At 49.9% G+C, this 72,089-nt stretch overlaps 1 protein-coding gene across 1 annotated transcript; it reads left to right on the top strand.

Moving 5' to 3' along the window:
• Positions 1-34,718: 34,718 nt before the first annotated feature.
• Positions 34,719-47,757, top strand: LOC124693545 (E3 ubiquitin-protein ligase WAV3-like). The gene is made up of 2 exons (XM_047227022.1): positions 34,719-35,283; positions 45,288-47,757. Exons 1-2 carry the CDS (start codon positions 34,996-34,998, stop codon positions 47,250-47,252), a joined length of 2,253 nt encoding a protein of 750 aa, XP_047082978.1. The 5' UTR covers positions 34,719-34,995; the 3' UTR covers positions 47,253-47,757.
• The last annotated feature ends 24,332 nt before the right edge of the window (positions 47,758-72,089 follow it).

The following is a 72,089-nucleotide window of genomic DNA, read 5'->3' as shown; positions in this document are numbered from 1 at the left end:
GGGGCACCACCTTGGTCGGTGATACCTATCTTCTTCTCCATCGACTCCTCAAAGTCTTCTTCTTGAGATGACTCGGCTTGTTTATTATGAGGTGGGAGAGGCCCTAGACGCTCGAACACCTGAAACTTCATTTGCCCTCCTCCTTTGATGTTTGCAATACGGGCGGTTCTCGATTGTTGGCAATCGGCTCATTCCGAGTCCCGGCAATGTTTGAAGAAAGGACAGTTCCAGTGCTTATCCATGTTGTCTTGCTCCCTTGACCTCCCTCTAGCGTGATGCTCGTACCCGTCGTTGTTTGTACGTCGTGCGACGATACCTCTGTCCGTCGCATCGACCAGACGATATCTTTCATCGTCTTCGTCGTGGTGCCGACGTCGGTCGTGCTTGCTGCTCATATTTGTTGAGGAGATGCACGGAGAGTGGGCGTTGATACCGTATGCTTCTCACCTCCTCCTCGGTTAGGTATCGTCTATCGTCATCCTGGGGCCGGTCGCGTGGAACGGCCTCCTCTTTATCTTTGCCACGAGAGTGGCTGCTCTCTGATTTATCTTTGCCACGGGAGTGGTTGCTCTCTGCTTTATCTTTGCCATGGCGGGCCACAAGCCCTGCCACATTGACATCAAAAGAGAACCCTGGCTCCCTTATGGAGTGGCTTAGGTCCACCATGTTGACGTCCGGAAACGGACGCATGTCTACCTTCATGGCAAACTGTCCGAAAGTTAATCGGCCTGATTCTATCGCCATCCGAATTTGTGCGCGCAATACTTTGCGGTCGTTGGTGGCGTGCGTGAACGTATGATGCCATTTGCGGTATGGCCTTTTGTTCATCTCTTGTGCCGTAGGGATCTTGTGGCCTTCAGGTAGCTTCAACTGTTTCTCTTTCAGTAGCAGATCGAAGATCTGTTCAGCTTTGCTCACATCAAAGTCAAACCCTCTTGGAGGCCCTGGTGGGTTCACCCATTTGCAGGACACAGGTACTGCCGTCCGAGTCCATTCAGCTACTGCGACTTCCTGATCTTCCGCAGAATCTTCATCCTCATCAGCATTGACCGGGCTTATCGCGCGCTTGAACTTGTCTTGGTACGGTTCCGGATGGCGCTGTTCATATAAGGTCGGTCTCACGGACCATGTGCGCCGGCGAATTGTACTCCACTTGGAACGTCGGATCCTTGAACGACGGCTGCGAGGCACTGCCACGGCCAGCTCGGCTGCTTCTTTCTCGAGATAAATGAACCGAATAACATCGGTTCTTGACGGTTCCGAAACGCCGAATGTATTCGGACACTCGTCTCTCCTCGCCTTTGTCGAACTTGTGCTAGTTCGGCAATGCCGGCTCGATAGCTTCTGAATGATATTGTGTGTGAAACTGTTCCTCTAGCTGCTTCCATGATCGCACTGAATTTGGCTGCAACGAGGTGTACCATCCAAAAGCTGGACCGGTGAGGGATTGCGAAAAGAACCTCACCCATAGCTGATCCGATGCTGAAACCATGCCCAACTGGGCCAAGTATCGGCTCACGTGCTCGATTGAGCTAGATCCTTCTGACCCACTGAATTTGGTGACGTCCGGGAGCCGGTACTTAGGTGGTAGTGGGATCAGGTCAAACTCATTGGGGTACTGCTTGGAATAGCCGATTATCTTCTTCTTCGGCAGGATGCCGAACTGATCTCTCAGGACTGCACTGATCTGATCCGCGGTGGAGGAAGTAGCAGGCGAGCTTTCATGAATTGGTGCGGTGGCATACTTGGCTAGCCACGCTGTTTCTCGGCGTCCGCCCCCAAACTCCCCGTTCTTTGCAGCCGTTCCTCCTGCCGGAACAATTGCTCCTGCTCCGGCAATCCCTCCTGTCGGAGCTCGGATCGCTGCGTCCAGTTGTTGCAGTCCGGCACAAACATGCACACGTATCCGTGCGGGATCTCCTTGGGCGGCTCATATAAGAACTAATAGTCGCCCGGATCACCTCCAACCTTGTAGACAACGTATGCCGGTGAACCTTGTTGCTGTGGAGCTGCCATCGCGTACGGCAATGGTGGCCTGGTGTGGATTTGCACCTCTCCCTGGTGAGTCCCTAGAGCAGGTCCTGAAGGGGAGTACGATGCTTCATGATCTCTTGCACCACACGGAGCGCAACGCGCTCCAAAGTATTTACCGAGGCTCTCGGAATGCCGATGCAGCGAATGAGCCACCACGTAGTTGATTTCTGTCGCAGGGCTCGGTACGTTCCTCCGAAGGGAGAGACAGATCCAACCCTTCGAGGACGCCTTGTGGCGTGAATCCTTTGTACCGATGCCGTGCGAACGGGTCTTCTCAAAGGAGCCGATGAGTTCGGCTTCAACGATGGCCTTCGGCTCATCGTACTTCTTCTTGTGTTCCGCGAGGAGATCCTCGTATGTGATCTCGTTCCTCTGCCATCTCGGATGTCGGTGTTGACGTGGATGTTGCGGAAGATCGTCCCACTGGGCGTGCCGAGAATGTGTTACCTGCCAAAACCCACCGGCGGGCAATGGTTAAGCAACACGAAGAGCCGGGGAGGCTCCCAAGGCCGCTTAGTGGACCACGGCACCTCGCGTCGTCCCGCAAGTCTTCCGGCCACGTCTGGCGGTTGCTAGGGCGTGCCACCCGACCTAGACCCGATCGGGAAGGTGTTAGATTGCTTCGATTGTTCCGCATGGTAGACACGTAAACATTAAATACGAGCCCTATCGGCTCTCGGGTTTCCACGTGGATCGGCTCAAAGAGCCGATCGCCTCATGGTTCACGTTGGATTTGCAATGACATGGGGATCCTGCTTGATCAAAACAAAGCTAAACCGATCTACGACAGGTTTAGGGTTTTCACCGCATAACCGGAACGTCCTACGCGTAGTCGGGCCTAGCGGATACGGAAGATGATGCAAACTACCCCTACAAGAGGCCTAAAAACCAACATAACGTTAATTCCCGGAACATCCCTTGTAGGAACGGTAAACAACACCTAACGCACTACCGGATCGTCCGACCCCGACATAAGGCCTAACTATGCAGATATTAAACTAATCTCTGCGGAGCAAGGAGCAACTATAACAGATCGGATCTACTAAGTAACGAACAAGCAAGATGCTGCCCTTACACCCAGATAAGTGTAAGGGCAGCTAGGTGTCGAGGGACGGCATTGCCACGCAGATATGCATGAGAAAGCATCAATGCAAGCCCCTAAACACCTAAAGATAAGTAGTGCTGCTCGCCATCAACAACGCTTCAGCACGAGCAGCACAAGGTAGACGAATAAACGTGTCTTGCCTAGATCGCGAGATGCGATCTAGGCGACATGATGCTTACCGGAAGAAACCCTCGAAGGAAGGGGTGGCGATGCGCCTGATTTGTGTTTGTTGTGAACGTGATTGTCCTCCTTTCTCGATAACCCTAGATACATATTTATAGTCCAAGGGACTTTCTAATTGAGGCGTGCACCTAACCGTGCACGGGCCAGACTCTATCTTTTAATCTAAACATGATGTGATCTACTATATTACAGATACATAGGCAGTTAAGCCCAAACTCTTCGCGTGAGGCCGCTCCAAAGATGCTCCATGTGTACTCTTCAAAGCCCATCTTTACTTTACGGCCCCACCTCTTGATTTGGCCAAAATCTGGTGAAACACCAAGTTCGTGTTTTTCTGTTTTTTGTTTTTATTTTTTGTTTAATTTTTGTTTTCTTTTTCTTTTTTCGTTCTTAAGATTTAATTTTTAAAATGTAAATATATTTTAATTCTACAATTTTCAATTTTTAAAATGTCATATCTCAAAAATTCAAAAAAAATTAAATTCGAAAATTGTTCAAGTATAAAAATTATTTAAATACAAAAATTGTTCAAGTACAAAAATTGTCCAAATTCGAAAATTGTTCAAGTATAAAAATTGTTCAAATACAAAAATTGTTTAAGTATAAAAATTGTTCAAATTCAAAATTTGTTCAAGTATAAAAATTGTTCTAATTCGAAAATTGTTCAAGTATAAAAATATTTCCAATACGAAAAAAATTAAATATGATATTTTTCAATTTCGAAATTGTTCAAATATAAATACGGTTCAAATTAGAAAATTGGTTAAATTTGAAAATTGTTCAAATTTTTAAAATGTTCAAATTTGGAAATTTTTTATATATAAAAATTAATAAATTTTGAAAATTAATAATTTTCAATTTTTTTAGAATATTTAAATATGTTCATATTAAAAAAATGTTCAAATTTTAAGTTTTTAAAAAACATAGAAAGAAAAGAAAAGAAACAACAGGAAAAACAAAAACGATAAAAGAAAAAAACGCATTTACCTGATGTTGGGCCGCGGCCCAGCTAGCAACCTGCATGCACGGGGGTGTGCGGCGTCCCGCTGCCGCCGACCTGATCGGTGGTGACTGGTGAGGAGCCCCTGGGAAATACTGGTGGCTTACAGAATTTAGTTCGGCCATGTGAAATTTTTGGAGCGAGTCTCTACTATTTTTACGTCCATAAGCTATTTTCTACCAGTGATCGAGCTGGCCGTAATCTTAGTCTCCCAAATCGCGCCGGATTGAGCGTTTAGGGGACGCGTTTTGTTCGTGTCGCGTTTGGGCGATATCGCTCCCCATCCGCGTCCCCCAAACGCCGTCCCAAACATTTTTTTAAAACTTTTTTAACACACAATTATTTATCAAATACAACATAGGAATCAATATGTTTGCTGAGATTGTTTTCAAATTAAAATACAACAAACAATAAAAGAACTAAACAAATCAAGGTGCCGTGGCATTTCCTTTGATCCTCCACAAATTCTCAATGAGATCAGCTTGCGTGATCATAAACATTGTTGTCACGGATCTTTGCGTACATGGCGAGGAAATCAGCAAAATCTGCAGGCAACTCATGATCAACCTCCGCAAGAGAGCCCTCACACTCATAGAGACCAACATGTCTCCTGGCATGATTCTTGCGGTCATCCTCGATGATCATGTTGTGCATGATCACACAAGCCGGCAGCACCTCCCACATTTGGTCGTGAGATCAGCTTAGAGTAGGGTACCGGACAATGGCAAATTGTGTTGAAGCACACCAAATGTCCGCTCTACATCCTTCCTGCAAGCCTCCTATCGTGTAGCAAAGTGGGAATTCTTCAGACCTGATGGATTCGAGATTGTTTTGACAAAAGTGGCCCATTTTGGATATATACCATCGGCTAGATAATAGACTTTGGTATATTGGTAGCCATTGACCTCATAGTTGCATGGTGGGGCATGCCCTTCCACTAGTCTGCTGAACACCAGAGACATCTGCAACACGTTGATGTCATTGTGTGATCCCGCCATGCCAAAGAAAGAATGCCAAATCCACAGGTCATAATCTGCCACAGCTTCAAGCACCACACTGCAATATCTTTGTATATACCTTGCCAAGCAAACAGACAGTTCTTCCATGACCAATGCATGCAATCGATGCTTCCAAGCATTTCAGGAAATCCTCTGGCACCAATTTGTGACATGATCCTTGCAGTCTCTTCCTCAGTTGGCCCTCTCAAGTAGTATTTGCCAAACTTTCCCACCACAGCTCGGAAAAACTTGTACATGCACTCAATGACACAGGACTCACTCATGCGAAGGTAGTCGTCCTGTGTATCGGCAGGTGCTCCGTATGCAAGCATCATGGCGGCGGTGCACTTCTGAATCGACGAGAACCCGACAACGCCTACAGCGTCGAGCTTGAGCTTGAAGTAGGGGTCGAACTCTCGAACGTCGTGGAGGATATTCATGAACAGACCCTTGCTCATCATGTACCGGCACCGAAAATTTTCTTCATGTGTTGCACCATCTGCAAAGTAGTCGTTGTGCAGCATGGTATGCCCCTCCATCCTCTGCCGGGGCTTGGACTTCTTTCTCCCCGGCCTTGATCCTCCGCGGCGCGGCCTCTTTCTCTTCTCCGCTCGGCGTAAAGCATGTCCTGGAGGGACGTGATGATCAGCAAATGCTCCCGGAGGTCGTTGTCGAAGGCTTGCTCGTCCTCCAGCAGCAGGGCAAGCATCTCGTTGTCGCTATCCATGTCTGAAGCAAAATCAATGGTTAAAATTGCGCCGAGGCAGATGAGGCAACGGACAGCGGCCAATCGCGCCTACCTGGCAAGTCGTCGAGCACCTTGTGTGCGCGAAGGTGGGGCGGATTTGACGCCGCATTCTGGGACGCGATGGCGAAGCGGTGGCGGCGAAACAACTGGCGGGAGCGCCAGCCGCAACGACGGTGCCAACTCTCAGAAGAGATCAGACGCCGAAACGGCCGGCAAATCCAGCGGCGGCGGAGGGGTAGGAGGCGCGGGAAGGAAGGAGCGATGAGAAAAAAAGCCGCGGATCAACGGTTTATGCGAATACTCGCCGACATGTGGGAGTCCGCCTCTCTTTTCGTTATGTCCGGCGTACCCAGTGCGTCCCTGTGGGGCGGGGACGGGCTCAGGACGCCGGACACCATATCGGGGCGCGCCCGATAAAAAACGGCTTTAGGGGAAGCAACTGGAAGTTTTTTTTTTGTCCGACGCGCCCCAAATCGCTTTGGAGAACGCGACCGGAGATGATCTAAGGCCAAATTACTTTTGCAACCACTCATCAACGTTCGTACGTACACTAGAACTCATCACATACAGACGAAACGTATGATGCAGTTGATCGCTCATCGGATCACTGCTCGCTTACTTAATAGAGTAACTCCTCACCTAATCATCAGTCCTTTGAGTAGGCAAACAGCAAAAGGACAAGCATGCTCTTCATCATCTTCTCCTTTCAGTTCAGCCAACGCATGCATCATGCGGTTGCTCCCCAACTCCATCAGCACCTCAGCAACTAGCACCTATTTAGGTTGGGCTTATTTATGATTTTTTTAATTCTAACTTATATAAGACACAAAAGCATTAAACTAGGTATATTTTGGATTTACCTTTTAACTTTTGACCGGATACTATTGCGTGATTATAAAGTCAAACGGCAAAATTGAAAGGATTTATTTAGGTGCTTTTCTGGCTTATAAGGCAAAAGATTGAAAAAAAGTCTAACCAAACACCCTATACATTTGTTGACATTTTGAAAAAAGAAAAAAACACATGTGCCGACGGCCAGGCCATCAGCATAGGTCTGGCAATCTGGGCCAACGGGCAATGGCCAAGCCATTCGCACAGGCTTGACGCCGTCGCCCCGCCATCACGGTGCAAAACCTCGGGTCCACGCGCCAGATGGTGTGCCCACGGTCCGTAATGGTGTCGACGGTGGCCGTCGGCACATGATACACTGCGTCGACGGGCCTTTTTGGGCCTTTTTGTGCCGACGGCCAATTCTGTGGCTTGCCAGGACCGGCTGTTGTGTCGACGGCCTCGATAAAAAGCCGTCGGCACCTTGTGCTTTTCCTGCAGTGTCCTACTCGTTCTCAAGCATGAGGTCACAAAAAAAAACATTTCTTAACACTAAAAGGGAGATTCTGTTACTAACTTTTCACAAAAGAATAGCATCACTTATGCATTTTTATGTCAATATATGGTCTATACCCCCAGTTCATGCTATTTTGCTATGCGTATCCGGCATATATAATAGACATTGGGTTCCATGTCACGCTGATTATGCTCGGGCCAATGCTAACTAGTGGTCACTATGCTTTGAGTAAAGGCCAAGTTCGGTTGATCAACTGCATCGCTCACGTTTTATGTCGTCTTACCTTTGGTTCTTGGTCCTCCCAGCTTATGAAGTCCAGCGCTTTGTTATTAACAAATGCACACTTTTAGCAATACCAATTTTATGACACTTTTAGTAAGAGGAAACATGGGATAGTGCTACCAATTTTATGACACTTTTAGTAAGAGGAAACATGGGATAGTGCTGTTTTTAAATACATGGAAATACGATTAGTTACACTAGCTAGGTAGTAGATCCTCACCGCTAGATATAGATAGATTCATGTATCTGTCATCCACTAATATGACCAGGGTAAATAACTCTGCACGAGCGAGTTGTATTTTTAGTGTTCCACCCCACCTGGAAGGGGTAAAGCACCGGCATCCATAGGATTCTCATGATATTTTGTTGGCACATGGGGATTGTTCGAGGAGATAGAAACAGAAAAGGAGAGAATAAGAAAGAAAAGATGATGTGACTGATGCGTCCACACAGGATAGGAAATGGGGATCAGATGCAAACATGTTGGTGATCGATCGAGCATTGCATTCCTGCCAGTCTCGGCGGCTCGGCCGCTTTCTTGCAACAGCAGGTTAACTGCCGGCAACTGTAATCATTCATGCTTTATTAGTCGATCTGCCGTTGTCACTCATCCACTGATCTCGCTGCATGCATGCATACAGCGGCCTGCAGCGCAGCTTCGTTTGCAGATGGTTTTCTTCTCCTATTCTGCAGGGGATAGAGACAGTAAGCAGAGCTCGAGAATCCAATCTGATTCAGTGCCCAGAATGGTTTAGATAAAACCCATGTTGCAAATCTCAATCAGGGCGAGTTGCTCGGCGGTGTATGACAAGATTTGCCACTGTATTTTGTTCGCCGCTGATCATGGAGGCACATGCGTTAATCACATCGCTTGTCTGTCTGTACAATGACAAATCTTTGAATTTGTTGGCGTACAAGCTACTCTGCAACCGTCCAAGAACACACAAGGAAGACGACTAGTCTGCTCTACATACGAGAGGGGTATTATTCATTGGCGTTAGAGGCTACAAGCATCGGAGATTCTTTCACGGAAACGGCCAAACAGGGCTAAAACCCACTAAACCCGGGCGCGCGCTTTTGTTTGAAGGCAATGGCGTCCCTGGCCGGCCGGCCATGCTACCTCCTGTTCTCGACCTGACCTCACCTCGGAGCACGACCACACGAACGTACGTGCGTCCAATCCAAGTGTCGACGTTTCGTCTGATAGCACTATCTAGCTAGTCAAGTCGTCGAGTTCTAGCGATAAGCCTACACAAACCACACCATCCATCAGCGGGTGGACACACAAATTAATATTACCGGCTCTATTACTATCGTAAAACGAGACCACGAATTTACCGGCTCTATTAGGCTGTCTGGCGTCATGGTGACATCGACGGCAGGCCTGACACGGTCAATGCGTTGATCTCACTTGGAGATGGGTTCGAGATAGATGGTGGTTGCGAACTCTGCGATGTGTGCAATGGCACACCCTCGGGGTTTTGCTTTATTAGATGATGTGCGTTGGTGTACCGTCAGGGAGTATGGCCTTGTTCTTGGTCCCCCCTTCATCGTAGGTATAGCGAGTTATCGCTAGGTAGGAGGCTTCAACTTGATCTTTGTATTCTCCTTGTAAGGCTTTGCGAATAATTTAATAAAAGAAAGCTGTGTGCATCCTTTGGATGCAGAGGCTGGGGCGATGCTCCTTAATGAAAAAATCAAAAGAAATTAATCATCTCCGGGACCGATCACTGGTTGGCAGGAAGATTCATGCTTTATGATCCTGTAGAGAATGTATTAATGTTCAGACTGTGACTCTTTGCTAGTGATCATCAAGTGCTGTGTTCCTTAGCTTACGTCAGTTACACTGTCTGACCCTAATGTTAACCTTATGCGCGGCGGATAAATGTAAAGCGTAGGAGCAGCATATTCGTAGCGTGCACATGAGGCAAACACATTGGTCCAGTCAATCCATCACTAGCTAGGTACGTAGTGGCGCATGTGGAAGACGATAAAAGAGCATCTGGATCGGAGACTAGTATTGTTATCACCACTAGCTAACTGGTAGCTAAGTCTCGGTTAACCTGGTTTCATGTGTAATTCACGTGTAGTTGGAGCCAAAGAATGTGTAATTGCAATTGCACATGCATGTGCATGTGCAATTACACATCTATGTGTAATTTTTAACGATCGTCGAGTTGATCGGACTCTAACTTAGTTCCCGGCTAACCGGGAGTTAGCAATCCGGAAAAAAAATCACGTGGACTGCTTGTGGAAGGCAATAAAAGAGCATCTTGTTGGGAAATCATCATTTTCCTTATTTGCAACGCTAGCCAGCTAGCAGCTGCACCCTAGAAACCATATCTAGACTTAAGACATCCCAAAACCCAGGCGGTAAAAGAAAAAAATGTGCTGTTACAACTAACTCACCTTTCTTTAGTATAATCAACAGTAGGATTTTAGACCCTGCTTGTATGATCCTCTTTGGTCGCCTCCATCGCCATGGCCATTCCGATGTAAGAGCATCTCCACTCGTCTCCCCACAGAGCCCCCCACGGCCACTTTTTTTCATCCGGACGGCGAAAAACGGCCCAGTCAGGCCCCCGGTTCCTCGTTTTGGTCCGGATTTGAGCCTATTTTCGTCCGGACTCCCCATGCCATCCTCGGTTTCCCGGGGTCTCCCGGGGACTCCGGATGAAGCTAAACCAACCGCCCACGCCCACGTGTCTCCTCTTTCGTCCGGATTCCCCGAGCCATCCTCTTTTTCCCCGAGAAACGCCGCTTGGGGAGCACACGCCCGGGAAACTACTCCTCCCCACGCCAAATCTTCCTCCAATCCGGATGAAAATTTCGCCGGATTTGGGCGTGGGGAGCGCCAACGAGTGGGGATGCTCTAACCGTCGGCTCGGTTCAGGCTAAAGACCGTGACTAATTCGGTGTGCCCCCTCACTTTGGCGGAGTTACATGGGCTCCGACAGTGCATCTTCTTTCAAGTCAAGCAGAATATATTTTTAGGTGAACCAGAATAAACATCCAACTAACATTTCGAGGAGGGGGGGGGACATAACGATCAACTTGAGTGTACTTAGATCTTGCCTAGGTGCAAAGAATGGGCTAATTTCGCCCTTAAGGTAGTCAAAATCGTGATTCTAAATGGAACTAGCGTTAATGGGCTAATTTCGCCCTTAAGGTAGTCAAAATCGTGATTCTAAATGGAACTAGCGTGTGTGATAAGATCACCACTCATATGATCATAATCATTAGAATCATAATATCGTGGATTCAGCTAAATAGAACCATAGAATTGGTCCAACCAATTCATGCCCTTTTTGGAATAAAGCAAAAAAAAAAGGACTTCAATGGGAGGCTGAATAACCGTAGAATGGTTTTTTTTTTTTGAGAAAAAAAGGGGAAATCTGTCCTCCCGCCGTTGATCTAGGAAATCAGAAGGATCATGTTGGGTCGCAAGATGCAACAGGGTCACGGAGATCTCATGACCGCTCCATGACAATTCCGTAAAATAATTGAAGGATAAGATTCCCATAGGAAAATTCCTAGTGTACCATTTGGGACAAAGGAATAGGAACTTTAGGCTCATTTGAAATTTATATGTGATGGGCTATTTTTCCATCAAAAAAAGTTGGACAAAACAAGTCGTGAGGTTCATCTGTTTGTGTTTTTTTTTCGAAATGGGAATACCCAGCCTCTGCATCAATTGATGCATACAGCCTCATTTATTTCATTATTTGGGAACATCTGTTTGTGTACTTAGCTCAAGTGTTTTTTTTTTTTTGCCTGCGTACCATGCAAAATACTTCTAAAATTTTCCTCCCGTGCCTTTGTTTCCTATACAAATTATGGATGCAATTCACGTGTCTTTCTTATTTTTTTTGTTTTGAATTTCTCACAAGAAAGTGTTGGGGCCGTGCTGGCTGTTGGTTTCGGTGGTAGGGTCCGGTAGCACTGGGCTGGGGTCGCGCCGCAACGTCTGGTCGCTGACCGCAACCAGGAGACTCCAAAGTAGCAAGTAGAAAAGAGAGTGCAAAGACAAAGAGAATACATGAGTAATAACCACGCAAAAGCAAGAGCCTACGCCTCCTTTCACGGGATTCAACAGCGACCCGAGCAAACCTCAAGATCGCTTGGCAACATCATCACGGCCAATCGCTGAGCACGATCCGTGTAATAAAAATCCGGACGTGTCACTCGAGTGTGGACTCCTCTTTTGGTCTCTAGCTTAGCTTGAGACCACAGAATAAATCCACTTACAAAATGAGTTGTCACGAAGGCGACACGATTGGAAAACTTTCTCGCCCAGATTGGTTGCCTTGCTGGGTTTAGATTAGTAGAGAGTGCATTGCCTGCTGCCGATCGAAGTGGGAGACTAATTAGATTTCGAAAGAGACGGCTCCGCTCGAAGCTGGATCGCCCAATCTCTGCCGGAAGAAACTGGCATGGTAGGGACAAAGGAAGAGCTTCACACATGCTCTCGCTTCTTTTTATCGGAAGACTGTTTATCTGAAACAAGCTTTTTATCTGTCCGGAGACTGTGATTTCGAAAAATAAAGACAGAGATGAGAGGAGATGACTACCGATCGAGCAGTGTAAGGTGTGCTTGCTGGTCCCATGCAAATACAGTTTAACCAAAGGAAGTGAAACAAACTGAAGGGTGCTGAGGAGCTTCGCTGCATTATCCTACCAGTTAAGCCGAAGTGGATCGTTGAACAGTAGACGAGGGGGTCAACATCTGGATGCTAAACGAACTTTGACCCGTTTTCAGTTCTGCGTCGTAGATCAGATCAGTTCGGTCGATCGCGCATAGAGGGCCGCATCCATCAGGAACTAGGTCCTCTAACTTACAGAGAAGCTACAATGTCCTAACTTCTCTTCTTCCAAACCATATAGTTAAAGCTAAAATGTCTTCAATTATTTTGCATAATACAAATTTATGTTAGGGTAAGGGGTAACACGGTACAGACGAAGTTACACTACGGGAAAATCAGGCGCTGCCGTGCAGCCTATCAATGTCATGAGGCACTGCACGGCAAAGATTTCTTTGCCGTGCGGCGCGGGAGAGACGCACGGTAAAGAGCTAAAGCACGGCAAAGTTTTATGGTGGCGCACGGCAAAGTATCGAGGCACGGCAAAGTTAGAAGTGCCTCACGGCAACGCGTTAGCGCACGGCAAAGTCCTCCAGAAGCGCACGGCAAAGAAGACAGGACGGCAAAGATCATGCACACCGCACGGCAAAGAAAAAGTGCACGGTAAAGGGCCTGGACGTTGCCGTGGGGCTCCTTTTGCCGTGCGGCCAGGAACAGTGCACGGCAAAGCCTCCTTTGCCGTGCGTTCCCTTCTTTGCCGTGCGCCAACAACCATTTTATTTGTTTTTCTAACTATTTTATTTCATCTAATACTTATTTTTATTTTGTTAATTAGTTTTCTTTTTGATGACTATTTATTAGACAATGTGCAATAGAATATTACTCTCCATGTTCTTCCCCCCCACATATATCATGGTTCCGGTGCTCCGGCGGTCGTCCCCCTCCTTCCCGCAAAAACAGCGGGACGGCGGGTCTACCCCCCTAGATTTCTCCACGCGAGGGTGCACAATGTACTTTTTCATTCTTTTAGGTTTTTTAGGGTTAGGTTTTAGGTCCAGTTGCAAGTTTTGGTGGCATTCTGGTGCTCCGGGGGTCATTCCCCCCAAAAAACGGCTGTTTGTGGGCCCCGGATGGTCTACCCCCCTAGATTTCTCCGCGCGAGGTTCCACCAATATACATTTTCATAGGTTTAGGTTTGTTTAGTCCATGGAAATATGGAAAACCATGTGTGGCACCCTTTGGCACAGTATAGCCCCCGATATACCCGCGGCGGGACACTTCACCGTACACGTCGAGGAATCTGTTAAGTGTTATCGCCCGAAGGTGAGGAATGTCTACCTCCCTAGATTTCTCCGCGCGAGGGTGCACCAAAGTACTTTTTCATTCTTTTAGGTTTGTTTAGGACATATACACATGGACAACCAAGATTGGGACCCTTTGGCACATACACCCGCAGCTCGAGCCATTATCACACGATCGAGGGTGTGCCTAATCTACTGGTTAGGGTTAGGGCTAGGGTTTAGGGTGTAGGGCTAGGGTTTAGGTTAAAGGTAAGTATTTATGGTTAGGTATAGGTTTAGGGTTTAGGGTTAGGGCTAGGGTTTATGATGCATGGTTCTGCAGCCTCGGTGCCGTGGTTTAGGGGTTTAGAGGGGTTTAGGGCTCGAAGCCTCCCGGTTTAGGGTTTAGGGTTTAGGGGAGCTACTTTTGCACCATTAGACCTTGCACCACACTTTGACACATATCATAGGTCCACACGCAAGATTTGGTGGGGTTCCGGTGCTCCGGCGGTCGTTCTCCCCCTCCTCCCCCCAAAACAGCGGAACGTGTGCCCCGGCGGGTCTACCCCCCTAGATTTCTCCGCGCGAGGGTGCGCCAATGTACCTTTTCATTCTTTTAGGTTTGTTTAGGACATATACAGATGCACAACCAATATTGGTACCCTTTGGCACATACACCCGCAGCTCGAGCCATTATCACACGATCGAGGGTGTGCCTGATCTACTGGTTAGGGTTAGGTGTAGGGTTAGGGCTAGGGTTTAGGGTGTAGGGCTAGGGTCTAGGTTAAAGGTGAGTATTTATGGTTAGGTATAGGTTTATGGTTTATGGTTTAGGGTTAGGGCTAGGGTTTATGATGCATGGTTCTGCAGCTCCGGTGCCGTGGTTTAGGGGTTTAGAGGGGTTTAGGGCTCGAAGCCTCCCCAGTTTAGGGTTTAGGGTTTAGGGGAGCTACTTTTGCACCATTAGACCTTTCACCACACTTTGACACATATCATAGGTCCACACGCAAGATTTGGTGGGGTTCCGGTGCTCCGGCGGTCGTTCTCCCCCCTCCTCCCCCCAAAACAGCGGAACGTGTGCCCCGGCGGGTCTACCCCCTAGATTTCTCCGCGCGAGGGTCCACCAATGTAACTTTTCATTCTTTTAGGTTTGTTTAGGACATATACACATGTACAACCAAGATTGGTACCCTTTGGCACATATACCCGCAGCTAGAGCCATTATCACACGATCGAGGGTGTGCCTGATCTACTGGTTAGGGTTAGGTGTAGGGTTAGGGCTGGGGTTTAGGGTGTAGGGCTAGGGTTTACGTTAAAGGTAAGTATTTATGGTTAGGTATAGGTTTAGGGTTAGGGCTAGGGTTTATGATGCATGGTTCTGCAGCTCCGGTGTCGTGGTTTAGGGGTTTAGAGGGGTTTAGGGCTCGAAGCCTCCCTAGTTTAGGGTTTACGGGAGCTACCTTTGCACCATTAGACCTTGCACAACACTTTGACACATATCATAGGTCCACATGCAAGATTTGGTGGGGTTCCGGTGCTCCGGCGGTCGTTCTCCCCTCCTCCCCAAAACAGCGGAACGTGTGCCCCGGCGGGTCTACTCCCCTAGATTTCTCCGCGCGAGGGTGCACCAAAGTACTTTTTCATTCTTTTAGGTTTGTTTAGGACATATACACATGGACACCCAAGATTGGGTCCCTTTGTCACATACACCCGCAGCTCGAGCCATTATCACATGATCGAGGGTGTGCCTGATCTAATGGTTAGGGTTAGGTGTAGGGTTAGGGCTAGGGTTTAGGGTGTAGGGCTAGGGTTTAGGTTAAAGGTAAGTATTTATGGTTAGGTATATGTTTAGGGTTTAGGGTTAGGGCTAGGGTTTATGATGCATGGTTCTGCGGCTCGGTGTCGTGGTTTAGGGGTTTAGAGGGGTTTAGGGCTCGAAGCCTCCCCGGCTTAGGGTTTAGGGTTTAGGGGAGCTAATTTTGCACCATTAGACCTTGCACCACACTTTGACACATATCATAGGTCCACACGCAAGATTTGGTGGGGTTCCGGTGCTCCGGTGGTCGTTCTCCCCTCCTCCCCCAAAACGAGTGGAACGTGTGCCCGGCGGGTCTACCCCCTAGATTTCTCCGCGCGAGGGTGCGCCAATGTACCTTTTCATTCTTTTAGGTTTCTTTAGGACATATACACATGCACAACCAAGATTGGTACCCTTTGGCACATATACCCGCAGCTAGAGCCATTATCATACGATAAGGGTGTGCCTGATCTACTGGTTAGGGTTAGGTGTAGGGTTAGGGCTAGGGTTTAGGGTGTAGGGCTAGGGTTTAGGTTAAAGGTAAGTATTTATGGTTAGGTATAGGTTTAGGGTTTAGGGTTAGGGCTAGGGTTTATGATGCATGGTTCCGCGAGCTCGGTGTCGTGGTTTAGGGGTTTAGAGGGGTTTAGGGCTCGAAGCCTCCCCAGTTTAGGGTTTAGGGTTTAGGGGAGCTACCTTTGCACCATTAGACCTTGCACCACACCTTGACACATATCATAGGTCCACATGCAAGATTTGGTGGGGTTCCGGTGCTCCGGCGGTCGTTCTCCCCCTCCTCCCCCAAAACAGCGGAACGTGTGCCCCGGCGGGTCTACCCCTAGATTTCTCCGCGCGAGGGTACACCAAAGTACTTTTTCATTCTTTTAGATTTTTTAGGACATATACACATGAACAACCAAGATTGAGGATAAGCATGGTCGGGACGCGCCTGTGAGCCACAAAACGCTATCTGCTCCCCATCCTCCCCACACACGACGCCACCGCCGCCACCTCCTGCTCCTCCCAGGCACCGCCGTTGGCCCCCACGACCACGCCGCCGCCACCTCCTGGTCCTCCCAGCCGCCGCTGCCCGGCCCCACGACCACGCCGTCGCTGCCCCTTCCCCCGGCTACCTCCTGCAGTCCTCTCCCACGCCGTCGCTGCCTCGCGCGCATGCAGTGCAGTCCTCCACCACGCCATCGCCGTCGCGCGCGCCGTGCAGCCCCCCACGCTGTCGCCGCCCTTGCTCCTCCCCTGCCGACCCCCCAGCAGCGCCGGGTTAGCTCCGGTAGCCACCACGCCCAGCCTCCCGCGCCCAGCCTCCACCGCTGCTGCGCCCTGTGCCTCCCGAGCCCCTGCATATGTAAGGTAATTTTAGCTAGTGTTAGATTTAAATGATTTTAGTGTGTAGGATTTTAGTAGCTAGTGTTAGATTTTAGGCGTTGTTCCGAGTTTATAGAGAACAAGATTTTAGGCATCGACAGGTTCGTTGGGCCGTGAATCCACATGCTCTTGGCCTCTTGCTCAACAACCACGGCGGGCGACAAGAAGCTCTCCGGCTCGCCGGACGTGCTCGCCGGATTTTAGTGTATAGATTTTAGTGTAGATGATTTTATTGTATAGATGATTTTTTTAGGGAATTTCATGTTCACTTGCATGACAATTTTATTTTCTCGCTATGCAGGTGAAGCTTTGAGGTGGACACGGGGGGCGGCGTCGTGGGGGTGTTTGACGGGGGGCGGCGTACCGAATCTTCTTCGACGATTCTCTCACGCGTCTAGGGTATAAATCTCCGGCCCTCCCAGCTTTACATGTACCTAGGTTTTTCTTTGTGTCTAGATCACCAAGTATGTCACCGTACCTAGGCGTCTCTTCCCGACCGTAAGGGTTACGCGGATAAATATGCATTAGTGGTCTCGCATATTATGAACCGTAACTCTTACGGCATTTATCGGGACAGCCGGCGGATGCGTAGTTGGGTACGTTCTCCCTGCTCTACCCCGATCCGAGACAGGATTTCGGTAGCGCCTCCCTGTTGTTCTCCGGATGCACACCCCTCTCGCTTTTTGCCGAGACGTGTATCAGGAGAGCAGCGGGGAGGTGCTGCCGAAATTCTGTCTCGGATCGGGGTAGAGCTGGAAGAACATACTCAATCTACGGATCCGGCGGCTGCTAGGAGCCCACCTAGTAGAGTTTCAGGTTGATGCACGCGTTAAAAAAAAATATGATGCATTTATTTCCTATTTGATATATAAATGCTATGTTCGTCTGTTTTGTTGCTGATTAGAGGATGGATAATCGTGGCTGGATGTACGATGGCAGAATCGATCGGTGGAACTATACTCGATGAATGGGGAGAAAAAGACCGAAGCAGGTTGTGGATAGGGCGTTTGCCATCCCTAGCAGACCTATAAGAGTTTGGTGCCCTTGTAGTAAGTACGCTAACCAAAAGGCACAGGACAAGGAAACTATGAGTATGCACCTGATCAAGTTTGGGTTCACACCGTCCTACAGGATTTGGATTTACCATGGAGAAAAGGCAAAGAGACGTGCTAGGAAGGAGGTGCGGCAGATTCAACCTAGGGGGGGAATATGACACTGGTTTTGATAGGTGCTTAGAAAACTTGGCTAATGGTAATGTGCCTGAAAGCCCTCATGTAGAGGTGGAGACACCTCAGGATGCGGAGACAAGTGAGGACCCGGAGGAAAACACAAAGGAGTATTATGAGGCTCTGTTTGCTTCGTAGAAACCCCTACATGAAAATATAGAGGTTACCCAACTAGATGCCATCGCTCGCCTTATGGCCCTGAAGTGCCATAGGAACTTGTGCAGAGATGGGTTCGATGAACTTCGGTCATCGTAGGCAGCCTTCTGCGCCGAAAGGGCACCTCTTGCCGCAAAACTTCTACTATTCGACCAAATTGCTCGGTGACCTTAAGATGTCATCTCAGCAGATACACGCTTGTCCAAAGGGATGCATGCTATTCAGAGAGGAGCACTCTGACACAAATTATTGCATCAAATGCAATTCCTCTAGGTACTTTGAGGTAGACCGCAATGGTGATGGTCCGAAGAGGCAGACCACGATTACAAGAATATCCTCCGCTATCTTCCAGTTCTACCGAGGATCCAGCGGCTCTTCATGACCGAGGATACTGCCCAGCAGATGAGGTGGGCCATGGAAGGAAACAGATACACCGACAATATGATACATCCGTCGGATGGTACTGCATGGAAGAACTTTGTCAAGAAATTTCCACCGAAAGCGTGTGACCCGAGGAGCGTAGCAGATTGCGATATCAACCGATGGGTTCAATCCATATGGTATGTCGGCTGCAGGTATACAGCTTGTTGGCCGAGTGTTTGTTATTCCCATGAACCTACCCCTGGCGTCTCCATGAGATCGAGAGAACATGTTTGTGTCGATGATAATCCCGGGGCCCAAATACCCGGGTAAGAACATGAATGTGTACCTGGAACCGCTGGTGGATGACTTGGTTCGTGGCTGGGAAGGTCGCGGGATCCGAACATATGACGCATCAAAGAAGGAGTACTTCGATATGTATGTGTGGTACCACACGTCCCCGCATGACACTGCCGGCACGTGCTTTGTTCTCGCGGGTGGTGTACACATGGGAAGTGGCCTTGCCCACGCGTGCGGGCAGGCCGTGACTTTCTTCCGGCTAAACAAGGGAGGCAAGTATTCATGCTTTGATGAAGCTCGACGGTTCCTTGAGCGGAGGCATGCATACGGGAGTGATGTAAAGAGTTTCAAGAAAGGCCGTGTTGTCCGTGGCCCGAAGCCAATTCTCGAAGACCGGAACGGAAATCAAGGCCGAGTTAGATGCTCTTCGACCCTAGCCCCGATGGGAATGGTTTCTTGGGATATGGGGAGACACACCAATGGACTCACAAGCCGTGCTTATGGAAGCTCCCTTACTTTGAGTTTCTCGAGCTCCCGCATATCATTGATGTAATGCACACCGAGAAGAATATTAGTGAAGCCATTTGGAGCACGATTGTGGACACCGAGAAGACGAAGGATAACGTAAAGGCTCGAATTGATCAAGAAATGTGGTGCGATAGGCCGGAGTTGAACATGCAGTCACCTCATGGTGCCAAAAAAAACTTGGACTAAGCCACACGCTCCGTTCCGCCTCACAAAGGCCCAAAAAGGGAGGTCTTCCAATGGATGAAGGACTCCTTGTTTTTCCCTGATGGGTTCGCAGCGAACTGGATGAGGGGTTTGAACATTGAAACGTTGCGAGTACAAGGACTGAAGAGTCATGACTACCACATATGGCTTGAGCGGATAATGCCGGTGATGATTCGAGGCTATGTCCCTGAGAATACTTGGCGAGTGCTAGCGAGGTTGAGTTTTTTCTTCCGCCGATTTGTGCTAGGGAGTTAGACACTAAAGTGATTGAGAAGCTGGATGAAGAGGCACCCGTGTTGCTTTGCGATCTAGAGAAGATCTTTCCTCCAGGGTTCTTTAATCCGATGCAACATATGATCCTGCACCTCGCGGAGGAATGCTTAAAGGGGGGGGGGGCAGTTTGGTCCCGAGAGAGAAACACAAAAGCTTCGTCAAATGACTGGCAATAAATGCAAGATCCAAGCATCCATAAGCGAGGCAGTCCTGAACGTGGAGGTGGCAAACTTCACCACTAAGCACTATGATCCCAACATTCCCACAAAGCACAACCCGGTCCTCCGTTACAATGCCGCCAACAATGAAGAAGTACCCAAGCTTAGCATCTTCGTGGGGCTTGGCGGCAAGTCAAGTGGCTCGAAGCCGTACAGAACGGACCGGCAGGAGCGGACCTTGATCCACTCGTATGTCTTGAACACCATGGTCGAAGTGAAGCCGTACATCGAGTAAGTGTGAACCATTTAGTTATTCGCAAACATTCACTCGTATTTTCGTGGCTAACTCTTCCTCTTTTCATCGGTATAGGCAATTCAAGGCTATACATTGGAAGAATACCCACAGGGAGCCTACCCCGGAAGAATCCAAGCAAATTTTCGATAAGGGCGGCGGTTTCGGTTTCGATAGCTGGTTCCGTAATTTGGTACTATTCTATCCAAATTAGCTAGCACTTCCGACATTTATCGGTGATTTCTCGTTCTAAACTTCTCGTGCTAAACTTGTAGGCAAGAACTGACAAAGAGATGAAGTCAGAGCTAAGAAAAATTGCTAGGGGCTTTGACCATTCCCTTGAAGCGTTCAACTCCTATGACGTGAACGGGTATCGCTTCCAGACCCATAAATACACAACAAGCCGGCCCAACGCGAAGACAATAAATAGCGGGGTGGTATGTCAAGGTGACGATGGGCTCCATTACTATGGAAGAGTCGAGGATATATACGAGCTGAATTACGGGTTTCAGAAAGGGGCTAAATCCCATCGTCTTCAAATGTCATTGGTTTGACCCACGTCGGGTGAGACGGGATCCTGAAATTGGGTTGGTCGAAGTTGAAAGGAACTCTGTTTATAAGGGAGAGGATGTGTACATCTTGGCTACCCAGGCCTTTCAAGTATTCTATCTCCCGTACGCGTGCAGAAACCCGACAAAACGTCTACATGGATGGGATGTTGTGATGACCGTGCCTTAACGCAATAGGCCGCCCCCGCCAAACAAGGTCGATTACCACCGCGTAGACCCCTCAGCAAAGAGTGTCGAGTTCTGTCAGGAAGAAGGGCTCCCCGGGCATTTCACAATCGGCTTGCCGACTATCGATGACATGGTCGTATACGATGAACAAGAAGATGCGGGCATGGATGGGGACAATGCAGAAGATGAAGCTGAGGATGCTTGTGCCCCGGAAGACCTGAGTTTGCTCGAGGCGTTCAAAGCAGGGATTGACCTCGATGCAGATGGACCACCTCCAGGTTTCATTGATGATTATTGGTTCGCCGAGCCTGATGACGATGAGGAGACACACGGTCCAATCACGGATGGCGACACAGGCTACTGATCTATGTAGTAGTAATTGTGAGGCTAGCCTATTTGTAATAACTCTGTGTAATAGTGATTGTCTAGCTAGGTTATTTGTAAGAACTCCGTGCTATGTTTGAGAGAACTCTATGCTAGCTATTTGTTGCTTCCACTAATTAATGTTCATCCTTTTGCATTATTGTTGCTTTCATTAATGTTCATCTACTTATATTTCTGTTGCTTTCACTAATATTTATCTCTTTACAATATTGCGTACTAATAAACCACTCTCTTCATTTGTGTTTGCAGGTGATTGAAGCATGCCGCCAAAAAAAGGGGTGGAGGTCTTAAAAAGAAGCTCAAGGACTTGGTAGGTGTAGGGACTTCGAGGCGGGGCCGAGCTACTACCCCCTCCTAGCCCCCTCCTATCGCTCCCACAGGGCGGCCGCGTAGGAAGAATCCGACGCGGGTACTCACTCCTAGTCCTAGCCCCCCTCCCGCAGCCGATGATGATGATGATGAGGAGGACCAGGAGCACCACGGGGGTGGGGAGGAACAGGAGGAGGAGGGGGGTGGGGAGGACCAGGAGGAGGAGAGGGACGAGGAGGACCTCTCGGAGGATGAGGGGTTGGGGAACTTACCGTTCGATCCTGATCCAAGCCTAGTTTGGCAAGCGCCGGAGGATTACCAGTACGTTCCAGCTGTGGAGAGGCTGAGGCCACGTGATAGGAGGCCATATCGGCGTGGGATAACACAGCTCCCCTGTCTGAAGCTACCGGCGCTACAGGCATGTTGTTCTAGAGCCCTATGGAAGGAGGTACATGTTAATTTTTGGCATTTCGTTATCACAATTTTGTCATTATCAAAATTATTATCACATACATATTGATGTTGTCGTTTCATGGTGCAGCTCGTTCAAGTTTGAAGACCCGTCGCAGAGACCGCCACGTGGGTACTCGAACATCCTTGGGGGCCTACTTAGAAGGTATTTCCCTGGGATAGTCAATCTCCCTACTGGTGGCTGCGACGTAGCTTGGAGGTGGGTGCACTACAGCCTCGCGGAAGATCCTCTTGGCCGCGGCACCGCGGCGGATTTGGTTGTTGCCAAATTCTGGGTACGTGACTTTTGACTTCTTACCATTCATACACTCTCCTTGGTTCACAATAATTGCACTAATGCCCCTTGTTTTACCTATGTGCATGGTTGCAGAAATACTTCAAGAGGGCCGAGGGCAAGGAGAATGCGTGCGATGATGTCCTACACCAGCTTGCAAGGAAGAGGGTGACTGGCATGCACTACGAGGCACGTGTTCAATGCGTCTGCGACTCGCACACCAACCGCTTCGTCCACATGACTAAGGAGGACGCTCGCGACACGGTCATGCAGCCGTGACAGTACATGCAGGTATTTGCATTTATGTGTTATTGATTTCTTTATCACCATTAGTTTATTTTACCATAATGGGTTTATATTGTGCATGTAGAACCCTCCTCAGTACGTCGGCAACGACGAGAGGTGCTTTCTTGCGATGGTCATGTGTGGACATGCCCCCGGTACCTCAAGAAGCACGAGGAGGGCAAGAAGAAGCGGGCAGAGATGCGAGGTGGATCGCATATCCAAGGCAGCATCCCCATCTCTCTTCACCTGCAGAACGAGGTGAGCAAATTAATGGTTCCTTCATTCTTTGAATTCATTTTATATATTTGTTAACTCCGCAAGGGTGTGCCACTTCACTCAATTACATGTTCTCTTTTGCAGGAAGTCAGGACGGGAGCGAAGCCTAACGTCTTTGCCGTGCTAAAGAAGATGAAGCAAAGGAAGACGCCTGATCCTAAGACGGGGTCCGTGTGGCTTAACCCGCAATCCGAGACCCAGTGCACGTCGTATGTCTCCAAGTTCAAGCAGAAGTACGGCAAGGACGCCAACCCAGAGGCCGAGGACTTTGACCCTGAGGTCGCGGTGCTTGCGGGAGAAGGCTTGAAGCATGGCCGCCTATGGTTTGGTGACGGGTGCGTCGACCCGGCGAAGGTTCCCTCTCTCCGCCGAGATCCATCGTGGTCGTAAGAGCGGCCAGCCCGAGGTAGAGCCCCGGCCACGGGCTCGGATCTAGGCTGTCGAGCGGTTACGGGTATGTTCTTCCTCGGGCCTCTACATTTCCTTTACATGCTTTCCATTGAAATGTTAATGACATCGCGGCAACACAACGTAGGAGGAGATGGCAGCGAAGGAGCGGGCGGCCCGGGAGCAAAGGGCGCGGATGGAGCGAGCAGATTGCGGAGTACCGGCGGCGACGGACACGGATGATGCGGCGGATACAACAAGCGGCGGCGGATGATGCGGCGGCGAGCGAGCACGGATGAGCGTGGCTGATGAGCCGGACGGTTCGTCTTCTCCACCGGGGAGTCTTCCTTCTCCTCCACCTTACTCCATGACGTGGATGCCGCCACCGCCCACTCGGACCCGGGGACACTGTCACCGTCAACAACATGAACATCATCGGAGCATGAACCGCGGTGAGTCCTCCTACACTTGTGCCCAAGCCGCTACTTGTGCTTGTTCAAGTGATCATTATGCAAATGCAAATGTTCATTCCATCAACCTTATAGATTTTACGTCACAAGGCAATGACCCAATGAGGCCGGCGGAAGCAATGGAGGAGGACAAGGATGATGGCATGGTCTTGGTGCACTTTGTTGGATTGTATGCCCGTAATGGATTGTAATAATGGACATTGCACTATGGACTCTATGTAACTTGTGTGGATGGACTATGGACTCTATGTAACGGATTGTATGCATGAACTATGTGTTGCTCGACGTATTTGTGGTGTTGTTGATGTGTTTGGTGTTCATATGTTGATATATATGCTATATTTGTGAAATGCAATTTTCAAATGCAGGGATTAATGAAAAGCAGCAAAAAAATTAAAAAACCAGGGGCCTTTGCCGTGTGTATGCATACGGCAAAGGACTTTCGGTCATTTTGCCGTGTGCATACACACGGCAAAGGCGCCACGTGCACACGGCAAAGGCGCCATGTGGCGCAAGCCTGAGTTCCTGGGAGCTGTCTGGGGCGTGCCTGTAGGGGCCTTTGCCGTGCGTGCTAGGGCTAGGCCGCACGGCAAAGGTGACCAGCTCGGCACTGGCTGGGCGCACAACATTGACAGGCGCACGGCAATGAATGGTGGCGCACGGCAATGTCGGGGTGCACGGCAGCCTCCCTGCCGCACGGCAAAGAAGTGGCGCACGGCAGAGATGCTCACGCACGGCAGCGATGGCAGCGCACGGCAAAGGGCTTTGCCGTGCAGTTCTTGCATGCGCATGGCAAAGATGGCTTTGCCGTTGAGGACTTTGCCGGGCAATCTTTGCCGTGAGTGTACGCACGGCAAAGCCGTTTCCGTGCGTACAGGCGTCTTTGCCGTGCAAAGTGGTGCATGGCAAAGCCCTGCTTTCCCGTAGTGTTAGGATGTAATAAAGTGTTACACCTAAGGTGATAAAACCTACCCAAACAGCGTTTATGCCGGGGAGACATATTTTAGAAGAGGTAGTAGTTTTGCATGAAACCATCCATAAACTTCATCGGAAGAAAATAGATGGTATACTATTTAAAATTGATTTTGAAAAAGCATACGATAAGGTTAAGTGATTTTTTCTCCAACAAACCTTGCGTATGAAAGGATTCTCCCAAAAATGGTGTCATTTGATAATTTTATTTGTTGAGGGAGGATCTGTGGGAATACGGGTTAATGACGATATTGGCCATTATTTCCAAACTATGAAGGGACCGAGACAAGGTGACCCCTGTCTCCGATTCTTTTTAATACTGTCGCGGACATGTTGGCTATTTTAATCGCTCGAGCGAAAGAAGATGGCCAAGTAGGGGGACTTGTACCTCATTTAGTAGAGGAAGGAGTCTCTATTTTGCAGTATGCCGATGATACAATTATATTCATGGAGCACGATATTGAGAAGGCCGTTAACATGAAGCTCATACTTTGTATCTTTGAACATTTATCTGGGCTGAAATTTAATTTTCACAAGAGTGAATTTTTTTTGCTTTGGTAAGTCGAAAGAATTGGAAGATCAATACAAGCAGATTTTTGGCTGTGAATCTAGGACACTTCCTTTCAATTATCTTGGCATCCCAATCCATTATAGATGATTATTGAACGAAGAATGGAGTTCCGTTGAAACTCGTTTTGAACGAAAATTGGGGTGCTGGCAAGGCAAGCTTCTCTCATACCGAGATAGGCTGGTCTTGATAAATTCAGTGCTAACAAGTCTACTGATGTTCATGCTATCTTTTTTTGAAATACCCAAAGGGGTTAGGAAAAGATTATACTTTTATCGATCTTGATTTTTTTGGCAGAACGATTCAGCTAAAACGAAAGTACAAATTGACTAAATGGAACATTATTTGTAGACTTAAGGAGCAATGGAGTTGGGGGTAGAGGTATTGGAACTCAAAAATAGATGTTTGTTAAGTAAACGGATATATAAACTTCTTAACGAAGAAGGAGTTTGGCAAGAAATTTTACACAATAAATACCTCAAGAACAAGACTTTGTCACAAGTGACTGCGAAACCCACCGACTCTCCCTTTTGAAAAGGACTTATGAGAGTAAAACACAATTTCTTCTCACGAGGTTCGTTCACAATTGGGAATGTCCAGCAAGTATGCTTTTGGGAAGACACTTGGTTGGGTGATGCTCCTTTGGGATCCCAATATCCTTTACTGTATAATATCGTTCGACGAAAAAGTGTTTTAGTCGCCGATGTTCTTTCAAATACACCTCTGAATATAGAATTTAGAAGGATTTTGACAGGAAACAAGTGGGATGCTTGGATTGCGTTAGTCCAACACCTTGTTCTTGTAACCTTGTCAGAGGAGGAGGAAAATATTTTCGTATGGATGTTAATAATGTCTGGATCTTTCATGGTAAAATCCATGTATGAAGATTTTATGAATGGCCATACGATCTATCTTCGTAAATATATTTGGAAACTTAAGATACCACTGAAAGTCAAGATTTTTATGTGGTTTCTTCATAGAAAAGTTATACTTACTAAAGATAATTTATCTCGCCAAAATTGGAATGGTTGCATGAAATGTGCCTTCTGTGATTCATAGGAATCAATCAATCATTTGTTCTTTGATTGTCCCTTCGTTAAACTTATTTGAGAGTTATTCAGTTCACTTTCAATATTGTTCCTCCAACAAATGTTACAAATATGTTTGGAAATTGGTTAAACGGAGTCGACAAAGTGTTCAAGTTAAGAATTAGAATTGGGTTTTGCGCGCTTATGTGGGCTATATGGAACTGCCATAATGATATTGTCTTTAACAAATGTATTGTCTTTAACAAGAGTACAAGCTCTAATTTTTTACAGGTTACCCGTATGGTCTCACACTGTATTCACGAATGGTCTCTTTTACTGCCGGAGACGCAACGCGAGCCTATGCCTGCTGGATGCCGCCGACTGGATGCGGTGGCACGGGCTATATACAACCAGGATGGCTGGCGTCCTTTTAAACGACTTTCGGATGTATAAGCGAGTCTCTCTTATTTTTCATTGGCTAGTTTTTGTGCTTTGTGATTCATGAATTGTAAAACTAAGAATTCTGTTATCTGGGTAATAAAAGAGAGTTGCGTGCATCAATTGATGCACAGGCCGGGGTCAGCCCCCATTTCGAAAGAAAAAAATTATTTTTTTATATCTACAGTACTTATCTTGCATGTTTTTAAGTTGAGGTAGGAGGCCGGGTTAATGTGTTGCATTGGTCGTGAACTCCGCCTTTATGGCTTTCTTCTTCTCCTAGTATATTACATGCAGCTCTCCTGCATAGTTCGAAAAGTTACCATACATAACATGGTACTTAAGCTATATATGGTGCCTTCACTTCCGTTCCTAGCTTTCCCTAAATTTTCTTGTGCACGTTTAGACTGCTCTTCATGCTCTTCTTCCATCCTCAATTGCTCTACTCTGCGGCAAAGGGAAGATGCGAACCGTATCAACTAATGAGCGGACCAGGAGCGGCTGGCTATCTTTACGGTAATGCCCTGATACAAGTCGGAAAAACAAACCGATCACATTCCTAAAGGGGAAGGGCGAAGCTTTAGTTCCCCTTACCTTTTAAGGTATGGAAGGTGCCAAACTAGCTATTTATTTCTGCTTCAAAGGAAGGCAAACCAACCATGGTGGCTTTGCCAGCAAGCAAGGCTGCGAAGAGGGCTGTCGAGTGCGTCGGATATGGGGAATTGCATAGATAAATAGAGTTCCCGTCCGTAGTGACCTGGACATGAGATTAGGGCGAGACGAGCGCAGTCAAAAGTAAAGAAAACGCGCCTTAAAACAAAGATCGACCGACCTAGATTTTTTAAAATCTTGAGCAAACATGACTAAAATTTCAGTTTTGCGGATAAAATCGTTATACAAAGTTATATAAGGCAAAAGCCGTTGCGTCTCCCCAAAATATATAAGAGAAGCTAGATTTATACCCCTTAAGATAATCGAGCCGTTGGAGAAACTTGGGGTCGGATTATCCGGCCTAAGTGAAGGCTGGATTATGCGGCCTGATCGGATTATCCGGTTTTTACCGAAATATCCGGTCAATAATCTGGGGGCAATCGAGTAGCCATTTTCCTGAAGTCCTTAGCTAAAATGTAATTTTCTAATAATCCGGCTCTGGATTATACGGCCTGACAAATTTTCAGTATCTTCTTCTTTTCAGCATGTATGGCCAAGTATATGTAATTTACATCATGCTAAAGAGCGTAATCATCCTGCACCACTTAACACACATTAATGTATCACTAAGGTTGTCATCAAACACATAAAACTAGAATGGCAGAGAGAGATAATTTTTCAGTGTCGAGGTGGGATCCCGGTGGGCTCTCACTTTTATGTATTTTTCTTTTTTTACTTTAAAATTTTGTGTCAAAATTTACACCAGAAAAAGCAAAATGTATTACAAATAGAACTTAGGTGGGATCCTACTTGACACCCTACTAGAGGCAAACAAGGTCTTGGTTACATGATCCCGAGTTATTCTTTGATGCATCGCTTTGTATAAATCCAGGACGGGTCCTCCAGACAGCATGTGCTACATTGTACGAAGAAATACGTACGTGTGGTTGGCGAAGGCCCCTGAAGAAAAATAATAGCGCCCTAGTACGTACAGTATGGATGGATGCATGGATGGGGCAGCGACGCAACGTGGTGATGTCGGAGCGGGTACCCAACCCATGATGGAGCTGATGGCGATGGAGGTCAAACAAAAGCGCTGAGTGGAGTGGAGTGGATGGGTCATCCCCGTAGGCAGCAGCATGGGGCATCTCGGCGCAACAACCAGACGAGACGAGACGATCCCAACAAAACAAAACAAAACAATCTCAGCACTGTCGCGCGGGTTGACAGGCTCATTTTAGCCTGGGTGCACTCCACATGCCGCCCACTCACTCACCACCACCGGCAAATCACTCTGCGTGCGTGCGTGCGTCCAAGGATGGATCGTCGGGTTTGCCGCTTCCTGCCGGTGGGTATCAGCCAACTAATTCATAAATCTTCTTTCTCCGGTCAAATAATGCGGTGCACGGACGTGCGCAACCAAGCCTAATTAATGTAAGTGGGTGACTTGAGCGAGACTAAACTCCTGCACGCCAAAGATTGGGGTCCTTCCGTTTGGGATCATGCATGGTTCGATGCACTCCTCCAAAATATATACCAACGCCGCACTCGTTGATGGAGACGTGTTAGGGTAGACCAGAACTTAACTTGTTGCGAGTTTTCGTTTCGGCAGTATAATTAGGTGGCATTGCATTCACTACAGAAATTCATCAAGGTGCCGACGGCAAGATCCTACGCTGACGGGTTTTTATCGTGACCGTTGGCATAGGCCTCAAACCGGGACATCGAGCAAAAAGGTCGTCGGCATAGAAAACTGTCGGTGTATGGCACTATGTGCAGATGGCAACCGTTGGCACATAAAAGCTCTTGGCATATCTCACACGTGGCCCTGGGAAGCAATGGCCTTACCGGTAGGCACAAGTTTTTTTTCTCATTTTTGGCTCCAGACGGCTTTCCCAGGAATCACCTTTTTACTTTTTGGAAAAATATAACAAAATTTTAGAAATTTTAAAAAATAAAATCCTTTGAGATAACCATGTATTATGTGTTCTAGTTGTTAGGAAAATTAACAAGCATGAGTTTCGATATATTATGCAAAATGGCGTCATGGTTCGGTAAAACTGCTTTTCTGGTTGCATACGACCTCCGATGAAAACATTTTTATATGAAAATGTATCTACGAAATCCGATTTCAGCCGCCTACAACCGTTTACCATTTTTTAGACCCACATTATAAAAAAGGAAATAGGAGTTTTTTCAGGTTTTAGATTTCGTTGAATTTTTTTAATTTTTTTCAAACTAAGTTTATTGTTATTTGAATTCAAGATTATTACTTATTGATTGTTGCTTAGTCAATAATTTTTTGGAATTCAAATAATAAAAAAGTGTGATGTCATGGCTAAGGGTTAATATGATTGCTAGGGTACTAACAAACAACCGTTAACCTCTATGTTGACGGGGCTATGCAGACGGCTGCCGTAGGCACAAACTACACCGACGGTAACATCGGCTGTGCCGATGCATTGTAGTGCCAACGCAGTGGTGTCGAAGGCTTCTATCGGCATAGCCTATGCCGACGGCCAAAATAGCGTATGCCGAGGGGGAGGGGGTGACATGGTGTGGCGAGCTGGATCTTCAAGCGGCGGGACGGGGATGTGGCTGAGATATATGAAAATTGAATATATCTAGACACTATAGATGTATCTTAACCTTAACAAATTTAATACTATTTTTGTGTGATAGAGAGAGTGTATGACAATTGTTTCAAGTATACAATCTCCTCACGTGTTGAAGATGTTAAGAGGACGGCACATTACCGAAAGGACCGACGTGCACCTAGCTGCGTCAGGGAAGCCCAATGATGGCTTTCACCTAGCGGCCACGGCACACGGGGCCAGACCGTGTGTGTTTATGTCACCGGGAGGGAGGTTGCCTCCAAGGGACGTACAACCACCTTGAACATATGAGCCTACTGGAGGCTCAGCTTGTGGTGGTGGCAACGTGGGATGCCACATGTGATGTACGTACTACTGGACCATCCTGCCCGCGCGCGGCTCCGTGAACCGTGCCGGGAATTGTTCCGTGGCGCGGTGCAGTGCAGCGCAGGGACATTGACAACACGGGACACATCGGAGTACATACGTACGTACGTTTCTCGCTCACCGCCGGGCGCCACCGGCTCCATGCATATGTTTGAGCGTGAGGCTGGTCCCTGCTCCCCACTACACTGCCACACTGCACACACAAAGTTGACGACTCCACTCTAGGCATCTACACCAAGAACTCATCTGATCTGAACCTAGTTGCAATTTGAACTAGCCAGGGGCCAAGGGGTGCACGCTCGTACATGCATGCGCTTTCCCCGGCTAACTAAATCTAACCCGTTTGCGCTGGATTCGAATGATGCAACCAGCTCCAGCCTTTCAAACCACCCTGTACGTACGTCCATCTTTTATCATCCGGTTTCGTACAACTCAAGGGCCTCACCAAAGTTGCAGTTGACCTCGGGCGCCATGGATTCCGTCGACAAACGCCGCAGGGGGGAAGAAAGTGTGTGGCCGGGCACTCCATGCCTTTGCTCTCGTTCATCCCCTTTCCTTTATAAAGTCACGGAGATGGCCAGGGGAGGAGAGCCTGCACCATGCTTTAGTATGACCAAATTATTAGTATTATTTTCTTAATACGTACTGTTTTTCTCCCTCTCCGATTCATCCCTGCTTTCGTCCTCCCATCTGGACGCTGGCGCGTGGCGAGGTTTGGATTCCCATTCTGGGACATGTTTTAGGTTGAAGGTTAGAAAGCCGTCGCTCTGCTTCCTAAAAATATGTCAAATACAGCTATGTGTATATGGACATGGATGAGTACACGGTCTTTAGGTTCATAGGTCTAGATTCACCTATTAAGAAAAATGCATTTTGAATTTATTTGCTCGCTCAGAAAAGATTGCAGAAAAAAGACATTTTGCGTAGCCTACGTAAAAAAACATAAAAACACGTCTCGTAAAATAAAATTTTGGATCACTGGAAATCGTCTTTTTTACATGGCCCATAATTTTTTTTATTTCATTGCAAAGCTTAGTGTGTTAAAATAGAATGTTAGATGTACGGCTAGATTTTTTTTAAAATAGACATTTCAAAATATACAATTTTTAGCCAACGGGTGCTTCTACACCTACGAGGAAAAGCGAATTTTTCAATGGAGAATATATTTAATAATGGAAGCTCACTTTCCCTTCTCTTTCTCTCTTCAGAATTGCCTCCGACCTTCCTGCTCTTCTCTCCTCCCCCTTCCCTGACAGCCTTGCCGGCCAGAGAGGACGAGGGAGAGGAGGCCGCCCCTGTGAATACTACTTGTATTATTAGGTTAAATTTTCATGTGTTCGCATGCAGAGGTGTGGCATCATGCCGGGAGTTTAATGCTATATCCCTTGGGCTGGATCTACGCTGGTGGTGGTGCTCTTGCTCATCGTCGTGCTACTGTGGCCAATATTCAAGAAATCATTAATCTTAACTTATCGGTCAGCCTTAAAATGAGGATTAATCGCTTATTGGCTGATTAATCGATTTTATCGGTCAGCCATTTATCAGTTTATTTTTTATAAATCCTATTTTTTTTTATATAATATGTTATGCAAAAAAATAATATTTGAGCATTGCACATAAGTATTACCTTGATTCCTTGCATTTGAATCAATAATAATGGAAATTTTGAGCTAATGCATAATTCTACACAACCATGACGAAAATATCGACTGCCATACCAAATTTCATTGAAATTTCACTAACAATCAATTCTCGCTTGAATGCGGTCGGGGGTATGTTTGTGGTTTCACCCGGCTTCCAACATTGTCATAGAAAACACTCCAAGTCCAAACATGTCTCGTGTTCAATGATCACGTTGTGAAGAATGACACAACATGTCATGATGTTTCTGAGGGTTTTGTCTAAAAATGAGAAGGATCACACACAAAAGAAATCTAGCTTGCAAAACACCAAAATCTCTCTCAGTATCTTTTTGGGCTGCCTCTTGTGCCTTGGCAAATGTAGTTTATTTCCTTGTTTATGGACCACGAATGGTCTTCACTAAAATTTCCTAATCAGGATATATGCCATCGGCTAGACAGTAGCCCATTTTGTATTCACGATTCACGAATTTGTAGTTGTAAGGAAGAGCTTCTTCATTCACAAGTCTTGCAAATTGATGGGATCGATGCAAGACATCGATGTCATTTAGTGATCCCGGAAAGCCAAAAAAAAAAACGCCAAATCTATAAGTCCTCCGATGCTACGGCGTCATGCACAATCATTGGATTGTGACTTTACCGTAGTACTGCCCTTGATAAGCTTTTGAACAATTCTTCCACTTCCAATGCATACAATCGATACTACCAAGCTTGCCCGACCAACCACTCTTTGCATTCATCTGCACTAATCTAATAGCATCTTCTTTGTTGGGAGCTCGAAGATACACCTCCCTAAACAGCTGAATCACCACCTCGGGACCTCCGCACAGATTAGTTGTATATTATCCAATTTGAAGGTACTCATCGCAACAATATGCGGGGTACGCCATATGCAATCACACACATGGTTGCTGAGACTTTTTTGGTACGGGCTAAACCCTAGAACACCTGTTGTGTCTCTACAGCGCTGAAAGTATGTGTTGTTGGCCTCGCAAGCTTCTACGACTTTGACAACCAATTCTCGCCGCATTCGAAACCTTCTATGGAAGATATGCGGGGGTATGTTGGTACCTCAATGAAGTAATCTTGCATCAGCGAGTGGTGGCCGAGCGAGCGGTTGCGCGGGGCGCAAATACGGCCGGGTCTAGATCCACACCACCTGTTCAAGAGGCTCCACATATCCCCAATCTTCTTGACGACGAGGATGACGACTAAATACTTGGTGTCATCCTCATGGAGCAGGTCGTCGGTGTCCGAATCATCGAAGGAGGACGAGTCATCGAAAAAGAACTGCTCTCTCTCTCTCAGCGATGAAGTCATCTGCAAAAATCACATACGTTCATCAGAATGCATGGACTCTAACCCGCGGGGGAAATCGAACAAGATCTTATCACGACATGGTGGTCGAGGACGATTCAGTCGACTACGACGATGGCCCAACGAGATTCAAACTCTCAGGAGCGCGGCGTCGCAAGAGGAAGCCACCGCCGATGGGCCATGGACGGAGGAAGCCGAACGGGAGAGGCGAGGGTGGCGGCGGCTGTCGGAAGGGGAAGCGGGATGGGAAATATCAGCACACCAATAATTGGGGAGGGGGGAGGATATGGTTCACACTTGATTCGGCATCCGACACCGCGGAATGTAGAAACCGTCAGGGGAGGGGTTGACCATCGCCCGCAAAAAATACAGGCCCAACACTTTTACGCGCACCGCTAGAACGATAAAGTTTTGTGGAAAGCTAAAACTAGCGGGTACGTGTTCACAGCTCCATTAGAGTTGTTCTTACACAATTCAGAAAGTATATATAATTACTCAGTGGAAATATATTTCTTGCTGTGAGGAAAATGGTATAGGTTCATTCAGTTGGACATTCTTTTTGTTGTTGTTGTCGAGCAAGCGCCAAGCGCAACTACTTTTCTTCACTTGGGATGGATCATGCTACCGGGCAGTGGTGGTGCTGGTAGACAAGGAAAAAAAAAATCGACGGGAGGTGCCTCTAGTGCCTAGTGGTGGCAGTACACTCGGCATGCTACCGTAAATGCGTGTGCCCATCAACGGCGACACCAGGAAACCCGTGACACCACCACCGGCAATCGCACACCCAACATGGGAGAACCGGCAACATCCAAACACAGAAAAAGATTAAACGAAAATTGTCATCCCATTTCTCTCTATCTTTGCATCGTCAGGACAATATAAAAGATAAATGGTCAGAACAAAATATCCACAAAAAAACTGGCTCTCTGTCCCTTGCCTGCCAGAGAAAACGAGAGGCGGGTGCGGGTGGGCGTACTAGTACTGCACGCCGTGTCGCGCGCGTACAGCAGACAGGAACCGAGGAATTACATACATATACGGACCGCCGGCCTCGTCGTCTTCCTCCAGCCGCATCACTCGCCAGTGTGCGCCACCACCATCGACAAGCTGAGCTCTCCGCTCACTCATCGCCATCATTTCCCTTCTTTCCAGCTTTTTCCCCTACTTGCCCTGTGGACTGTGCTCGCTCGCTTTGCTGCCTTTTCCTCCTCCTCTTTCTTTCTTAAAAGCCTGCTCTCCCCCTCACACCTCTCCTCTCCCTTCTTCCTCTCTCCTCTCTGCATCTACCTTCTCTGTTCTCTCTCTGCCTTGGCATGGCTGCCTGAGGTCAAATACCCATCCGCCCTCTTTCTTTCTATCTCTTTTCTTGCACAATCTTCTTTTAACCTCTCGTTCGAGTTTCCAAGGCTAGCTCAGCTCTCCATTTGCTGTTTCCATGGCTTCCACGGCGACTGCTGCCACTGCCAGCGACCCGACGCAGCAAAACCTCCTCTGACCTCACCCACCCACCCACTACAAGTACAGTTACCAAGCTCCAACTTCAGCTCAGCTCACTTCAACCAGTGGTTGCGCGGATGGAGAGCAGATGGAGGAAGGCCAAGATGTCGCTGGGCCTCAACCTCTGCGTCTACGTGCCCCGCACGCTCGACGACGACGGCGGCCCGCCGTCCACGGGCTCCTCCGCGGCCGCGCTCGTCTCGCCGGCGGCCTCCTCGTCGTGCGCCTCCGCCGCCACCAGCGCCAACACCACGCCCACGGCGGACCCGGGCAGCGCCAGGGGCTCCGGCGCGCTCATGCCGACCACCCCGACGCCCACCTCCGCCGGCCTCCGCCTCTCCAAATCCGGCAGCAAGTCCTTCAAGGTACCATCTAGCATTCACGGAATTACTTGCCAAGATCCATCCGTGGAATGACACTTTTCCTGATTTTATCTCTACTTTCTGGCTATCTATATAACCCCTCTAAAAAATCAATTAACCCGAGTTCAAAAAAAATCTTCCAATTAACTCCGGTGTTAAGTAAATAGCAAGCAAGTTCCGATTCAGGTTGTACACCTGTGACGCCGTTCTTTCGCTTCCAATGATGCAAGTAGCTTTCGTTCTTTCTATCTCTCTCTCATCAGTCATCGCACAAACAAGCGCTGACACGCGCACACAGCTACACGCACAAAGGGACAGGAGGGGGTGGGAAAGGAGACCAGCGCAGGAGATGGGGGCAATGGTGGAGGAGGAATATCATCATGGAAGTGGGGGAGTTTGTCTTTCTTTACCGATGCCATGGGTCCTCCTCCTGCTCCTCTTGCCACAGCCATAGTCCACACATCTTTTTCTTCATCACTCGCCTTTTCCTCCTCCTAGATAGCCTCTCTCATTCATTTCGCTTCACTTCTTTTCCTGGAGGCATAAAGAGGGGGCAGTGACATAGCCATGGCTAGCAGCATCCTTTTCAGAACAGCTGCCTGGACACTGTTCTCAGATCCCTTCCTGGTGTATTCTTTCATATCTTGTTTCTTCAGAATAGGAGGGGAGGGTGTATGGAGTCCTCGGAGCCCACCACCGCCTCTCGCTTTGGGACGACCATAGGCCACAATTGGAAAAGTAACTAGTTTTCAGATGGTGACACCCCAATTTTTAAATTAACAATTGTAGCATCTTACAATTGAAATGTATGCCGTAGGCGTCAGCGGCGTGTAACAGCGCGCTAAACAGACCCGCTCCCGTGGTTTGGATCGAGTTTTGAATGTATGGCGGAGTTCCGCCCTTGGTTCTTCTGGTCGTATTGGGTGAGGTGGAGTTGTTGGTCCATGGAGAAATGTTCTAATCAAGGCATCCACATCACTCCACAAGATTACTCATTATCTAAACAAGATCACTACTACTTGCCTTTGTCAATTAGCTTGACCATTGCCTTCGCCTTGCCACATCATAGAGCCCACCACCATCCCAATTTAGGGCGCCCAGAGGCCAGAATTGTAAAAGGAACTAGTAGTATTAGGATGTGCTCAGCTGCAATTGTTAAATTGCAGCATCCTAGATAATGGAAATTTATGAGGGAGCTCATCAGAGGCATGTAACGGTGTGCGAAACAGACCTGTTGCTGTGGTTTGGATCGAGTTTTGAAGTGCATGTGGGAGAACAGACCTTGCCCTCTATGCAGCCAGGAACCTGAGACGACAGGCTGCAAAGGCGTGGTCTTCCTTCCCCCGCCTCTTGCCCTCTATGCAGCCAGGAACCTGAGACGATTCAGCACCTGCTTCTGGATTGCGTGGTGGCTCGGGAGGTATGGGGCTGGGCTCTTGCCCGCTGGGGTGCCGGATTGGATACCGGCAGCGGACTCGGATCTAATTAGTTGGTGGACCTCGAGACACAGCCAGGGAGCGGCGCAGCGAGACCTTTGGACGGCGATCATTCTGATCTTCTGGTCCATTTGGAAGCATAGAAATGATGTGGTCTTCAATGCTGCTACCCCAGCCGTCTTGGCGATTGAGACGAGGATCAAGGATGAGTACGAGAGGTGGCGTGTAGCTAGGCTCTTTCGTTCTGATAGTTTTGGCTTTCCGGAGCCGGTGGAGTTGTGGCAGTTAGGAGAGTAGGCTTTAGGTTGGGGAGCTGCCACCCCATGTTGGTAGCGTGAACTTGCCGCTTGCGGTGTCACTTTGGGCATCTTTGCCCCTTCTTCTATATATCTAATACACCTTCCAGGGTGTATTCTCGAAAAAATTAATGAATCTACATCATTCCAAATGTTAAACCGTAGCATCTTACTAATGTTCACAACTTCACAGGCGTGTAATCTTCTTTCTTTTTCGATTGACTCCCACGGTGCTAAGCGGATACAGGATGCGGGATAGTTTTGGGTTTTGAAACATTTTGTGGAGGTCAGCCCTTTGATCCTCTGGTCTTAGTGGGTGAGGTGTATTGGTTAGACAGCGATGAATTATTCCAATTAAGGGACCTACATCACTCTAAATTTTAAATATTACTACTTGCCTTAGTAAATTAGCCTGACCATGGGCCTCGCCTTGCCACATGAGCTGCCCAGCACTGCCTCGCTGTAGGACGCATGAAGGAAAGGAATGGGAAGGGAGCAAGTATTAGATCATGGCAATTTGCAACTTGTTAAATTGCAACCGTTCTCAGTAGACATATGGACACAGTTAGTTCTGGGTTTTGAAATGATTTCTGGAAGGTCAGCTCTTTAAGCTTCTGGTCGGACAAGGTTAGTGTCTTAGTTAGTCAGCAATGAATAATTCTAATTAAATTAAGGCACCTACATCACTGAAAATATTAAAGGTTGCTTGCCTTCATATATTAGCCTCTCTCATTCATTTCACTTCACTTCTTTTCCTGGAGGCATAAAGAGGGGGCAGTGACATAGCCATGGCTAGCATCCTTTTCAGAACAGCTGCCTGGACACTGTTCTCAGATCCCTTCTTGTATTCTTTCATATCTTGTTTCTTCAGAATACGAGGGGGGAGGCTGTATCGAGTCCTCGGAGCCCACCACCGCCTCTCGCTTTGGGACGACCATAGGCCAGAATTGGAAAAGTAACTAGTTTTCAGATGGTGACACCCCAATTTTTAAATTAACAATTGTAGCATCTTACAATTGAAATGTATGCCGTAGGCGTCAGCGGCGTGTAACAGCGCGCTAAACAGACCCGCTCCCGTGGTTTGGATCGAGTTTTGAATGTATGGCGGAGTTCCGCCCTTGGTTCTTCTGGTCGTATTGGGTGAGGTGGAGTTGTTGGTCCATGGAGAAATGTTCTAATCAAGGCATCCACATCACTCCACAAGATTACTCATTATCTAAACACGATCACTACTACTTGCCTTTGTCAATTAGCTTGACCATTGCCTTCGCCTTGACACATCATAGAGCCCACCACCACCCCGATTTAGGGCGACCAGAGGCCAGGATTGTAAAAGGAACAAGTAGTATTAAGATGTGCTCAGCTGCAATTGTTAAATTGCAGCATCCTAGATAATGAAAACTTACGCAGAGGGTCATCATCACCGTGTAACAGTGCGCCTAAACAGACCTGTTGTTGTGGGATCAAGTTTTGAAGTACATGTGGGAGATCAGACCTTGCCCTCTATGTAAATTAGTGTTGAAGAGGTATTGGGCCTGGCTGTGTGACTTACCTACTTGGCCCATGTGGCCCATGTTAGAGAGTGTTCTGAAGATGCTTTATAAGGGACTCGTTCCCTTCTTCCTGACCTAGCCGCCACGGCTCTTAGAGCATTCGGGTTAGAAACTATCTCTTTGTACATCATGGTATCGAGCAAGGGGCGATGGAGGTGGCGATGGTGACTCGGCGAGTGGCCTAAGGTGGAGCTGGGAGGACTGCGCAGGTGGTGGTGGTGTGCTTGAGAGGAAGTGGGAGGAGTGTCTCGTCGGTGCTGTGCAAGATGGGGGACGAGCTCACAACGGCTCTTGAGAAGCTGGCCCGGCTTCTCGTGGCCAAGAATGCCGAGAGCACTTCGCCGAAGGGGGTGTTGCTCGTGTTTCACAAGCGAGAGATGGTGCAGAAGGTGGAGCTCATGCCAAATGAGGTAAAGTTAGAAGGGATGAGCAACTACCGAGTTGGTCAAGGAGAGCATTGCTCATTCCGAGGACAAAAGGCTCGGATGGGCATGTTCAAGGAAGTGCTTCTTGAACCGGAAGATAAGGGGAGTGCAGATCGGAAGAAATGGAGTGCGACGAGACTCCTTGATTTTTGCTTGGTCTGCTGAACTCTTTGACCCCCTCTATTGCTGCTTCGAGCTGAGGGGCTTCCAAATGGTGCGGAGGTTTGGAGTACTTTGTCGAAATTGTACTCGGGAAAGGGAAATCTGATGCTGATGGCGCAGATTGAGGATGTCGTGCACGATTTGCGTCAAGGTGAGAAGGACTCGATGGTGTATGTGGCTGAGTTGCGGCGTCTCCGGTCTGATTTGGATCACTGTGATCCCCTAGAGCTTCCTCATTCAGAGTGTGTGGTGACCGTTAAACAATATGTGGAACGCCGCCGTGTGATGAAGTTTACGAAGGGGCTGAACTCCTGTTTTGAGAGCGGACGTGCTACCTTATCGCACCAGCCCAAGCTTCCTTCCCTTGATGAAGCTATCTCAGCCATGTCACAAGAGGAGGTCCGTCTAAAATCTGCTGGACGCAATGAGCCGGTCTCTGCAATCCGCCTTTGCAATGACAACAAGGAATGAAACAAGAGACCGTTTTACCCGTGGAGAATCGGGGCACTTGAGCAGATTTTGTACTTCATCAATAAGGGGAAGAGGAAGAGGATACAACTACGAGAGGTGGTGGTTACAACCACGGAGGTGGCTACAACCACGAGAGGTGGTCGTGGTTGGGTTGGCAACAACAACGAGGTGGCCGTGGTCGGGTTGCTCGGTCCTTGGCATGGAGAAGGGGCTCATAGGGCAAATATGGCTGCATCAAGTGAAGGCAAACAACCCGTAACCATAGAGCCTAGAGAGGGATCGAAGCTACTACTTCAAGCTTTGGCAACTTCGCCAACTTTGTCGACACCAATAAAGGTAATACTGAAAATGCATCGTAGCGAGCACATTCAATTAATAGAGGCTGGGTATTAGACTCGGGGGCATCCAAACATGTTACTGGAAATCGAAGGAATTTGAGTCCTATATTCAATATTCCCCTACACATCGGGAAACTATACATACGACGAGATGACACAAGCACAACCTATTAGAGGAGTTGGGACGAGTTAAATGTAATCCTGTTATTGAACTATCATCGGTGTTATATGTGCTCGCTTTCCTGTGAACTTAGTGTCTCTCGGTGCACCTTGGTTGATCGGATTGACTGTCAAGTGACCATTAACGGATATATGTGCTCGATACGGGGAGAGGGTGACGAGCGGGAAGCTTGGGACCGGGACCGGGCATAGCGGATCGTGGTACATGGACCGCAGCGTGCCAAGCGAGGATGGGAATCAGGGACCGGTGGCTGTCACTCGAAGACAAGGAGACTAGAGCTCTAATTCATCACTCGTCGAATGGGACATGTCTCTTTTGACAAAATGTATCAAATATTTCCGATATAATGAGGGGTGTTGACAGAAGCAAGCTCAAGTGTGATGCTTGTGAGTATGCCAAACATACTAGAACCTCTTATGTGAGTAAGGGGATCAGAAGTATCTCTCCGTTTGTGTTGGTTCATTCTGATGTATGGACATGTCCAGTGGTATCTATAAGTGGCGCAAAGTATTTTGTAACCTTTATTGACTTGTTACTCACGGATGACTTGGATCTACCTCATGAGACACAAGGATGAAGTGTTCCCGTGTTTCAAAAATTCTATGCTCTTGTGCGAATTAGTTCAATGTACAAATACAAGCTATTCGCACCGACAATGGTACGGAATATGTTAACAAAATATTTGGTGCTTTCATGTCCGAGCAGGGAATCTTGCATCAAACATCATGTCCAAATACGCCTCAACGGAATGGTGTGGCTGAAAGGAAAAATCGTCACATACCGGAGGTTGCTCGGGCCTTAATGTTCACCATGAACGTGCCTAAATTTCTCCGGAGTGAAGCTGTCCTCGACCGCAACTTATTTGATCAACCGTACGCCATTGAGGGTGACAGGTATGAAATCACCATGTGAATTAATTCTGAAGGATAATACATTTGTTGTTCCTCCAAAACTATTTGGATGCACATGCTTTGTTAGAGATCACGAGCCCTCGGTGAGCAAAGCTGGATCCTCGAGCTCCGAAATGTATTTTTCTCGGGTATTCTTCCGGACAAAGAGGTTACAAGTGTTGGAGCCCTTCGTAACGAAGAACATTTGTGAGCATGGATGTCACTTTTCGGGAATCTGAACCATTTTATGGAGAGAAGACTGATCTGAGCATATTATTCGAAGATCTTGACCATTTTCCAGCTCACGGGACTGGTCAAGAGGGGGAGAGTGAACTGATGCAGGGGGAGACAATCTCAGAACCACAACCTCAACCAATAGTGGGTCTCATTCCGAGAAGACGAGGATGGAGGTGGAGAAGGCCGGAATTTACCGCGAGAGATGGAGAAGGTCTGAATGAGGAACAAAATCTTCAAGTTTATAGTAGAAGACGGTGGGTGCGCAACATGTTCGGGGGAGCAACAAGAGTTACAAGTTGAACATCGGGATAACTGCGAGATCGTTTCATCGAGTGAAAGTCAAGTTGACCGGGACTCGACAACGATGGGAGAAGGACAAATGGATCTACCAATTGCTTTAAGGAAAGGAACTCGGGCTTGTGTTGGGAGACTACATAAAAAGTATGATGAATGCGACATAGGCAACTTTGTGTCATATGAAGCCTCGTCTCCTTCCTACAAAGCATTTGTTGCTTCCCTACGGTCGATATCTATTCCAACCGACCGGAAGGTAGCAAAGGAGGACAAAAAATGGCGTGCTGCCATGTTGGAAGAACTACGAGGCATTGAGAAAGAACAAAACTTGGGAGTTAGTAACTCTTCCAACAGAAAAAGGGCTGTCGGCTTGTAAATGGGTTTACACCGTGAAACAAAATGCACAAGGAAAGATTGAAAGATACAAGGCAAGACTTGTGGCAAGAGGGTACACCTGGACCTATGGCATCGATTATGATGAAACCTTTGCACCGATGGGCGAAGATGAACACGGTGAGGATTTTGATATCATGTGCAACAAATTTTGGGTGGCCGTTACACCAACTTGATGTTAAGAATGCTTTTCTACATGGAGATCTGCATGAAGAAGTTTACATGGAAATTCCACCTGGCTTCTCTTCAGCTGAAACCACGGGCAAGGTATGTAGACTGAAAAATCTCTTTATGGACTGAAACAGTCCCCGAGAGCTTGGTTTGAAAAATTCAGGCGTGCAGTTTGTGACATGGGATACAGACAGTGCAATGGGGACCATACAGTGTTTTATAGACATTTTAAGGGAAAGATTACTATTCTTGCGGTGTATGTGGATGATATCATTATTACCGGGGATGACGAAGGAGAGATAGCAAGGCTAAAGAAGTGTTTGAGTAAGGCCTTTGAAGTAAAGGATCTTGGCCGACTAAAGTACTTTCTTGGTATAGAAGTGGCCGAGTCAGCAAAAGGAATAGCTCTGTCTCAAAGAAAGTATACTTTGGATCTTCTCAGTGATGTTGGTATGCTGGGCTGTCGTGCAGCTTCAACCCCAATCGATCAAAATCATAAAGTGACAGCACAATCGGGGGATCATGTGGATAAAGGGAGATACCATAGACTAGTTGGGAGGCTGTTGTATCTATGTCATACACGACCGGACATTGCCTTTGCGAGTGAGTGTAGTGAGCAGATATATGCATGAGCCTAGAAGTGAACATCTTGAAGCGATCTACGAATCTTGCGATACTTGAAAGGAACTCCGGGAAAGGGCTTGTGGTTCAAGAGCAACGGACATCTTGATGTCGATGGATACTCGTGATGCTGATTGGGCAAGTTGCCTAGATGACGGAAGATCAACTTCGGGGTATTGTGTTTTCCTTGGAGGAAACTTGGTGTCATGGAGGAGCAAGAAACAACAAGTGGTTTCCAAATCAACAGCTGAAGCAGAATATAGGGCCATGTCTCAAGGGCTGAGTGAAATGTTGTGGGTAAGGAATCTGTTAAGTGAACTAAAGGTGTTGAAGAATAGCTGCATAAATGTATGGTGTGACAATGTGTCTGCTATTAACCTAGCACATAACCCAGTGCAGCATGACAGAACAAAGCATATTGAGATAGACAGATTCTTCATCAAAGAAAAACTCGATGATGGGATCATCAAGATAGAGCATGTCAGATCAGCGCAACAAATTGCAGATTGCTTAACCAAAGGTTTGGGAACCAGAGAATGCAACTTGGCATGTGACAAGATGGGAATGATAGATATCTATCACCCATCTTGAGGGGGAGTGTTGAAGAGGTATTGGGCCTGGCTGTGTGACTTACCTACTTGGCCCATGTGGCCCATGTTAGAGAGTGTTCTGAAGATGCTTTATAAGGGACTCGTTCCCTTCTTCCTGACCTAGCCGCCACAGCTCTTAGAGCATTCAGGTTAGAAACTATCTCTTTGTACATCAATTAGCTTGACCATGGGCTTCGCCTTGCCACATGAGCTGCTCAGCACTGCCTCGCTGTACGACGCTCAAAGGACAGGAATGGGAAGGTAACAAGTATTAGATCATGGCCATTTGCAACTTGTTAAATTGCGACGGTTCTTAGTAGAGGTAGACACATGGACACAATTAGTTCTGGGTTTTGAAATGTTTTCTCGAAGGTCAGCTCTTTAAGCTTAAAGTCGTACAAGGTTAGTCTCTTAGTTAGTCAGCACTGAAATTATTCAAATAAAGGCACCTACATCACTCAAAATATTAAAGATTACTTGGCTTCATATTTTAGCTTGACCAGGGGCTTCACCTTGTCATTACTAGGCATTCCATTGAACAAGTTTGTAACTTACAACTGAAAAGTCTGAAACTGCGGCTTGACTGAGGTTTGGTTTGTTGTTTTTGGAACCATGTCATTTGGCAAAGATTTTTAGAGCGTGGTTGAAAAGACTACTCAATATATTTCATCAGGTATGAAGAAATCCATGACTTGTTCATCACAACAAAACTATCTATGCAAATTAAATGGTCGGGAGATGTATAACTTCATCTTCATTTGAAAAAATCAAGTCACTTACATCACTCAAAAATGTTCAACAGTACTACTTGTGTTTGTAAATTAGCTTGACCATGGGCTTCGCCTTGCATAAGCAGCCCACCACCATCCGGTTAGACCAGAATTTGTAAATAAATATAGTATTTTAGATAATCCCTATTTGCAGGTGTTGACATTGGAGCATCCTAGTTACGTTTGACGCTTCGTTGGCGTGTAATGGTGTGCTGAACATTCGCATGGCCGCGGTTAGCATGGGGGTTTAAAATGCAGGTGGGAAGTCAGTCCCTTGATCTTCCGGTTGTGCAGAGTTAGGTTGTTTTGGTTAGTCAGCGATGAATTATCCAAGTTGAGGCACTTACATCACTCCAAAATGTAAAACATTACTACTTAGCTTTGTAAATTAGCTTGACTGTGGGCATTGCATTGTCACATGACATGAACAGCCATAGGACATCGTTGAAAAGGAATTAGTATCAGATCATGCCCATTTTCAATTGTTAAATTGCAGCATCCCTAGTTATTTTAAAGCACCAGCGGCACGTAACTGTTCATAGCAGGCACATGGACAAGGTTGGTTTTGGGTTTTGAAATATTTTTTTTGGGAGGTCTTGTATCTTCTGGTCGTACAGGATGAAGTGTGTTGGTTAGCCAGCAATGAATTATTCAAATTAAAGCACTTACATCATTAAAAATAAAAACACTAAAGGTTACTTCCAGTTGTAAATTATATTTACCATGCACTTTGCTTGCCACATGACTACCTATATCTTGAACAAGTTTGTTCTTCTGAACTGAAAGTCTGAAAGTGCGGCGCCTGAGCAAGGTTTGATTTAATTTTCTGATGGAAGCCTGACACTGTCAAACCGTGTCATTTGGCAAAAGCTTTTAGAGGGTGGTTGACAGCAATAATATATTTCTTTAGGTGTTAAGCTATCCATGTCTTCTTCACCGCAGCAGAAGTATCCATGAAAAAATAAATGTTGTGGATGTCTGAAAAATCGAAAGGTCATGGATAACTTCTTCATGGTCTACTATTGCATTGTAGATGTTAATTTGGTCTGCTTTACTTGTGTTTGCATCATCACCTGATGCTAGTACTATATATACAGCGAAAAATGCCTTCTCAGTTTCATATTCTGAGCACCTTTTAATGTCTCTATCTTGATCCTTTCTATATTTTTCTTCTTGCAGAAAACATGTGCAATATGCTTGACCATAATGAAACCTGGTCAGGGCCATGCTCTATTCACAGCAGAGTGCTCTCATACCTTTCACTTCCATTGTATAGCTGCAAATGTTAAGCACGGAAGCAACAATTGCCCAGTTTGCCGCACCGAATGGAAGGAGCTTCCATTTCGTGGTCCCATGGTTGCTGAAATCCCTCAAGGGAGTGCAAGGATCAATCCTGTTAATGGGAACCAAAATGGCGGTCACATGACGCTGTTGCGGCCACTCCCTCGTGCCCATTCTTCTGGTCGCCTTCATCATGTGACTTGTTTGTTGCCTGACACTGACCGAAGTATTTTCAACGACGATGAACCCTTGGACTTGTGTGAAGCAGCTGAGGATCGTCAGCAGGGATGCTCGAGAACAGTAGAGATAGAGACATATCCGGAGTTCACTGAAATACCAGAAAGTACTTCAGAAAGAAACTTCACAGTTTTAATTCATCTAAAGGCACCCCTTGCTCAGAATCTTCTCAAACCTGGCAATCTTGGAGGTGAGAATGGCCCAATCACGGGTCGAGCCCCAGTTGATCTTATCACAGTGCTTGATGTCAGTGGCAGCATGGCTGGTACCAAACTTGCACTGCTGAAGAGGGCCATGGGCTTTGTCATTCAAAACCTTGGCTCCTCAGACCGGCTTTCTGTCATCGCCTTCTCATCATCTGCACGCAGGCTCTTCCCTCTCCGTCGGATGACTGAATCTGGTCGTCAGAAAAGCTTGCAAGCAGTCAATTCTCTGACTTCAAATGGAGGTACTAATATTGCTGAGGGTCTGAGGAAGGGGTCCAAAGTGATCGAAGAACGGCAGGCCAAGAATCCAGTGTGCAGCATCATCCTTTTATCAGACGGGCAAGACACATATACAGTCTCACCAACTACAGGTGCACACAAAGTATTTGCAGGCTCACCAACTGCCGGTGCACAGAAAGCATCACCAACTGCCAGTTCGCAGAAAGCAGCGGCTGAGTATTGTGCGCTTTTGCCATCTACTAATGGTAGTCAGCAGGTACCAGTTCATGTCTTCGGATTCGGCGCTGACCATGATGCAGCTTCGCTCCATTCGATCTCACAGGCCTCAGGTGGGACCTTTTCATTCATCGAGACAGAGGCTACCATCCAGGATGCATTTGCCCAATGCATCGGTGGACTTTTGAGTGTCGTCGCCCAGGATTTGCGTGTTAAGGTGGAGAGTCTCCACCCTGATGTGCACTTTGGCTCCATCAGATCGGGCAGCTACTCCAGCAGAATTGCAGATGATAAGAGGAATGGGTCCATTGATGTTGGTGACCTGTATGCTGAGGAGGAGAGGGATTTTCTTATGTCTGTGAACGTTCCCCAAGGCTGTGGCGACGAGACGACACTTCTCAAAGTCGGCTGCATCTACAAAGATCCACTGATGAAGGAAACCATCAATATGGCTGAGGTGGAAGTGAAGATCTCCAGGCCAGCGTTCGTGTCAGTGCAAACCGTGTGCATCCAGGTGGACCGTCAGAAGAACCGTCTCCATGCAGCGGAGGTGATGGCTGCAGCAAGGTTCTCCGCTGAGCGCGGTGACCTGACACACGCCGTCTCATTGCTCGAGGACTGCCGGAGAATGATCATGGCATCGGCTTCGGGGCAGTCCGGCGACCGTCTCTGCCAGTCGCTGGACGCCGAGCTGAAGGAAATGCAGGAGAGGATGGCGAACCGGCAGAGGTACGAGGCGTCCGGCCGGGCTTATGTCCTCTCGGGTCTGAGTTCGCACTCGTGGCAGCGTGCAACCGCCCGCGGCGACTCCACGGACAGCGAGAGCCTGGTCCAGTCTTACCAGACTCAGTCCATGGTTGACATGGTGTTGCTTTCCCAGACGCTGACCCGCTCGTCGACCCCGCGGCAAACTCCGCAGATGAGGCACGCCAAGTCGTTCCCGGCACGCCCGCAGCCTAGGTAGGTATAAAAACCTGTATTCCTGTGGTGTCGCCGACGATGCCAGTAAGGATTCTAGCTAAAATTTAGATTCTATGGAGGCAGTAGTGGTGTCAGTTTGATTCTTGGTTTTTGTGGAGGGGAGGGGATGGGATTGGGGGTGGTACAAATGGTGTGGTATAAGGAGATGTAAATTTATTTTGGGGGTTGGTAGTGGTGGCGGGGTAAATGGTGAAAATGTTGAGGTAATTCTGTACTGTAGTAGTGGGTTAGAGAGGGGGAGGTCTGGTATAAGTGTGGGGAAACGGGGTAAGGAGAAGAGGGTGTTGTGTTGTGTTGTGTCGGTTAATTGGTATGGTATACTCCACTTAGTATTGCACTGCTAGCTCCTGTGTGTGGTGGTTGGTGATGTACATAAGGAGAAGGGTATACATTTGTGAACTGAACTGATGGATACCTGATCTTTGCAAGGTTAATTTGCCTCTGTCTCTGAACAAGGTTTTAATTTGCAAGCTCTGAATCCCGATCTCTGTGCTGGGTCATTTTTCTTCAGAAATTTCGTCGATCTGTTTCTCATGTGCTGAATGAATACTGGATTCCAGTTGGAAGCAGTGATTGGAACTTTGGATCCGTTGATATGTGGTGGTAGCTGGTGACTGATTTCACATGCGTGTGCCATTCAGAGACATGCTTTTTTTTTTCTCCAAACCGAGCTACACCCAGGTTAATCGCTTAACAAAAACACAATGTTCTTACAAAAGCAATGAAGAGGATGAAGAGAAGAAAGGGGATAGCGAACTGGAGCACCAATGTGATACCTTGCTGGAGTGTTTGAGGACATGCTGATGGAGCATCACATAGATTTGGTGTGTTCTTTTGTGTTCATAGCCATCCATTGTTTGCTTGCACAGATTTACCACCCAGCAAACGCACACAGCGCACGGCCATTTACAGTTCGTCACTTGTTTAATATGGATGATCTGTGGTGCGCTTATATCCAAGAAAAGTTTCAGAATCGAGGGTAGGGCCAGTACCCATTCGCTCACGTACTCACGTAGTGAGCCTCAGACCACTCTCTTTCATGCATCCTGCTCAGTGTGCCTCGGCAGTTCCAGAAAGGGGGCATGAGCACGTGGAGAAACAAGGAGCTCCTCCATGAAAAACGGAAGGCCAAAGGCCTTGCATGGTTAGCTGCAGACGGAACGAGATGACTACAGAAAGTCAGAATTAGATTTGTAGGTGTGCTGTGGTAGAAGAGGCAAAGATGCAGCAGCAAGTTAGCAATACTGTTCCCTGCCTTTTTCCGTCAATGTTTCACACTGCCTCCTATTCTTACATAAGAACACACGGCAAGTGTTCTCCGTCCATCGTTTCGCAGACCACATGTCTGCTAGACTACCGCTTCTTCACAGCACCGTTTTCTCTTCTGGTTGCTTGCTATCAGTGGGTTGTTGCCACTTCGCTGTTATATGGAGTATATGGCTAGATGAAGCTATGTAGCAAGCAGCGAAGATCGAAACTCGTGGTGGTATAAAAAGACGGTAAAAGCTGCTTTCATTGATGAGGGGTAGGGTAGCTAGAGTAAACAGAGGTCCATGGATGCATTTCTTTTTTCTTCTTTAAAATAGTTTGAGTACTACCGGAACACTTCAAATGTAGCCCGGGCTACATGAAACCCGGTTTTATTTTTCTTTTTTAAAACTTCAAAACTTTTGATTTCAAATTTCTAGAAAATTTCGGAAAAAATACATAAAGATAGAGAATACTGTAATCTATCAGTGTGTAAATTTTCAGATCAAAATACATTATGTTTTTCTCTTAGTAAAAATGACAAATTCTCACAAAATGATGAAATCTAGATTTTCGTGTACTGTTTCATTACTGTTCACCACCGACAAAATCAAGATCCGTTATTTTTGCTGAGTCCAAAATATAACATATTTCATTCTGAAGATTTACGCACTTGTAGATTAAAATATTTTCTATATTACAGTATATTATTCGATTTATTTAAAATGAAATTTTTACAGATTCAAATAACGGTTTACATGTAGCCCGGGCTACAAAAGTCCATTCTAGTGTACTACCGCATTTGTCAACCTGAGTAGAGCATGTGCAAAGAGCCCTCTACCATCATCAACAAATACTAGGAAGTTGTAGCGCAGCGTCACGCCGCGCCCGTAGGGTAAATTAGAGAAAATCAATAAATATGCAGTAATGTTGTTTAGAAAGAAACGAGGGAATAAATGATAGAGTATTTTTTATCTAAAGTTGTTGTAGTAGAATGCAATAGTATATTTCCCAAATTAAGGATGCAACAAATAACGCAATAGCAGAATGCAAGTAGGCAACAATATTTTCTTCAGAGTAGCGTAATATCTTTGCTGGATAAAAGGGCGACATATTATCTAGCTTTTGTTTTCGAAATTACCGCTGAAGTGGTTGACCGATGATGCCTGTACCGAAAATAACATAACTGTTGGAAACACTATTTAGGTATTATTCACTGGTATTGTTCATCGCGGATATAGTATTCTAATGAAGAAAAGAGGGTAGTATGGACAAAAACACCGGCTAACTGTAGGGCGATGGAAAAAAGGGATAGCACATTAGCACACCAGTAGTAGTAAACGGTAGATGCGGTGCCCGGAGAAAAAAAGTGTGTACCGGTTAAAATATGTGATGTACCACAACGCAAGTTTTTAGCAAAGATACCGAAAAGAAAAAAAGTATTATTTTCATCGACTAAAAGAGATGCCAGAAGAACAAAAATATAGGTACTTCGGCCTCGCTGAATAGCTAACGCGAAGAATTACTACATCTTCTACCGATGAATTACTACACAAAAATTGCTATGAAAAACTTTAAAAATCAATGTTATTAAAAAATTGAAAAATAAAAAAATGGAGCACTGTTCACACGCACTGTTCATGCGCATGTGGTTGAGGCAAAAGCCTTCAGCTTTTATATATAGTATAATGTACTTATTAGGTGTGCTTAGTATGGTACTCCCTTTCTGTGGTGGTTGGTGATGTATATAGTACGTTTGTGAACTGAACTGAATGAAACTCTTCTCGGTCTTTGTGACAAGGCTAATCTGCGAGGGGTCTCTGAACATGGTTAATTTTGCAAGCTCTGAAACTTGGTCTGTATGTTGCACATTTAGTTAGAACTTTGTCAATTTGTTTCCTAGGTGCTGAAGTAGTGTTTGAACGGCGTTGATATGTGGCGATGGCTGGTGACTGATTTCACGTGCATGTGGCACTAGCACATATACAATTCATTGAGGAGTCAGTGCGATGCTGGCGATTTTTCATCGGCGACTCGATCTGGAACTATGCCCGTGCTGGCGGCAAATGTGAGGGAGGCGAATGTATTGTTAGTGTGTTATTTGTGTTTCTACTTGTACTTTTATGCAGTGAACATTCAAGCAGCGGGAAAACTGATCATGAAAAGATTGTAAGGACAATAATGGTGTAATACTCATGTACTCACTCAATTAGACCGAGACCACTGTCAAACATGTATCTTCCTCAGCGCATACCCCCAGTGGTTCCGGAGAGGAGGTACGACCACACGGAAAAATAAGGGGAGCATTGATGGGAAAATCGAAGGTTGTGCGTCGTTCACGACCCAAGGAATAGCATGACTACACCAAGTCAAAAGTAGATGTGCATGCAAAGTTTAGTAGAAGAGGAAAGAGGCAGTAGCACGACGAAAATATCGTTCCCTACCTTCTCCCGCTAATTTTCCGCAATGCCTCGTATTCCTATGGAGACACATCCTAATCCTTTGGAGATACACGGCCAAAAAAACTATATGGTTGTAGGTTCCGTGTTCTACTTCCGCCATTTTAGTTTCTGTTTTCTCATACCACATGCCTGCTAGACATTCTTCACATCACCATTTTCTCCTCTCGTTGCTTGCTATATGGGCGCTCCCCACTTAGCTTTTATATATGGTGATGAAGCTGTGCAATTAAAGGTCCATGTATGCATTTCCTTTCGTCTTTAAAATAGTTCGGGTACTGCTACCGCATTTGTCAACATGAGTAGAGCATCTGCAAAGTAGCAATCTACCATCATCAACAAATATGTACTTATTAGGTGTAATTGGTATGTTACTCCTTTTGTGTGGTGGTTGGTGATGTATATATAGAGAAATGCTATATGTTTGTAAACTGAACCGAATGGAACTCTTCTTGATCTTTGTTGCAAGGCTAGTCCACTTCTGTCTCGAAACGAGGTCAATTGGTATGGTATACTTCACTTAGTATTGTACTGCTAGCTCTTGTGTGTGCTTGGTTGGTGATGTACATAAGGAGAAGGGTATACAGTTGAACTGATGGATACCTGATCTTTGCAAGGTTAATTTTCCTGGATCTGAACAAGGTTAATTCGCAAGCTCTCAATCCTAATCTCTGTGCTGGTCATTTTCCTCAGAAATTTTGTCAATTTGTATCTCATGTGCTGAATGAATGCTGGAAGCAGTGTTTGGAACTTTGGATCCGTTGATATGTGGTGGAGGCTCGTGGCTTATTTCACATGCATGTGCCATTTGGAGACGTGTTTTTTCCCAACCGAGCTAGACCCTTTCCATTAATCGCTGAACAAAAATAAAATGTTCTTTCAAAAGCAATAAGAGGATAACTGGATAAGGTAATGTGACGCCCGGAACCGGTATCCTGAGGATTCCAGCGATCCCGCCGAAATCCGCGATATCGATTCAGAGACGCCCTCCGACACGACGTGCGCGACAAATCACACACGTGATGCCAGAGGAATTAGCACAAGTGGTAACATTAAAACAGGATTACAATAGAGCCCACAAGAAACATATATTACAACAACGACTCCAACGAGTCAAGATACAAATATACAATACAAGGATCCGAATCATACATAAGATCAAATACGTCCGAGTACGGACAAGATACAAATTGGACTAAGAGTCCTGAAGATAACCAGTGGCGTCCATAACCCTGCCCAGGCCAAGCCGGAAGGGTAACCTTGCTAACGTCGTCATCTCGTACCTGCCAAAGTCGGGCCATCGGTTGCCGACAAAAGGGAGGAAGCAAAAGAGAAAGAGAAAAGGCGAGAGTAAGTACCAAGGAACGAACTCCGGCACGTACTTAGCGAGACTAGAAATGGCTATGCTCGCCGGGCGGATACATATATCGCCTGGGGCTATATGATAGGTTTAGCGGCAGCAAAACTATAACCAATAGAGACACGCTACAACATCCGTCTACTCAGAGAAGATAAGAGAGCGCACAAGGTAACAGATAAAATACTACACAAACATAACCCAGCCAATTACACATATCCCCTTCAACAAAGCGAAGAGGCAATGCAAAAGGCACTCAACGATGGACAAGTTTTATTAGGTATCGGTTGTAGTAATGCTCTATTACTAATCAAGTTATTATCAGATTATTATCAACAACATAAAGGTGTAAGTTGTTCTATGATCGAGCTATACAATTCCAAGTCGTCCATAACCGCGGACACGGCTTATCGATAAGATGTACACCCTGCAGGGGTTGCCCAAATGTAACCATACGCATGCTCGAACCCACTTACTACAGGTGGAGTCTCACATCAAGACCGTTCCCAATGCAAGAGAAAGTTTAATGGGAGCCACCCAACTAAGCTACCCGTGACGAAGTTCGGCCGTACTCCGATACGGACCCAGAGGTTGCGATGGCGTCCAAGACGGGCACTAACGACCGGCCAAGGATAAGTCGGCACGCAATATGAGTACAGTACAGAAATAAACACCCGAAGGCAACATGAAGTAAATCGTGCATATCGTGCATATGAGCAAATAAAACCAAGGTTGTGGCTCCCAATAAACAGACTCGAGGAAAGGTAGTGGGTGATGGGGGTCCCACTCCCCCACGTACGGGTAGAGCGCTCAATCTCGGAACAGATAACAAGAACTCGGGTCCTAAGGGACATTAGCAAGTCAAAGTTCCGATGCTTTCGCAAAGGGGCTCACAGATGCCTCTGCTTACAATTTTAGTTGTTAACAATGAAGTAAAGTGTGAATATCTCCAACAAATGATATAACATGTGATAACCTCCCAACAACCCAACATATCCCGATAACAGATCGAGATAAACAACAGAGCCTAAACACGCCTACGACTCGCAAGGCTCAAACATCAAGCAGCGGCTAAGGGTAAGGAATGATATATATAGGATTATTATGGTAAACAAGTGGAATAGGACACGTGACTCGATAAAGAAGCGCAACATAAATGATAGCAATGCGAGGGAGTGTATAATAGGTGAAGAGAGAGGGCTCGCCTGTGAAAAGCTGCAGAAGGACTTGTCGGAGAACTCGTCGTATCTCACAACACCACTTCGTGATCCTATCCGGGAAGAAGCAAATGCTACAACAAACAACGGATGCAAATCTTACAACTACGGAGAAGAATTCGGCATGCTCAAGATGATATGCATGGCATGGCAAATATGGTGCAATGCACTTATCCAATTTAAACGGAGTCGGAACCCCGGACAAACAGATTAGGTTAGAGTTGTATTTCTACCGGCAAAGTTAAGGGTTGATTAGCATGGCATAACATGGCAAGGGTGAGCTACTTTAATATTAAACGGAGCAGAGAAACCCTAGGTGGATATCCGAAATACTCCGCATATATGTTAGGTGGTATGCACGAACTATCCACGAGCGACATGATGCGAGATGCAAACATGCATATAGATGGCATAATCATGTTCAACATATTTTTCTGATCAATTTACATATATAAAACATTTTATTCCGAGTTATGGTTTGAGAGATACTCCCTCCGTTCCTTTCTATAGTGCCTATTGTTTTTTGGCACGGAAATTAGCGCAAGCCGTTTTTTTATACAAAACCCCATAGCGATATCACAGAGACAAAATAGTAAACTGAAAACAGATCTCAGAAATACATGACCAGATCAGTTTCCAGATTTTCTGGACTTGACCTGATCGGTGGAAGGGGTTCTTTGCAAAAAAAAAATGTAGCTTTACTCTTATATTCTGAAACAAATGCGAAAAAACAATAGGCATTATAGAAAGGAACGGAGGGAGTATGATTTTTGCAAAACAACACACTTCCTGAAAAAAAGACAGAGAGGACGAACTGGGCTAGACCTGCACTGCCTAGGCCCGATCTGGCTTGCTGCTGGCGGTCGATAGAGGGCTGGCACCGGGAGAGGTAGCTGGGCCAAGGCCCATCCACGGACCTGAAGGTGAAGAAAAAAGGTTGGGTTAAAATAGCTTCCACTGGGATTTGATTACGGGACCTGCAGCGTGCGGGATTAAGGAACGAACCACTGGGTTACTGCCTCTGATTTGGATTAAGAGAAGGAATACGTCCTTTTGAAGAAAAACGAGGCGGAGATCTGAGACACGGACAACCATGGCGAAGCTCGCAGACGTGCATGCATCTGGAGATTCAAAGCGAACCAAGATGGGGAAGAAGGTGCGCTGGATGCGGGGGAACTTGGTGAACCAGAACGTGTCGGTCGTGGTGCCGGAAAGCCACCGGAGCGTCGCCGGCGTCGAGGTTCAGGAACGTGTAAGAAGGCTCGGCGGTAGCGGGGGAGGTCGGAGGCGGTCGACATCGTCGAATTTCATCGCCGGCGTCGGAGAAGAATCGGCGAATTTGGCGTTTATTGAGCGAGCCCCGGCTCGATTCCTTGCAGCCGTACGAAGAGGACGACGAGGCGGTTCTCCTGGTAGCCTCGGCGCAGCAAGGGGTGCTCTGGTTCGTCGGGGCCATGGTGAACATGGTGGTGGCAATGGGGTTTGTTCTCCTTCGTTTGCTCACTGTCGGGGGGAAGACCCCGGGTAGGGCAATGGACGTGGAGCGGCCGGCTTGAGTATGGCCAGCTCGCGGCAAAGGCCGGCTGAGGAGCAGCCGGCTGGAGCCGTGGCCGGCTGCCTTGGAAGCCGGCTGACTCTAAGTCCTAGTCGGCCTGGCTGCGGCCTTCAACGCTGTAGCTGGGCCGGCTTCTACAAGCCATATCCGACTGGGGCTTGTACCTCAGACCGACTCGAGGCTGGCGAGTCTTGCACTGGAAGGAACTGGGTAGGTGATCCGGGTTCAAAGGTCCACGCTGACCTCATCTCCCGCAAAGTACGGAGCACTGTAGAGCAGCAGTGCCACGCGCCAAATGTCGTGGGATCGTCATGACATATGCCATAGGGTGGCTAATCGATGTGGTTCCTTGTGGTCTCACGGCGGTATCCGGATGCGGGTATGGGCACGAGCGACACGGCGACGTACCCAGGTTCGAGGCCCTCCGATGGAGGTAACACCTCTACTCCTGCTATGAATGTATATGATAGTAACACAGTACAGTGGTGCTCCTTGAGCTGTATATCCGGCTGCTCCTGGGAGGCTGAGGTAGACGAAGGTCTCTCTCACAGGGCAGCTCTAAGACTAGTGAATGAGAAGTGATCGATCGTCCCCCGCACGAGGGGGGTAGCCCGGCTTATATAGGCACCGGTACTTTACATAGAAGTCCCTAGAGTCTAGTGGCCGGTATGGCCGGCTCCGGCTCCCGCTCCTTCCCGAGGCGCTGACATCAGGGAGCCGTTGAGCGTAGTGGCACGTCCCATCCGCCTGCTCAGGTCAGCGGCGTGGCGAGGTGCTGTCGTTGTCGTCATCATGCTCTGTAGCGCGTACGGTCCGACGTACGCCATGATGGCCTCCGATGGAGGTAACACCTCTACTCCTGCTATGAGTGTATATGATAGTATCACAGTACAGTGGTGCTCCTTGAGCTGTATATCCGGCTGCTCCTGGGAGGCTAAGGTAGACGAAGGTCTCTCTCACAGGGCAGCTCTAAGACTAGTGAATGAGAAGTGATCGATCGTCCCCCGCACGAGGGGGGTAGCCCGGCTTATATAGGCACCGGTACTTTACATATAAGTCCCTAGAGTCTAGTGGCCGGTATGGCCGGCTCCCGCTCCTTCCCGAGGCGCTGACATCAGGGAGCCGTTGAGCGTAGTGGCACGTCCCATCCGCCTGCTCAGGTCAGCGGCGTGGCGAGGTGCTGTCGTTGTCGTCATCATGCTCTGTAGCGCGTACGGTCCGACGTACGCCATGATGGCCTGTCCGGCGCGTGGCACTGCTGCTCTACAGTGCTCCGTACTTTGCGGGAGATGAGGTCAGCGTGGACATTTGAACCCGGATCACCTACCCAGTTCCTTCCAGTGCAAGACTCGCCAGCCTCGAGTCGGTCTGAGGTACAAACCCCAGTCGGATATGGCTTGTAGAAGCCGGCCCGGCCTACGGCGTTGAAGGCCGCAGCCGGGCCGACTAGGACTTAGAGTCGGCCCGGCTTCCAAGGCAGCCGGCCACGGCTCCGACCGGCTGCTCCTCAGCCGGCCTTTGCCGCGAGCTGGCCATACTCAAGCCGGCCGCTCCACGTCCATTGCCCTACCCGGGGTCTTCCCCCTGACATTAGCCCCCGAAGCTGGCAAGGTCCTGTGCTAAGAAGGACCTAGGCAGGTTTCCCCGGCTTTATATATCTCTCGCTTGTTTCCGGCGGCTCCTGGAGGGGCCGACTGAGAATTTCCCTTCAGCCGGCTGCGCCCTTATCCGGCTCGCCCCGTCCGGCTTCTTCCAGCCGGACGCCTTTTTTGCTTCTGTTGTCTTCACTTTTTCTTAAGTGTTGATGATGCTTCCGGCTTGTTGCCAAAATTTGGGGCCGGGTCGATTTTATTGTCCGGCTTCGGCTTGGGTGCACCGGCAACTCCGCCGCCTCGAGTCCCGCGCCCGACTTGACCGTTCTGACGGCTTCGTCAGCGTGGCCGTTTCGTATGGTCACATCGCTGTCTCCTCCGGATCCGGTGCGGTCGTGGGGAAGTGGCGCGACGGTTTCTGGTAACCGCAGCGGTCGTGGGGGCAGTTATGGCCGCAGTAAATCCCGACGTGGCCCACGTTCGCCACGTGGCTACGCAACCGGCGCGCCGGGCGGCTATAAATGCCCCTGGAACGGTACCGAGGCGCCCTTCTTCTTCCTCGCGCTCTCACTCCACTTCTCTTTGCTCAAGCGCCCTCGCACGCCATCATCTCTTCCCCGGCGACCTCCTGGCGAACTCCGGTGATCTTTCACGGCCGGAACTTTCCGCCGTTCGGCAGCCGCCCGCACGCCAAGCCGGCGCCACGGGGCCCCGCGGCTCGACGCTGCGCTCGTCGCCACCGCGCTCTCCTCCGGTGAGAAGCGGTTCTTCCTCGCCCTTTCGTCTCTCCTGGTCTTCTTCCTCCTCTTCTTCGACGATGGCCTCCGCCAGCGGGTCCTGGAGGGGCTCGTATATGCACGACGACGACATCGAGCGTCTGGTGCGCCTCCGCCGGATTCCTCGGGAGGTGATCACGCGAGCGCCTGGCGGCGAGGTGGAGCCCGAGCCGCAGCCTCGGCGAGCGTGTCGTCTTCGGCGCGCACCTCGACCGCGGGCTGGGTCCGCCGGCTTCGCGCTTCTTCCGCCGGTTCTGGACTTCTTCGGCCTGCAGCCTCACCACTTGCCGGCCAACGCCTGCGTCCTTCTTAGCTGCTACGTGGCTTTCATGGAGGGCTACGCCGGCTTGTGGCCAGACGTGGAGTTCTGGAGCCGGCTCTTCTACCTGAAGTCGCAAATGACTGAGGGCCGCCTGAGGACCTGCGGCGCCGCCTCCATCTATCCCCGCGCCGGCTCGCTCTTCCCGAAGATTCCGACTGTCGACTCGGTGAAAAACTGGCAGATGTCGTTCTTCTACGTGAAGAACGCCAACCCAGCCTTCGACTGGATCAACTTGCCGGAGTACAATCCGGCTCCTCCTACCACCCGGCTCAACTGGGGTCATAACGCCAAGTCGGCGGATCCGGACGCGGAGGTCAACCTCCTCTGGGACTTCTTGGGGGAGTGCGTCACTGAGGGCCGGCTGAGCGCCGAGGACCTCCTCTGCACCTACATGGAGCGCCGGGTGATACCACTCCAGGGCCGCGTCCACAAGATCGGGCAGATGTCCGGCCGGCTGGATCCGACCCGGACGTCGAAGGTGGCGCTCACCAAGGCCCAAGTTGCTCACCGGGTGAACAACGTCACCAAGGCCAACATGCCGGAAGCCTGGGAGTGGGGGATGCCGCCTTACGACCGGGCCGCGCCGCCTGAGCGGGTAAGTTGATGTTTCGGCTTGCGCTTTTCGACTTGCGGCTGCGTGGCCCACTTGTTATTTATTTGTTCTTGCTTTCCAGATTTTCCCCCGCCAAGAAGTCGAGGACGGCGACTTGGCGCACAAGATTTGGACGCCGGATCACGTGGATCCGGCTGACCAAGCCGGCGACCAAGCCGGCGATGACGACCTGCCGGTGGTGCCCGACCAGGGCGGCCAAGGGGAGCACAACCCGCCGCCCTCGCCGGAGCAGCAGGGGAGGAGGAGGAGGTGGAGCCGGCCACGTCCCCCACAGGACCGATCCGGGCGGTGCCTCTGCGCACGAGGCCGCCTGCCGCCTCGACGACGAAGAAGAAGCGAGCCGCCGGCGGGAGCACGGCCAAGCTGGAGAGCCGGGCCAAGAGACAGCGCCAGCAAGGGCCCAAGAAGGTCCCGGAGATGGCCGGGTGAGTCCTTTTTGCTTTCTTTATTGTTTGATTCCTTTTCTTTCCTTACTTTTTACTCAACTTCTTTTGTTTGTTTGGCTAGGGCCGCCATAAAGTTCACTCAGGGCGGTGCCTCTGGGCCGACTGCTCGTGCTGCGCCGCCGCTTCGTCGGCAGAGGGAGCCGACGCCGCCGCCCTCGACATTTGCGCGCGCGCCGCCCGTTGTCGTCGTGCCGCCCGTGGTTACGCCGCCTTTCGCGGGGGCCTCTTCTTCGGCTGCGCCTCCTTCCGCGCCAGGCCAGGGCGCCCAGGGCGAGTCGGCCCCGAGGCCCACTCTTGGCGACCTGTTTCCACACCGCGCGCCGCTGTTGGGGCCGACGAGCTGGAGCTGGCCGAGGTGTGCCACCGGCCGGCAGGAACCGAGGCCGGCGGAGCTGCGCCGCCCGAGGAGCCGGAGGTGGTTCCCACCGGGCCGACCGCGCCGCCTCCGGCTCGGAGCCGCCGAGGCGGAGCCGGCTGGGAAGGAGCCGCAGCGGGAGGAGCCGGCGCGCGCCGAGGATGCCGACTCCCGGGCGTTGGTGAGGACGGGAGCCCCATCGGCGCCGCAGCAGGATCTGCACGTGGCCAAGGGCGCCCGGCTGGTGGCTGTGCCATCCGCGTCGGACTCCAGTTTTGGCTCAGCTGGCACCATGGAGAGGGCCTGGAATCAGGCGGACTCCAGCGAAATATTCAGCCGGGAGGGGCAGCCTGGCACGGCGCCCCTGAAGATGCTTTACTCCGGCTACCGCGCCAGCCTTAAGAACAAGGCCTCCGAGGCTCTGGCCCAGCTGAAGACGCTGGAAGATGCCGACAAGGTATGTGGCTCTCATCTTATTTTCTGCGATTTTATTGTTATCCTGGTAGCCCTCCGAGGCATGGGCCGGCTGCTCGGAGCCGGCCCAGGTTTCGCCTAAACGGTTGACTCTTTTTCAGGCGGTTGAGGAGCGCCGCACCGTCTTGTATAACCGAGTGGTAACCAGCTACCACAAGGCCAAGATTGAGCGGGCCGCCTTGGCTCGTGAGCTGGAGACCGTCAAGGGTAAGCTTTTGCTTCTTCCGGCTTGACGTTTTCTTTCTTTTGTCTTTGTTGGTCGACACTTTTTCCGGCTGCCTCGCAGGTGAGGCCGCCAAGGTCCCGCAGCTGGAGGCGGACCTCCGAGTTGCTCGTGCTCAGTGCGCCGAGAGCGAGGAGGCGGGCCGATCTGCAGCCGCCAAGCTCAAGGTGGCTGATGGGGAGTTGACGCGGCTGCGCCTGCTTGAGAAGAACCATCTTGCTGAGCTCGCCTCCCTTAGGACGGCAGAGAAAGAGAAGGTGGAGGATCTGAGCCGGCGGCTGGCTGAGGTGGAGAAGCAGCGGCTTGCGCTTCAGGAGGAGGTCACCGCCAAGTCCACGGAGCTGACGGCTACTGCCAAGCACTGGACGGATCTTATGGGCGCGATCGATCGCGGTTTTTCGGGTGAGTGTCTCTATGTTCCTTTCCCTTTGCCGGCTTTCGGCTGTCAGCTGCCAGCCTCCGTTGGTACCTCAGACCGACTCGAGGCTGGCGAGTCTTGCACTGGAAGGAACTGGGTAGGTGATCCGGGTTCAAAGGTCCACGCTGACCTCATCTCCCGCAAAGTACGGCGCACTGAGCACCACCTCCACGTCAGGCCTGAAGCCAAGCCGGTGAAGCAGCCTCTCAGGCGCTTCGCCGAAGAACGAAGGAAGGCCATCGGTGAAGAAATTGCCCGGCTCCTAGCCGTCGGCTTCATCATGGAAGTGCTGCACCCGGACTGGTTGGCGAACCCGGTCCTGGTTTTGAAGAAGAACGGCTCCCGGCGCATGTGTATCGACTACACCAGCCTCAACAAGGCGTGCCCGAAGGACCCCTTCCCCTGCCGCGCATAGATCAAGTCATAGACTCGACTGCCGGCTGTGAACTCGTTGTCTTTCCTAGATGCCTACTCGGGCTACCACCAGATTCCTTTGAATCCGGCTGATCAAATAAAGACTTCGTTCATTACCCCGTATGGGGCTTACTGCTACACGACTATGCCATTCGGCTTGAAAAATGCAGGCGCCACCTACCAAAGGTGCATGCAAAAGTGTTTGCAGGACCAAATCGGCAGAAATGTCCACGCATACGTGGATGATGTCGTTGTAAAAACCAAGGAGATGCCTACCCTCCTTGATGACTTGAGAGAAACCTTCACCAATCGGCGAAGATTCCGGATGAAGCTCAACCCGGCCAAGTGCACGTTCGGCGTGCCAGCCGGCCAACTCCTGGGCTACCTCGTCTCTCAGCGAGGAATCGAAGCCAACCCGGAGAAGATCAGTGCCATTGAGAAGATGGAGCTGCCGCAATGCCTCAAGGACGTCCGAGGTTCACCGGATGCCCGGCCTCCTTGAGCCGCTTCATCGGCCCGGCCGGGGAGAAGGCACCGCCCTTGTACCAGCTCGCTGAAGAAATCGGACAAATTCGTCTGGTCACCGCAGGCGGATGAAGCCTTCCGTGACTTAAAGCGCGTACTTTCAACCGCGCCCATCCTCGCATCGCCGGCTTCGATGGAGCCGATGCTGTTGTACATCGCTGCCACCAATCGTGTGGTTAGCGTCGTCCTGGTGGTGGAGCGCAAGGAAGCCGGCAAGGAGCAGTCGGTCCAGCGCCCAGTTTACTATCTCAGCGAGGTGCTGTCCCAGTCAAAGCAAAACTACCCCCACTACCAGAAGGTCACCTACGGCGTGTACATGGCGGCCAAGAAGCTCAAGCACTACTTCCAGGAGCATCCCATCAAGGTGGTGGCCACGGCACCCTTAGCGGAAATCATTGGCAGCAAAGACGCCAACGGCCGGGTCGCCAAGTGGGCCCTGGAGCTAGCCGCCCACACCATCATCTACGAGCCGCGCACAGCCATCAAGTCGCAGATCCTCGCGGACTTCTTCGTCGACTGGGCCGAGATGCAATACCTGCCGCCCGTGCCCGATTCCACGCACCGGAAGCTGCACTTCGACGGCTCGAAGATGCGAAACGGCTTGGGAGCCGGCATCGTCGTCACTTCCCCCAAGGGAGATCGGCTGGACTATGTCCTGCGGATCCACTTCGCCGCATCCAACAATGTGGCGGAGTATGAAGCGCTCATCCATGGGCTGAAGCTGGCCAAGGAGATCGGCGTGCGTCGCATCCTCTCGCTCGGCGACTCCGACTTGGTTATACAGCAAGCATCGGGCGACTGGGACGCGAAGGACGCCAACATGGCCTCGTACCGCTTCCATGTCCAGCAGTTACCCGGCTTCTTCGATGGCTGTGAATTCCACCATGTGCCACGAGCAAACAATGAGGCGGCAGATGCCCTATCCAAGATTGGCTCAACCCGGCAAGCCATTCCGCCGGGCGTTGCCTTGGCGATTCTCAAGAAACCGTCCATCATACCATCACCGGACTCGGATTCCATATTCGTGCCGGCTGACCCGGGGGCTTCTCAGCCGAACCCGGGGGCTTCATTGCCCAAGTCGGGGGCTCATCAGCCAAACCCGCCGGTTTCTCAGCCGAACCCGGGGGCTTATCGGTCCAACGCGGGGGCTTCTCAGCCAAACTCGGGGGCTTCTCAGCCAAACCCGCCGGCATCACAGCCAAACCCGGCGACCACGCAGTCGAAACCGGAAGCTCCGAAGATGGAGGCCTTGATGGTTAGCGTGTTTGAAGTAAAATGCGTACCATCATGGGCACAAGAATTCCTCTCCTACCTCACCGATGGTGTGCTGCCCAATGACAGGGTTCAAGCCAGGCAGATTGAGAGAAGGGCCAAGGCCTATACAATCATCAACCACGAGCTGTACAAACGCAGCGTAAGTGGGTGTTCCAGCGGTGCGTCGAGCCGGCTGAAGGGATTGAACTCCTACGGGAAATCCACCAGGGAGAGTGCGGCCATCACGCCTCCTCCAGAGCCATAGTGGCCAAAGCCTTCCGGCACGGTTTTTACTGGCCGACTGCGCTCAGGGACGCAGAAGACTTGGTGAAGAAGTGCAACGGCTGCCAACGCTTCACAAAGCAGAGGCAAACGCCGGCTTCCGCCCTAAAAACCATCCCCATTACCTGGCCGTTTGCCGTATGGGGCTTGGATATGGTGGGCCCATTCAAGACAGCCCGAGGCGGCATGACGCATCTCTTGGTGATGATTGATAAATTCACTAAGTGGATCGAAGCCAAGCCGATCAAGAAGCTGGATGGCTCCACAGCCGTCACATTCCTCAAGGAGATAATCGCGAGATACGGCTACCCGCATAGCATCATCACCGACAACGGCAGCAACTTCGCCGAAGGCATTTTCAAGCGCTACTGCGGGGAAATGGGGATCCGAATGGACCTATCATCCGTAGCACACCCGGAGACCAACGGCCAAGTGGAGAAGGCAAATGGCTTGATCCTAGCCGGCATCCGGCCCCGGCTGGTAGAGCCACTCGAGCGCTCAGCCGGCTGCTGGATCGAAGAGCTGCCCAGCGTGCTATGGAGCCTGCGCACAACGCCAAACCGCTCGGTCGGCTTCACGCCCTTCTTCCTCGTATACGGGGCCGAAGCCGTCTCGCCGGCCGACATCGAGCACGACGCGCCAAGGATCAAGTTATACATAGAAGCCGAAGCCAAAGAAGCTCGCGAAGATGGAGTCGACCTGGTTGAAGAGGTCCGGCTGATGGCCGAATCCAGGTCCACCGTATATCAGCAAAGCCTCCGTCGCTATCACAGCCGGAAGGTCAAGTCCTTAGCATTCCGAGAAGGAGACCTGGTGCTCCGGCTGATCCAGCGGACAGCCGGACAGCATAAACTAGCATCCCCATGGGAAGGTCCCTTCATCGTGAGCAAGGCAGTAGGCAATGATTCCTACTATCTCATAGATGCCCAAGAGGCCAAAAAGAACAAGGCGAGCAAAGGCGACGAGGAGACAAAACGTCCCTGGAATGTCAGGTTGCTTCGACCATTTTACACTTGAGAGCAGGAATGTATGTATCCCTTGTACCTCTTTGGTAAGTTATGAAAAAGCATGCGCCAAGACCGCCGTTTCCGACAAGTTTTTCGCGTACTCTACCTCGTTTCGCCAATTGGCTTGAACCCTTTCACGCGACGGCTTAGTAACGTGATCTGATTTCCGACAGCCGGCTTCCGACCAGCTACAGACCGCAACCCGGCTGTCCGGCTGGCGGGAGTAAGGCCTAGGGAGCTGGCACGCGAAAAACGACTAAGGAAAGAGTAAAAGCGAGTTGACTTGCAACCTTTCATAAAAGTGCCGGACTGCCAAAAACGACTAATTCGACTGAAATACTATCGGCCTCACCCAGCGGCACGCTCTTGATCCGGCGACGGATCGCAAGTCGGACGTACGACCGGCAAGAGCACAGCCAAAGAGTGGGGCGGATGGGAAAAAGCGAATAAGTTGGAAGAAAGCAAGCCGGCACACAAATGATTAACAAACACACTAAAGTGCATCATAACAAAAAGGCGATAATATTGTCATTACATAGGCACCCGGCATTCCGGGGATTTAATAATCTGTTTTGGCAAAAGCAAAAGCTACATGAGCAGGAAAGCCTAAGCACCGGCTGGAGGAGAACCAGCCGGATCATTAGCAGCAGGCGGAGACTCCACTTCGATCTCCTCGTCTTCAAGCTCCTCCTCCTCATCAGAGTGAGGGTTCGGATCCGCGACGAAGAGGCGTTTGTCGACGAAGTCGGCGATGGCGCTGGCTCGGGCAAGCCGGGCGGCCTTCTGTTCGGCCGAGAGCTCCTCCTCCACGCCGGCTCGCCGATACTCGAGCTGCCCCAGGTCCACCTCGTTGTACCAGGAGAGGACAAAGGACAGCGCCATGTCGGCGCCAGCGCGCGTGGCAGACCCCTTCCAGTCGATGAAGCGATCCGACGCCTGCTCGATCAAAGAGGTGAGGTTGGAGATGTCTTGCGGCGCCGCCTCGCCGGGCCACAGCATCGGGACCAGATCCTCAGCCGCCTTCCGGAGCTCCCAGCCAAACTTGGTGATGGGCTCGACGCGGGCAGCCAGGGACGACATATAGTCCTCCATGGTGAAGCACTCCGAGCTGCCCTCGCCAGTCGCCCGGCTCCTGGACTCGCGCGCAGCGCCAACGGCCGCCAAGGCCGCATCCTGCGTTTCCGGGAAGGCCGCTACAAGAAGAAAGCACGTCAGAAGTCATCAAAGCCGAAATAAGCTGAAAAATGCAAATTTTCGAAGTCCTAAAGTAAGACTGGCGGCAGCCGGCACGAGCCGATTGCCCCCAGCCCGAAGATTGAGATTTCGAAGTCCTAAAGTAAGACTGGCGGCAGCCGGCACGAGCCGACTGCCCCCAGCCCGAAGATGGAGATTCCGAAGCTCTAAAGTAGGACTGGCGGCAGCCGGTACGAGCCGACTGCCCCCAGCCCGAAGATGGAGATTTCGGAGGATAAAAGAAAAAGACTGGCGGCAGTCGGCATGAGCCGACTACCCCCAGCCCGAAGATGGAGATTTCGAAGGATAAAAGAAAAAGACTGGCGGCAGTCGGCACGAGCCGACTGCCCCCAACCTGAAGATGGAGATAGCGAAAAAAGATAAGTTTCTGCAGCCGGCTACCAACGGAGGCTGGCAGCCGACAGCCGAAAGCCGGCAAAGGGAAAGGAACATAGAGACACTCACCCGAAAAACCGCGATCGATCGCGCCCATAAGATCCGTCCAGTGCTTGGCAGTAGCCGTCAGCTCCGTGGACTTGGCGGTGACCTCCTCCTGAAGCGCAAGCCGCTGCTTCTCCACCTCAGTCAGCCGCCGGCTCAGATCCTCCACCTTCTCCTTCTCTGCCGTCCTAAGGGAGGCGAGCTCAGCGAGATGGTTCTTCTCCAGCAGGCGCAGCCGCGTCAACTCCCCATCAGCCACCTTGAGCTTGGCGGCTGCAGATCGGCCCGCCTCCTCGCTCTCGGCGCACTGAGCACGAGCAACTCGGAGGTCCGCCTCCAGCTGCGGGACCTTGGCGGCCTCACCTGCGAGGCAGCCGGAAAAAAGTGTCAGCCAACAAAGACAAAAGAAAGAAAACGTCAAGCCGGAAGAAGCAAAAGCTTACCCTTGACGGTCTCCAGCTCACGAGCCAAGGCGGCCCGCTCAATCTTGGCCTTGTGGTAGCTGGTTACCACTCGGTTATACAAGACGGTGCGGCGCTCCTCAACCGCACTGAAAAAGAGTCAAGCTGTTTAGGCGAAACACGGGCCGGCTCCGAGCAGCCGGCCCATGCCTCGGAGGGCTACCAGGATAACAATAAAATCGCAGAAAATAAGATGAGAGCCACATACCTTGTCGGCATCTTCCAGCGTCTTCAGCTGGGCCAGGGCCTCGGAGGCCTTGTTCTTAAGGCTGGCGCGGTAGCCGGAGTAAAGCATCTTCAGGGGCGTCGTGCCAGGCTGCCCCTCCCGGCTGAATATTTCGCTGGAGTCCGCCTGATTCCAGGCCCTCTCCATGGTGCCAGCTGAGCCAAAACTGGAGTCCGACGCGGATGGCACAGCCACCAGCCGGGCGCCCTTGGCCACGTGCAGATCCTGCTGCGGCGCCGATGGGGCTCCCGTCCTCACCAACGCCCGGGAGTCGGCATCCTCGGCGCGCGCCGGCTCCTCCCGCTGCGGCTCCTTCCCAGCCGGCTCCGCCCTCGGCGGCTCCGAAGCCGGAGGCGGCGCGGTCGGCCCGGTGGGAACCACCTCCGGCTCCTCAGGCGGCGCAGCTCCGCCGGCCCCAGTTCCTGCCGCTGGTGGCACACCTCGGCCAGCTCCAGCCGTCGGCCCCAATAGCGGCGCGCGGTGTGGAAACAGGTCGCCAAGAGTGGGCCTCGGGGCCGACTCGCCCTGGGCGCCCTGGCCTGGCGCGGAAGGAGGCGCAGCCGAAGAAGAGGCCCCCACGAAAGGCGGCGTAACCACGGGCGGCACGACGACAACGGGCGGCACGCGCGCAAATGTCGAGGGCGGCGGCGTCGGCTCCCTCTGCCGACGAAGCGGCGGCGCAGCACGAGCAGTCGGCCCAGAGGCACCGCCCTGAGTGAACTTTATGGCGGCCCTAGCCAAACAAACAAAAGAAGTTGAGTGCAAAGTAAAGAAAAAAAAGGAATCAAACAATAAAGAAAGCAAAAAGGACTCACCCGGCCATCTCCCGGACCTTCTTGGGCCCTTGCTGGCGCTGTCTCTTGGCCCGGCTCTCCAGCTTGGCCGTGCTCCCGCCGGCGGCTCGCTTCTTCTTCGTCGTCGAGGCGGCAGGCGGCCTCGTGCGCAGAGGCACCGCCCGGATCGGTCCTGTGGGGGACGTGGCCGGCTCCACCTCCTCCTCCTCCTGCTGCTCCGGCGAGGGCGGCGGGTTGTGCTCCCCTTGGCCGCCCTGGTCGGGCACCACCGGCAGGTCGTCATCGCCGGCTTGGTCGCCGGCTTGGTCAGCCGGATCCACGTGATCCGGCGTCCAAATCTTGTGCGCCAAGTCGCCGTCCTCGACTTTTTGGCGGGGGAAAATCTGGAAAGCAAGAACAAATAAATAACAAGTGGGCCACGCAGCCGCAAGTCGAAAAGCGCAAGCCGAAACATCAACTTACCCGCTCAGGCGGCGCGGCCCGGTCGTAAGGCGGCATCCCCCACTCCCAGGCTTCCGGCATGTTGGCCTTGGTGACGTTGTTCACCCGGTGAGCAAATTGGGCCTTGGTGAGCGCCACCTTCGACGTCCGGGTCGGATCCGGCCCGGCCGGACATATGCCCGATCTTGTGGACGCGGCCATGGAGTGGTATCACCCGGCGCTCCATGTAGGTGCAGAGGAGGTCCTCGGCGCTCAGCCGGCCCTCAGTGACGCACTCCCCCAAGAAGTCCCAGAGGAGGTTGACCTCCGCGTCCGGATCCGCCGACTTGGCGTTATGACCCCAGTTGAGCCGGGTGGTAGGAGGAGCCGGATTGTACTCCGGCAAGTTGATCCAGTCGAAGGCTGGGTTGGCGTTCTTCACGTAGAAGAACGACATCTGCCGATTCTTCACCGAGTCGACGGTCGGAATCTTCGGGAAGAGCGAGCCGGCGCGGGGATAGATGGAGGCGGCGCCGCGGGTCCTCGAGCGGCCCTCGGTCATTTGCGACTTCAGGTAGAAGAGCCGGCTCCAGAACTCCACGTCTGGCCACAAGCCGGCGTAGCCCTCCATGAAAGCCACGTAGCAGCTAAGAAGGACGCAGGCGTTGGCCGGCAAGTGGTGAGGCTGCAGGCCGAAGAAGTCCAGGAACCGGCGGAAGAAGCGCGAAGCCGGCAGACCCAGCCCGCGGTCGAGGTGCGCGCCGAAGACGACGCGCTCGCCAGGCTGCGGCTCGGGCTCCACCTCGCCGCCAGGCGCTCGCGTGATCACCTCCCGAGGAATCCGGCGGAGGCGCACCAGACGCTCGATGTCGTCGTCGTGCATATACGAGCCCCTCCAGGACCCGCTGGCGGAGGCCATCGTCGAAGAAGAGGAGGAAGAAGACCGGGAGAGACGAAAGGGCGAGGAAGAACCGCTTCTCACCGGAGGAGAGCGCGGTGGCGACGAGCGCAGCGTCGAGCCGCGGGGCCCGTGGCGCCGGCTTGGCGTGCGGGCGGCTGCCGAACGGCGGAAAGTTCCGGCCGTGAAAGATCACCGGAGTTCGCCGAGGAGGTCGCCGGGGAAGAGATGATGGCGTGCGAGGGCGCTTGAGCAAAGAGAAGTGGAGTGAGAGCGCGAGGAAGAAGAAGGGCGCCTCGGTACCGTTCCAGGGGCATTTATAGCCGCCCGGCGCGCCGGTTGCGTAGCCACGTGGCGAACGTGGGCCACGTCGGGATTTACTGCGGCCATAACTGCCCCCACGACCGCTGCGGTTACCAGAAACCGTCGCGCCACTTCCCCACGACCGCACCGGATCCGGAGGAGACAGCGATGTGACCATACGAAACGGCCACACTGACGAAGCCGTCAGAACGGTCAAGTCGGGCGCGGGACTCGAGGCGGCGGAGTTGCCGGTGCACCCAAGCCGGAGCCGGACAATAAAATCGACCCGGCCCCAAATTTTGGCAACAAGCCGGAAGCATCATCAACACTTAAGAAAAAGTGAAAACAACAGGAGCAAAAAAGGCGTCCGGCTGGAGGAAGCCGGACGGGGCGAGCCGGACAAGGGCGCAGCCGGCTGAATGAAAATTCTCAGCTGGCCCCTCCGGGAGCCGCCGGAAACAAGCGAGAGATATATAAAAGCCAGGGAAACCTGCCTAGGTCCTTCTTAGCGCAGGACCTTGCCAGCTTCGGGGGCTAATGTCGGGGGGAAGACCCCGGGTAGGGCAATGGACGTGGAGCGGCCGGCTTGAGTATGGCCAGCTCGCGGCAAAGGCCGGCTGAGGAGCAGCCGGCTGGAGCCGTGGCCGGCTGCCTTGGAAGCCGGCTGACTCTAAGTCCTAGTCGGCCTGGCTGCGGCCTTCAACGCTGTAGCTGGGCCGGCTTCTACAAGCCATATCCGACTGGGGTTTGTACCTCAGACCGACTCGAGGCTGGCGAGTCTTGCACTCGGAAGGAACTGGGTAGGTGATCCGGGTTCAAAGGTCCACGCTGACCTCATCTCCCGCAAAGTACGGAGCACTGTAGAGCAGCAGTGCCACGCGCCGGACATGCCATCATGGCGTACGTCGGACCGTACGCGCTACAGAGCATGATGACGACAACGACAGCACCTCGCCACGCCGCTGACCTGAGCAGGCGGATGGGACGTGCCACTACGCTCAACGGCTCCCTGATGTCAGCGCCTCGGGAAGGAGCGGGAGCCGGAGCCGGCCATACCGGCCACTAGACTCTAGGGACTTATATGTAAAGTACTGGTGCCTATATAAGCCGGGCTACCCCCCTCGTGCGGGGGACGATCGATCACTTCTCATTCACTAGTCTTAGAGCTGCCCTGTGAGAGAGACCTTCGTCTACCTTAGCCTCCCAGGAGCAGCCGGATATACAGCTCAAGGAGCACCACTGTACTGTGATACTATCATATACACTCATAGCAGGAGTAGAGGTGTTACCTCCATCGGAGGGCCTCGAACCTGGGTACGTCGCCGTGTCGCTCGTGCCCATACCCGCATCCGGATACCGCCGTGAGACCACAAGGAACCACATCGATTAGCCACCCTATGGCATATGTCATGACGATCCCACGACACTCACAGACACAGAGAAGAGAGAAACGAACGTGTGGAGGGAGGTAGGTGGCGGCGTCGTGGAAGGAAGAGGAGGAAGGCTAGGGTTTGGTGGGGATCTTGGATGGGGATTAAAAGAAGGGGAGGGAGCAGGTGGTGGAGGGCGCGGTGGAGGACCAGAGCACTCACGCGTTGTTCGTGCTCTCCGGGAGAAGACGACAACGACGGTGGAAAAAGGTGAGTTCGAAGGGGTACGGGAAGGTGGGTTGGGCTGGATCGGGCTGGTGCTGGGTTGGGCCAGGCCGCAGGAGAGAGGGAAAAGAGAGAGGGGAATGGGCCAAGGAGAGAGAGAGAGAAGCCCAGGAGAGAAAGGAAGGGTTAGAGGTTTTTCTGATTTGTTTTCTTTTTATTTTAAAACCTGTTTTGAACCCTCTTTTGAAAATAGACCAAGTAAACAAATTAAATTTTGAAAGCTTTTAAAGTAGTTATATTTGTTAGATAGGGTTGGTGTTAGGGTTTTGTAGAAAAGAAAAGATAAAAGAATGGTTTAATATAAAAACCATATGAGAGGAAACCGAAATAGTTTTGTTTAAAAATAATTTTTATTTGATAAAATCTTGTGGTTGATATGATGCATGATGCATGATGGTGCACAAAAGAAAAACAACAAACAATTCTAATAGGGGTGATATCCGGGGCCGTTACAGGTAAGAAATGTGATAGCAAGGTAAAGCACCAATTGAATATTACGTAGATTTGGTGTGTTCTTTTGTGCTACCACAGAACTATCAAGCGGTTAGGAAAAGATAGGATTTGTTCAGTATCCATCTATTGTTTGTTCGCACTGATTTGCCACGTAGCAAACACATACATACTTGTTTATTTAATTTAATATGGATGATCGGTGGTGCACTTATATCCCAAGAAAGTTACCGTACATCATAGAGGATGGTAGGTTCAGTACCCATATGCTCACCCACTCATTTACTCCCTCCGTCCACAAATAAGCATGAGGGTTTTTCAAGACAAATTATGAAGTGGAGTAAAAAAATACATTGGGAACATGTATCTCTCCTCTTTAATTCTTTCACCTCCAATAAGCTAAGTGCATGTAGAAAACAAAAAAATATGTGCTTCATATTATTGGGTTTGATTTCCGTGCGATGAGAGAGAAGTAATTAAAGTGCATTGGAAAGATATGAGTACACTCTTTTGTAGATAAAGTTTATGGCTAGATGTCCACTTATTTGAGAACGGAGGGAGTAATCAGCTTGAGACCACTCTCTTTCATCTATCGTGCTCAGTGGGTACCTCTAGTTCTGGAGAGGGCCCGTACCACCAAGTGGAGAAATAAGGGGCTCCTCGAGAAATAAGCTGCAGAAGGAATGAGATGACTACAACAAGTCCAAAGCAGATATGTAGGCATGCTGTGGTAGAAGGGGGAACGAGGCAGTTGTACCATAGCAATACAATTCTTTTCCTTTTTGTTAGAGAAGATCACGTCTCCTCCTTTGTGTTGGTTTAAACCTTGTATAGCTGCCCTATCTCATCACGTTTTGTATCGTGGATAGAGATCTAGAGGCCGGTTAGGTTTTGTACTGTGTATATAAATACACAACCCATTAATCAATACAATTGCGTTGAGCAAATATTCCTAACCTATATGGTATCAGATTCTTTTCGATCCTAAAACCCTAAACCTTTCGCTGCCCACCCTCCTCCTCCCCAAGCCGCCGCCGCCATGTCGAGCTCGCACAGCTCCCTCAACGGCGATGTCACCAACCCCTTCGCCGATGCCGCTGGCTCTGGCAACCCTGCTGCTGCTCGCCCCGTCTCCGCCGCAACCATCCAAGCCATCAACATCCGTCACCACGTCTCCGAGACCCTGAACTTCGAGGAGTCCAACTTCTCCACCTGGCAGACGTTCTTCAACATCACCTTCCGCAAGCTCGGCATCACGGACCACATCAACGGCCTGGTCGACGCCCAGATGATGCTTCACGATGTCGAGTGGACTCAGATCGACCAGTGCATCGTCTCATGGCTGTACACCACCGTGTCGCGGCCGATCCTCAACGTCATCATCCAGCCCTCCGACACCGCC

Source organism: Lolium rigidum, chromosome 2 (genome assembly GCF_022539505.1).
Source record: "Lolium rigidum isolate FL_2022 chromosome 2, APGP_CSIRO_Lrig_0.1, whole genome shotgun sequence".
Classification (NCBI taxonomy): domain Eukaryota; kingdom Viridiplantae; phylum Streptophyta; class Magnoliopsida; order Poales; family Poaceae; genus Lolium; species Lolium rigidum.
The sequence above is the reverse complement of the archived record's forward strand: the minus strand, read 5'-3'. Positions and strand labels throughout refer to the sequence as shown.

Excerpts from the sequence above, each read along its gene's own strand:
- LOC124693545 (XM_047227022.1), top strand. The coding sequence starts at position 34,996 with ATGGAGAGCAGATGGAGGAAGGCCAAGATGTCGCTGGGCCTCAACCTC. Across the intron at positions 35,284-45,287 it reads CCGGCAGCAAGTCCTTCAAG|AAAACATGTGCAATATGCTT; the intron begins GTACCATCTAGC and ends TTCTTCTTGCAG.